The sequence below is a fragment of the Salvelinus namaycush genome, chromosome 31 (assembly GCF_016432855.1).
Source record: "Salvelinus namaycush isolate Seneca chromosome 31, SaNama_1.0, whole genome shotgun sequence".
In the NCBI taxonomy this organism is placed as follows: domain Eukaryota; kingdom Metazoa; phylum Chordata; class Actinopteri; order Salmoniformes; family Salmonidae; genus Salvelinus; species Salvelinus namaycush.
Window position 1 is genome coordinate 39,577,881 of NC_052337.1, and position 59,036 is coordinate 39,636,916.

A 59,036-nucleotide genomic window follows, 5' to 3' on the forward strand; every position below is an offset into this window, starting at 1 on the left:
TGGGGAGCGTCGCTGCACAGCTATTTTCAGGTCTCTCCAGAGATGTTTGATCGGGTTCAAGTCTGGTTGGACCACTTAAGGACATTCAAAGAGTTGTCCCAAAGAGACTTGTCCACTCTTGTGTTGTCTTGGCTGTGTGCTTAGGGTCGTTGTCCTCTTGGAAGGTGAACCTTTGCCCCATTCTGAGGTACTGAGAGCTCTGGAGCAGATTTTCATCAAGGATCTCTCTGCACTTTGCTCCGTTCATCTTTGCCTTGATCCTGACTAGTCTCCCAGTCCCTGCTGCTGTAAAACACCCCCACAGCATGATGCTGCCACCCCCATGCATTACCGTAGGGATGGTGCCAGGTTTCCTCCAGACGTGACGCTTGGCATTCAGGCCAAAAAGTTCAATCTTGTTTTCATCAGACCAGCGAATCTTGTTTCTCATGGTCTGAGTCCTTTAGGTGCCTTTTGGCAAACTCCAAGCTGGCTGTCATGTACCTTTTACTGAGGAGTGTCTTCCGTCTGGATATTCTACCATAAAGACCTGATTGGTAGTGTGCTGCAGAGATGATTGTCCTTCTGGAAGGTTCTCCCACCTCCACTGAGGAGCTCTGAGAGTGACCATCAGGTTCTTGGCCACCTCCGTGACCAAAGCCCTTCTCCCCCGATTGCTCAGTTTGGCCAGGCGGCCAGCTCTAGGAAGTATCTTGGTGGTTCCAAACTTCTTTCATTTAAGAATGATGGAGGCCATTGTGTTCCTGGGGACCTTCAGAGCTGCTGAAATGTTTTGGTATCCTTCCCCATATCAGTGCCTCAACACAATCCTGTCTCAGAGCTCTACGGACCATTTATTCAACCTCATGGCTTGGTTTTTGCTCTGACATGTTCTGTCAACTGTGGGACCTTATATAGACAGGTGTGTGCCTTTCCAAATTATGTCCAATCAATGGAATTTACCTTAATTGGACTCCAATTAAGTTGTATACCCATCTCAAAGATGATCAATGGAAACAGGATGCACCTGAGCCCAATTTCGAGTCTCATGTCAAAAGACCTGAATACTTGTTAATGTGATATTTTGAAATAAAAAAACATGTTTCCGCTTTGTCATTATGGGGTATTGTGTGCAGATTGCTGAGCATTTTTATTTGTTGTATCCATTTTAGAATAAGGCTGTAACGTAACAAAATGTGGAAAGAGTCAAGGGGTCTGAATATTTTCCCGAAGGCGCTGTACCTGGTGGAAGCGCAGGTAGTCCTGGATGGTTGGAGAGGCGTAGAAGATGGAGCCATCAGTGGTCACCACCAGGACAAAACCATTCAGGGCTCCATTCATTCTTCTGGAGGGTCGCTGCAACACAGGAGAGGAGATGAAACACGACTTCGTTCGTTAGTCCTTAAATGTATTTATAGCGTATAGCTATATAGTACACCTGAGATGGAGACAGTCTGAAGCCTTCGAGACCCTGGGGGAATGCACACTGACATTTTATATTGACAGGTAAATATTTAAAGCCCCTATTAAGCTAATAAATGATGGGTTAATACGCATAAGATTCTAACAAACTACAAATCGCTGTCTTTAGACAGAATAACTGTTTGGCCGTTTGATAGGAATCATCCGACAGAGGTTCATCCAGGTCTGATTTTTTAAAATGAGGAGATGGGCTGTAAGGCTGTGCAGGACGTGCAGCTCAGTTTCCACCTCATTTTGTGGGCAGTGTGCACAGTCTTCTCTTGAGAGCCAGGTCTGCCTACGGCGGGCGGCCTTTCTCAATAGCAAGACTATGCTCACTGAGTCTGTCATAGTCAAAGCTTAAGTTTGGGTCTGTCACAGTGGTCAGGTATTCTGCCACTGTGTAGTCTCTGTTTAGGGCCAAATAGCATTCTAGTTTGCTCTGTTTTTTTGTTAAGTCTTTCCAATGTGTCAAGCAATTATCTTTTTGTTTTCTCATGATTTGGTTGGGTCTAATTGTGTTGCTGTCCTGAGGCTCTGTGGGGTGTGTTTGTGAACAGAGCCCCAGGACCAGCTTGCTTAGGGGAATCTTCTCCAGGTGCATCTGTCTGTAGGTGATGGCTTTGATATGGAAGGTTCGGGAATCGCTTCCTTTTAGGTGGTTGTAGAATTTAAGGGCTCTTATCTGGATTTTGATAGTTAGCGGGTATCGGCCTAATTCTGCTCTGCATGCATTATTTGGTGTTTTACGTTGTACGTGGAGGATATTTTAGCAGAGTCTCAATTTGGTTTTTGTCCCATTTTGTGAATTCTTGGTTGGTGAGCGGACCCCAGACCTCACAACCATAAACGGCAATGGGTTCTATAACTGATTCAAGTATTTTTAGCCAGATATGTCAAATTTTATGTTCATTTTGATGGCTTAGAAGGCCCTTCTTGCTTTGTCTCTCAGATCGTTCACAGCTTTGTGGAAGTTACCTGTGGCGCGGATGTTTAGGCCGAGGTATGTATAGTTTTTTGTGTGCTCTAGTGCAACGGTGTTTAGATGGATTTTGTATTTGTGGTCCTGGCAACTGGACCTTTTTTGGAACACCATTATTTTTGTTTTACTGAGATTTACTGTCAGGGCCCAGGTCTGACAGAATCTGTGCAGAAGATCTACAGTTGAAGTCAGAAGTTTACATACACATATGTTAGAGTCATTAAAACTCATTTTTCAACCACTCCACAAATTTCTTGTTAACAAACTATAGTTTTGGCAAGTCGGTTAGGACATCTACTTCGTGCATGACACAAGTAATGCCTGATGAACCAAAAATAGAACTGTTTGGCCATAATGACCATCGCTATGTTTGGAGGACAAAGAGGGAGGCTTGCAAGCCGAAGAACACCATCCCAACCGTGAAGCACGGGGGTGGCAGCATCATGTTGTGGGGGTGCTTGCTGCAGGAGGGACTGGTGCACTTCAAAAAATAGATGGCTTCATGAGGAAGCAAAATTATATGGATATATTGAAGCAACATCTCAAGACATCAGTCAGGAAGTTAAAGCTTGATCGCAAATGGGTCTTCCAAATGGACAATGACCCCAAGCATACTTCCAAAGTTGTGGCAAAAAGACTTAAGGACAACAAAGTCAAGGTATTGGAGTGGCCATCACAAAGCCCTGACTTCAATCCTATAGAAAATTTGTGGGCAGAACTGAAAAAGCGTGTGCGAGCAAGGAGGCCTACAAACCTGATTCAGTGACACCAGCTCTGTCAGGAGGAATGGGCCAAAACTCACCCAACTTATTGGGGGAAGCTTGTAGAAGGCTCTCCGAAACGTTGGACCCAAGTTAAACAATTTAAAGGCAATGCTACCAAATACTAATTGAGTGTATGTAAACTTCTGACCCACTGGGAATGTGATGAAAGAAAGAAATGCTGAAATAAATCATTCTCTCTACTATTATTCTGACATTTCACATTCTTAAAATAAAGTGGTGATCCTAACTGACCTAAGACAGGGAATTTTTTACTAGGATTAAATGTCAGGAATTGTGAAAAACTGAGTTTAAATGTATCTGGCTAAGGTGTATGTAAACGTCCGACTTCAACTGTAGGTGCTGCTGTAGGCCCTCCTTGGTTGGGGACAGAAGCACCAGATCATCAGCAAACAGTAGACATTTGACTTCAGATTCTAGTCCGCTGCAATACGTCCATGATCATGTTTCACTGGGCTATTTCTGGAACAGACAAGAGTATCAGTGACTTCCTACAGGCCTTACACACACAACACACACACACACACACACACACACACACACACACACACACACACACACACACACACACACACACACACACACACACACACACACACACACACACACACACACACACACACACACACACACACACACACACACACACACACACACTAGTAGCCCTCCCCTGTGTGAGTATGACAACAGGACATGGCAGAAAGCAGAGGAAATGATTATTGCTTCATATGAGCCGTGTGTGTGGAGGGTCACCAGATAACTCACGGCGGTCGTTTGGCTTGTCAGCGGCAGCAGTTTTATGGCTGTAGTCCTTAGCTTGAAGTCTGTATTCGTCAGGCTTCTGGTTCTAAAGGCAGTAGTTGAAGGTCTGTGTTCTCTAGGCCAGTTGTAATCTAATCTATGTTCTCTGGCTGGCGTTCATTCAGCACTGCGATCCTCCTTTCCTTCTCCCAATGACTCAACGGCACGGCAACAAACTCCCCCGTCTTGACTCTTTATCTCCAAGCCCCCTTCCCCTCCTTACAAAATCAAGAACTCTTTGATGAACTAGCATCTCTCCACAACCTAAAAGCTAAAAGAGTCCGGACTATGTACACATTTCTTTCACTGCAGACTCAAAGCATCATAATGCCACCGAATACATCCAGCATTGCAAAAGTAGTGAGCACACAGACCTGTACAAAATGTGTGAAATATTTAACTTCATTCAATAAAACATAACAAATTGGAAAGATTTAGTAAAGGGATTAACTTTCCACTTTCATAACTTGTCGCTCTACACAGTAACCCTATACCCTCTGTCTAACCTCCCTCGCTTTGTTTTGTCCCCCTTCCCTTCCTGCCTCCCTTCCTCTTCCTCTAGTCTCTCCCAATCCTCTACTGGGCTCTGTGTGCTGGCGAGGTGAAGAGTTCACACGAACACGCTGCACGCCACGCCAGAGAGATGGGGTCTGTGAGACGGGGGGGGGGGGGGGGGGGGGGGCTAGACTGGCTCTCTACACTACACTACAATACAGGACAGGATATGCAGCTTTACTTGATATTCAATTTGGTTTAGATCTGGTTTCAGGTCCGGTTTCAGGTATCCTAGAGACAGAGGCGGGGGAGACTACACTACAGTAGTGTACATTCAGAGAGTTAGTTTAGGTTAAGTTTAGGTTTCAGTTCCGGTCCGGTTAGATGGGAGATGAGGGGCGCACACTCGAAGGGAAACTACAGTAGTCCAGTCAGAGCCAGTTCATCTACACACACACACACCTGGCTGGACCACATGAAAGGGATGGCAGGTGCGTGTGTATGTGTGTGTCTATGTGTTCTGATACTGCCCCAGTTGGAGAGGAAGTACAGGCAGAAGGATGTGACAGGATACAAAAAGCATTACTATGAAAGCCACATTATGAAAAACAACACAACACATCAGCATGTCCTGTCCTGTTCTCCTACACTGCCCTGTCATATACTGCCCTGTCCTGTCATATACTGTCCTGTCATATACTGTCCTGTTCTCCTACACTGCCCTGTCATATACTGCCCTGTCCTGTCATATACTGTCCTGTTCTCCTACACTGCCCTGTCATATACTACCCTGTGCTGTCATATACTGTCCTGTCATATACTGCCCTGTCCTGTCATATACTGTCCTGTCATATACTGTCCTGTTCTTCTACACTGCCCTGTCATATACTGCCCTGTCCTGTCATATACTGTCCTGTTCTCCTACACTGCCCTGTCATATATTACCCTGTGCTGTCATATACTGTCCTGTCATATACTGCCCTGTCCTGTGGTCCTATACTGTCCTGTCATATACTGTCCTGTGCTGTCATATACTGTCCTGTCATATCCTGCCCTGTCCTGTCATATACTGCCCTGTCATATACTGCCCTGTACTTTCATATACTGTCCTGTTCTCCTACACTGCCCTGTCATATACTGCCCTGTACTTTCATATACTGTCCTGTCATATACTGTCCTGTTCTCCTACTCTGCCCTGTCATATACTGTCCTGTCATATACTGCCCTGTCCTGTGGTCCTATACTGTCCTGTCATATACTGCCCTGTCCTGTCATATACTGTCCTGTCATATCCTGCCCTGCCCTGTCCTGTGGTCCTATACTGTCCTGTCCTGTTGTCCTATACTGTCCTGTCACATACTGCCCTGTGGTCCTACACTGTCCTGTTCTCCTATACTATACTGTCCTGTCATATACTGTCCAGTCCTGTTTTCCTATACTGTCCTGTCACATGCTGTCCTGTCATATACTGCCCTGTCCTGTTGTCCTCTACTGTCCTGTCCTCTACTGTCCTGTCATATACTGTCCTGTCATATACTGTCCTGTCCTGTTCTCCTATACCGTTCTGTCCTGTCCTACTATACTGTCCTGTCTTGTCTTTTACTGTCCTGTCCTCCTATACTGTCCTGTCTTGTCTTTTACTGTCCTGTCCTCCTATACTGTCATGTCATATACTGTCCCATCCTCCTATACTGTCCTGTCCTGTCATATACTGTCCTGTGTGTCCTTTCCTCCTATACTTTCCTGTCCTCCTATATTGTCCTTTACTGTCCTGTCCTGTCCTCCTGTCCTGTCCTATACTATCCTGTCTTTTTCATTTTTATTTTAAAAGTTATTGAGGGGCCCTTTAGGGTAGTCAGGGAGTAGTACAGCACATACACACCCCGTGTACCAGCCACACACACACACACACACACACACACACACACACACACACACACACACACACACACACACACACACACACACACACACACACACACACTAGCAGCCCTCCCCTGTGTGAGTATGACAACAGGACATGGCAGAAAGCAGAGGAAATGATTATCGCTTCATATGAGCCGTGTGTATGGAGGGTCACCAGCCAGGTCATTCTAGCCATTATTATGAGCTGTCCTCCCCTCAGAAGCCTCCACTGCTGTACACACACTGTACACATACTATATACATACGGTACACACAAAAATCCTGACTTGAAATATTGGCTTGTGCCTGTCTGCAACGAGTTGGTGCTAAACATTGGTAGGCTAAGTATGTTAAGGACACTTTAATCACTTGGTGTAACAGAGGTAGTACAGTCAACTCCTAGCAGCTGAGGCAGTTGTGACAGACAGTATGCACAAAACTAGAGCATGTAGTTATCAGGAGCTATTCAAATAGAAGTAGTTGAAATCTGTATTACACTTAAACAGAGTTTGCACACTTATCAGGAGTTGACTGTTCATCTTAACAATATCCAATCCATTAGAGGATTATGAACAACTCAACTCAATTCAAAGGGGCTTTTTGGCGTGGGAAACCTATGTGGGCGTTGCCAAAGCAAGTGAAATAAATAAACCAAAATGACAGTGGAAACTGTGGTGTGGTAGGCCAGGGTTAGGTTAATGACTGAACTAACTGGGCCTCAACCCTGCTCACCCCTCCCCCCTTACCCCCTCACCTTTTCTTATCAACAAACACAGGAAACAGGCCTGATGATTAGCCAGGCACGTAGGGATGTGCATCTTTCCCTTTCAAGACGATTCGATATGTATCTAGATACATGTGCTCTGATACGATACAGGAATGATACGTTTTGGTTTGAAACGATTCAATGCGATTCGGTTTGATTAGAGGAACGAATCGATGCGATTCGGTTTGATGCGATAAGATTCGATGCATTAACAGTTGTTGCATAAACACATACATTTTTCATTCTAAATTAAAATCTGCTGCTGATGGAGCTCATGAGCTGGGCCTCTCTGAGCTGGATCTGTCTGAGCTTACTTCTCTCTCTCTCGCTGTGTGTGTGTGTGTGTGTGTGTGTGTGTGTGTGTGTGTGTGTGTGTGTGTGTGTGTGTGTGTGTGTGTGTGTGTAAATTATGTACAGAGTTTACAAAACATAAAAACATTAGGAACACCTTCCTAATATTGAGCTGCACTCCATTTTGCCTCAGAACAGCCTCAATTCGTCGGGGCATCAAATCGTTGGGACTACAAGGCATCAAAAATGTACACAAGGGAAACTGTTGAGTGTGAAAAACCCAGCAGCATTGCAGTTCTTGACACAATCAAACCGGTGCGTCTGGCACCTACTACCATACCCCTTTCAAAGGCACTTAAATATTTTGCCTTGCCCATAGACCCTCTAAATGGTACACATACACAATCCATGTCTCAATTGTCTCAAGGCTTAAAAATCCTTCTTTAACATGTCTCCTCCCCTTCATCTATGCTGATTGAAGTGGATTTAACAAGTGACATCAATAAGATATCATAGCTTTCACCTGGATTCATGTCATGGAAATGTTTTGTACGCTCAGTGTATATGTCAATGGTGTATGCAGTCACCTGAGCTGAGCCATAAGGGAGACTAGTGGGCATCTACCACCCCACTATCAGATTGGGGGAGGGGGGGCAATGCAGCCTGTTTTTCTCCTCCCACTTTTGATCTGAAATTCACCATCACTTACTTGTCATTTTTCCAGATTAAAATTGTTTGAGCTAGTAATGTGTAAATATTTATCTTTAAAAATGATCTATGACATAGCCAATGAATATATAGCTTTGAATTTCACCCCCGTCTCAAAATCGAATGGTTTTGACTGTTTGGAAGTTTTTCTGGAGCGCTTCTCCTCGTGCTTGGACCATGTAGTGCCGCTGTCCTCGTTTTGAAATGATCAACTTTACCCTGTATATCTAAAAATGACCATATACACTGATTGTTTAAAGCAAAAACACAATTTTCAAATTCAAATAATATTGATTCAAATTACAACAGTGCACAGTTTGACTCGGGGTTGATTGGCATGCAAAATGACTTGTAGATCAATGACTGTCAACGTACTTACCGGTACATGTTTAGTTCATACACTGAAGGAGAGGACAGTGGTCACAAAATATGAGATGTATTTTTGGAAGGTAGAAAGAAAATAATATGAGCAAAAAATGTCAGTGAACCGACGATTCGTAACGTTTGAATCGATTTTCTGACCAATGAACGCTAAATTTGTATCGGTTTGGGGTCCCACAGACCGATGCACTCATCTTAAACATTTGAACCTGTGGGGATTCCTTACATCCTTACAGCCAGGCCATAACACACACAGCTGCACCAACGCTCAGATACACACATCTGATTGGCCCTGGGGGCTGATGACAGCGCGACCTCAAATAACAAAAGTGAATGTAGCCAGTGGGCAACAACAACAACATCATAATAAAGGTTCTCTGGATAAGTATAAGCTAAGGCTCCCTGTTGCTATGGGGAGAGGGAGTAACCATGGTAACCAACACTAGGCGATGTGGATAGCCTCACCTGGGGCTTATTCACAAGGGTGCCATGTTTATAGAGTGCTTAGATGGAAATGTGTTATCTAGAACAGACATGGTACTAAGAATAACAAATCCTATCAGCTCTATACTGTATATTTCTATCTGCAATGTTTCTGATCTATACATTGGCTTACCTTAAAGCACAGACCTTTAGTCCACTAAGTATACATCAGTGGCAGTCAGTGCCATTTAAGATGAGGAAGGACGATAATTGTTTTTTATGAGCATGGCCTTATTTCTAATACAGCATATTGGGTGACTGTCATTCATATTCCATTCACCCAGTTCAATGTAACATCGATAGGTTTACTACATGATACTCAAATTGTCCCTATACCCTTCATGAGGTTGCTACAACCTAGCCTATGAAATAAAGTTTACAACGTAGGTGCACACAGGTCAAGAGAAATATTTGAGGTGACAGACAGTAACACATGGGCAGACAGTGGCACATTCAATACCACCTTGCACACTCTTGCCTGCATCTAGCTGATCTAGGGTGCAATTCTATTGGACAAATTCATGTATGTTTATCCCCGTTTCGTTCCGCTTGCTTCCGATTAAGAAACGTTTTTCAACAGAATCCGCTAAATGAATATACCCCTGATCACACGTAAACACAGTTCACTTTCATAGCAGCCACGTTGTATTCCTTCTTGCATCTACATGCTCTCCTCCTCTCACCTTTTCCCTTCGCTTGTGGACTTCAGTGCACAACACATCAGCTGTCTGTGACCAGGCGAAAAAACCTTTCCAAGCCAAACCATATCATAACCACTAACCGCTACACACAGCTAAATTAGCTAAAGTAACATCATAGTCAACATAGCTACTAGAACTAACAAGTTAGTAAATCCGCTCCAATCATGCAGTACAGTGTACAGTCAGTAAGCAGTTAGGCAGTTACACCGGCGGGCCCCAGTGGCAATAAATTAATTAAACAAAAAGCTTACCTTCACTTGGAAGAGTTCCAGTGTTGGATAGTCATAGCCCACTAGCTAACATTTTATCCCTCTGTTTGAGCCAGGTGTTTGAGTACGCTAAACTAGATAGCTGCAGTTCTCTCTCTCTCTCTCTCACTTCTCCTCCATTTTTGAAGAAATTAATTTGTTCAAAACTGTTCAACTATTGTTTTCTCTCTCTCTCTCTCTCTGAGTCAACTACTCACCACATTTTATGCACTGCAGTGCTAGCTAGCTGTAGCGTATGCTTTCAGTACTAGATTGATTCTCTGATCCTTTGATCAGGTGGACAATATGTTGTTTCATGCTGCAAGAGCTCTGATAGGTTCGAGGACGTCCTCCAGAAGTTGTCATAATTACTATGTAAGTCTATGGAAGGGGGTGAGAACCATGAGCCTCCTACGTTTTGTATTGAAGTCAATGTACCCAGAGGAGGACGGAAGCTAGCTGTCCTCCAGCTACACCATGGTGCTACCCTACAGAGTTTTGTTGAGGCTACTGTCGAGTGAATATATTTAGTATAGTTTTATCTAAAGAGGATAACTTTTAAAATGTGTCACTATTTTTATGAAATTCACTGAGGAACCTACACTGGTACAAAGAAAGGCCTGTCTGTTTGTTACCCATCCTCATCAAATAAATGTGTGTGTTTGGACACCAAAACACATTGAGACACTATTTTACTGTAATAGAGGAGAAGCTACCTTTTCTAACGATACCCTTTTTATGTCTCAACTACTAAAATTGCACACAGAGAAGAAACTACTAAAATGAGAGTATCAATGAAGATTGATTCTGGAAAATGAATGCCCAGTTTGCAGAGCCCAGTTTGCAGTACTTTAAAGTAAAAATACTTTAAAGTACTACTTAAGTCATTTTGGGGGGTATCCGTACTTTACTTTACTATTTTGGACAACTTTTACATTTACTTCACTACATTCCTAAAGAAAATATTGTACTTCTTACTCCATACATTTTCCCTGAGAACCAAAAGCACTCTTACATTTTGAATGCTTAGCAGGACAGGAAAATGGTCAAATTCATGCACTTATCAAGAGAACACGTGGTCATCCCTACTGCCTCTGATCTGGCAGACTCACTAAACACAAAAGCATCTTTTGTAAATAATGTCAGTGTTGGAGTGTGCCCCTGGCTATCCATACATTTTAAAAACAAGAAAATAGTGCCATCTGCTTTGCCCCTTTACCCCTACCTACATGTACATATTATCTCAATTAGCTCAACTAAGCTGTTCCTCAGCACATTGACTCGGTACCTGTATCCCCTGTATATACTGTAGCCTTGTTATTGTTAGTATATTGTGTTACTTTAGTTTATTTAGTAAATAAATATTTTCTTAACTCTATTTTTCTTAAAACTGCATTGTTGGTTAAGGGTTTGTAAGTAAGCATTTCACGGTAAGGTCTGCACCTGTTGTAGTCGGTGCATGTGACAAATACCTTTTGATTTGATTTGATTAATATACAGATTTTTAAAGGATTTATACTTTTACTTTTGATACATGAATACATGTAAAAACCAAAATACTTTTAGACTTTTACTCAAGTAGAATTTCACTGGCTGACTTTCATTTTTACTTGAGTAACTTTTTATTAAGGTATCTAAACTTTTACTCAAGTATGACAATTGGGTACTTTTCCCACCACTGCCAGTTTGTCGCGTGCGGCTTAGCAGTAACACATACCGCTAGCAGCATTTTAGCCTAAGACTGTTATACTAGCTGTGTATTCAATGTTTTAGAAATGTGCAATAAGCAGAAAACACAATTATATTAGGAATTGGCAACTCGTTCTCATTCTGAGAAATAAGGTAGGCCACTTGATTTCAACATCTGAGCAAAGTGGACACGCTAACATGCTTTTCGAACAGTTGGAGACGGACAAAAGGGTGTGTTCATAACAATTCAACTGTTCAACCTTGTTAGCTAACAGATAGATCCAAGTTGTCTAAACTTGAAATATAAAGACTAGCTGGCTAATCACCAGCATGTGGGCTTGAGAGATTGTTGATGAGACCTGTGTTCATTTTCTATAGCCTAATGCCTGCTACAAGAAGTTAGTCATTATTAGTGAATGTGCATTATGCAGATTCTAGTTAAAATTGAAACAAAAAAGGTCATTTTCATAGACAGACTTGAAAACCAGATCAGTGATTATTGCAAAAAAAATAGCAGGCTAAACTATTTTGATAAAATAATTGAATTATTAGTGGGTCTTATGGTTGTGGAAGGCTTATATTTAGCCTAGGTATAACTTCATTTCTGACTGTTTGAAATGCAGTGTGTTTGTTTTGTGCTGCTGCCATGTTGTTGTCATGTTGTGTTTTCTACCATGCTGTGTTGTCATGTGTTGCTGCCATGCTAGGTTGTTGTCTTAGGTCTCTCTTTATGTAGTGTTGTGGTGTCTTTCTTGTCGCGATGTGTGTTTTGTCCTATATTAAAACAAATTTTATCCCAGCCCCCGTCCCTGCAGGAGGCCTTTTGCCTTTTGGTAGGCCGTCTTTGTAAACAAGAATTTGTTCTTAACTGACTTGCCTAGTTAAATAAAGGTTAAATAAAAAAAATTAAAAAGTATTTGACCTTTAAATTGTACAACAACGCTTATTTAGAGAAAATATATATTCTTTAATTGTCACGCCCTGGCCTTAGTATTCTTTGTTTCCTTTATTATTTTAGTTAGGTCAGGGTGTGACATGGGGAAGGTATGTGTTTTTGTATTGTCTAGGGTGGTTGTATGGTTTAGGGGGTTAAGTAGAGTAGATGGGTTTGTGTTTAGTGTAGGTGTCTAGCTGTGTCTATGGTTGCCTGAATGGTTCTCAATCAGAGACAGATGTCATTAATTGTCTCTGATTGGGAGCCATATTTAAGACAGCCATAGGCACTAGGTTAATGTGGGTAATTGTCTATGTTGTATGTTTGTAGCTTGTGTGTGCACTTATGTCTATAGCTTCACGATCGTTTGTTGTTTTGTTTCAGTTTGTTAAAGTGTTCGTTGCGTGTTTTTTCCTTTCTCTAAAATAAAAGAGAATGTATTTTGCACACGCTGCGCCTTGGTCCACTCTCTCTCAGCAAGACGATCGTGACAGAATTACCCACCAGAATCGGACCAAGCGGCGTGTAAAGCAGCAACAGGAGCAATACACAAAGGATTCATGGACATGGGAGGAGATACTGGATGGAAAGGGTCCTTGGGCACAACCGGGGGAATATCGCCTCCCTCGTGAAGAGCTGGAGGCAGCTAAAGCCGAGAGGAGGCGATATGAGGAGGCAGCACGGAAGCAAGGCTGGAAGCCCGCGAGTACAACCCAAAAATTTCTTGGGGGGGGGGGCTAAAAGGGAGTGTGGCGAAGTCAGGTAGGAGACCTGCGCATACTCCCTGTACTTACCGTGGAGAGCGAGAGTACGGGCAGACACCGTGTTATGCAGTAGAGCGCATGGTGTCTGCTGTACGTGTTCATAGCCCGGTGCGGGTTATTCCACCTCCCCGCACTGGCAGGGCTAGATTGAGGATTGAGCCGGATGTCATGAAGCCGGCCCAACGCATCTGGCCACCAGTGCGTCTCCTCGGGCCGGCTTACATGGCACCAGCCTTACGCATGGTGTCCCCGGTTCGCCTACATAGCCCAGTGCAGGTTATTCCACCTCCCCGCACTGGTCGGGCGACGGGGAGCATACAACCAGGTAAGGTTGGGCAGGCTCAGTGCTCAAGGGAGCCAGTACGCCTGCACGGTCCGGTATTTCCGGCGCCACCTCCCCGCCCCAGCCTAGTACCACCAGTGCCTACACCACGCACCAGGCTTCCAGTGTGTCTCCAGAGCCCTGTTCCTCCTCCACGCACTCGCAATATGGTGCGTGTCTCCAGCCCGGTACCACCAGTTCCGCCACCACGCACCAAGCCTCCTGTGCGTCTCCAGAGTCCTGTGCGTCCTGTTGCTGCTCCCCGCACTAGCCCTGAGATGCGTGTCCCCAGCCCGGTACCACCAGTTCCGGCACCACGCACTAGGCCTAATGTGCGTCTCCAGGGTCCAGTATGCCCTGTTCCTTCTCCCCGCACTAGCCTTCAGGTGCGTGTCCCCAGCCCGGTACCACCAGTTCCGGCACCACGCACCAGGCCTACAGTGCGCCTCAGCCGGCCAGAGTCTGCCGTCTGCCCAGCGGCGCCTGAACTGCCCGTCTGCCAAGCACCGTCTGAGCTGCCCGTCTGCCAAGCACCGTCTGAGCTGCCGTCTGCCAAGCACCGTCTGAGCTGCCGTCTGCCAAGCACCGTCTGAGCTGCCCGTCTGCCAAGCACCGTCTGAGCTGCCCGTCTGCCAAGCACCGTCTGAGCTGCCCGTCTGCCAAGCACCGTCTGAGCTGCCCGTCTGCCAAGCACCGTCTGAGCTGCCCGTCTGCCAAGCACCGTCTGAGCTGCCCGTCTGCCAAGCACCGTCTGAGCTGCCCGTCTGCCAAGCACCGTCTGAGCTGCCCGTCTGCCAAGCACCGTCTGAGCTGCCCGTCTGCCAAGCACCGTCTGAGCTGCCCGTCTGCCAAGCACCGTCAGAGCTGCCCGTCTGCCAAGCACCGTCAGAGCTGCCCGTCTGCCAAGCACCGTCAGAGCTGCCCGTCTGTCCCGAGCCGCTAGAGCCGTCCGCCAGACAGGATCAGCCAGAGCCGTCCGCCAGACAGGATCAGCCAGAGCCGTCCGCCAGACAGGATCAGCCAGAGCCGTCCGCCAGACAGGATCAGCCAGAGCCGTCCGCCAGACAGGATCAGCCAGAGCCGTCCGCCAGACAGGATCAGCCAGAGCCGTCCGCCAGACAGGATCAGCCCGAGCCGTCCGCCAGACAGGATCAGCCCGAGCCGTCCGCCAGCCATGAGCAGCCAGATCCGTCAGCCAGCCATGAGCAGCCAGATCCGTCAGCCAGCCATGAGCAGCCAGATCCGTCAGCCAGCCATGAGCAGCCAGATCCGTCAGCCAGCCATGAGCAGCCAGATCCGTCAGCCAGCCATGAGCAGCCAGATCCGTCAGCCAGCCATGAGCAGCCAGATCCGTCAGCCAGCCATGAGCAGCCAGATCCGTCAGCCAGCCATGAGCAGCCAGATCCGTCAGCCAGCCATGAGCAGCCAGATCCGTCAGCCAGCCATGAGCAGCCAGATCCGTCAGCCAGCCATGAGCTGCAGTCCCTCAGTCCGGAGCTGCCGTCCCTCAGTCCGGAGCTGCTTTCCAGTCATGAGCTGCCTTCCAGTCATGAGCTGCCCTCCAGTCATGAGCTGCCCTCCAGTCATGAGCTACCCCTCAGTCATGAGCTACCCCTCAGTCCGGAGCTACCCCTCAGTCCGGAGCTACCCCTCAGTCCGGAGCTACCCATCCGTCCGGTGGCGCCCTCTGGGATGGTCTTCAGTCCGGGACTTGCTACAAGGGTCGCCGCTCCAGAGGCGCCACCAAAGCGGGTATTGACAATGGTGGAGTGGGGGCCTCGTCCCGCGCCCGAGCCGCCGCCATGATGGGGGCCACCCCGGACCCTCCCCTTCTGTTTCAGGGTCTGCGGCCGGAGTCCGCACCTTTGGGGGGGGGGGTACTGTCACGCCCTGGCCTTAGTATTCTTTGTTTCCTTTATTATTTTAGTTAGGTCAGGGTGTGACATGGGGAAGGTATGTGTTTTTGTATTGTCTAGGGTGGTTGTATGGTTTAGGGGGTTAAGTAGAGTAGATGGGTTTGTGTTTAGTGTAGGTGTCTAGCTGTGTCTATGGTTGCCTGAATGGTTCTCAATCAGAGACAGATGTCATTAATTGTCTCTGATTGGGAGCCATATTTAAGACAGCCATAGGCACTAGGTTAATGTGGGTAATTGTCTATGTTGTACGTTTGTAGCTTGTGTGTGCACTTACGTCTATAGCTTCACGATCGTTTGTTGTTTTGTTTCAGTTTGTTCCTTTCTCTAAAATAAAAGAGAATGTATTTTGCACACGCTGCGCGTTGGTCCACTCTCTCTCAGCAAGACGATCGTGACATTAATCAAGATACTGTATATATCGTGAATCGCCCATAAGTTTGAAAAAATGTAGATATCATTTTTAGGCCATATGGTCCAGCACTAGGTGGAGTTCTGCCAAACACAGACTGAGATGGTACTGTACCCTGGCAGTGTACCATTGGCAATTACTACAGAACAACACACACACATACAGGGGCGATAAAGAGGCCCAGACACACACACACACACAACCAAATCTGGGTCAGATAAATTCACCTCTCTATTAAGTCTCTTTGTTCTCCTCTCCCTGGAAGGGAATCATCCTGTCAGACAGACAACAGACAGCCAGGCTTCAGCCACCTCTGACAGACAGACAACAGGACAAAGACATGGGTACTACACAACCATTAACCATACAGGACATACAGAACATCAAGAGCTGCACCTAAACTCTGAGGAACAAACACTCAACATGGAGGGCTGAATCTTGACTTGAGATTTGTGCATGTGCTTTAACTCAAGACATTCATTTAAATCACTCATTGATCATGCAATGGAAGATTTGAGTGAAAAAGGTTTGAGTTACAGAGACAGCTCTGAGGTTAGGATTCAGCGGTCAGAGAAGACAAAATGAGGTGACCGACAATAGCTTGTCCTGTCAGACATTCTAACAGTGCGTCACTGTGAGTGTGTTCCAGAACCCCTCGAGCCATTTTGATAATGAATAGCTTGATTAACTATAAACTGGCACAGATATCCCTATTACACCACTATTGCACGTGCGCACACACACACACACACACACACACACACACACGCACACACACACCTTTAGCCGGTAATAGCTGACTTTTGGCCTATAAAAAAATGGAAAAGCTGATAAATAAAAGTAGCACCAGTCAATTTCCCCGGAGAAGAAGAAAAAATCCCATTGTGAAATAATGCTTTTTAGCCTATTCCTAGATGGAAATACCAGTCTATGGAACTTCATTTGACTGGTAATGCTTATCGGTCTAAAGCTTCATTTGCATAATTTAGTGGAATTAAATTGGCGCGTATACATTATATTTGTTATGTATCTTATTTATCACATGTACAGATACAGAGCCTTTCAGCGGAAAATCTGACTGTCAGTTGTTGCATATTAGATCTCCCTTCTTTCTAAATGTCGAACGGATATTTTAATTTCTGTCCCTCGCATGTGCGGTGCGCTTTTGACAACGGTGTTTTCCGGGCTGATTGCATCATGGAAAAACAGTTGTGCGTAGCCTACTGCCTTGTGCGCTTATTATCAACATTTTAAGTTAAACAATCTGATCTGTTGGATCAGACTCATTGCTTTTTAACTTTTTTTTTTACGTAGTCTAGTCCTATATATGTATGAATTTGGGATCTATCATCCCGTAACTGTCCCAGAGTCTGTTAAGAATAGGCTATTTCCTTCTCCACAAGCTGACCAATAGAATAGGTCAACTTTTCTACTATGGGGGAAAGTAGATTGACATAAACTAGAAATGCTGCTGTTCGTTACTCATCTTATTGGCTGAGGGGAAAGTAAATGTGGACAGTTATTCTAACATCTTCAGAGTACACCTCAGAATTCGATAAGAAGGACAGCACATCGTTGCTTCCTCTATTTACATGTTCTGTTCATGTGAATTACCATCATCTAAATGTGCTTCCTGTCATTCTGAGCACCGTGGGTGGACGCCCTAATCAGGTTACGCAACCAATGAATATGGATCCGGTACATTTCTCAAATGTCCAATAAATGAAAATGCTGCCGGTCAAATGTCCGGTGCCACATTTTCCTAATGGAAACCCTATCACTCACTCGCACGCACGCACGCACACACACACAGCCTCCATTTGTAGAGTATTTACATTCTTGCTGGACGTGGTGTGGGTAGAGGAGATGTCCACATTGCGTTTACATAGGTACAGATGTAAACAGAGTTGCAAGCTGCCTACACCGGCCAGGCTTTACATAGGTACAGATGTAAACAGAGTGGCATACTGACTACACCGGACAGGCTTTACATAGGTACAGATGTAAACAGAGTTGCATACTGACTACACCGGCCAGGCTTTACATAGGTACAGATGTAAACAGAGTTGCATACTGACTACACCGGCCAGGCTTTACATAGGTACAGATGTAAACAGAGTTGCATACTGACTACACCGGCCAGGCTTTACATAGGTACAGATGTAAACAGAGTTGCATACTGACTCCACCGGCCAGGCTTTACATAGGTACAGATGTAAACAGAGTTGCATGCTGACTCCACCGGCCAGGCTTTACATAGGTACAGATGTAAACAGAGTTGCATACTGACTACACCGGCCAGGCTTTACATAGGTACAGATGTAAACAGAGTTGCATGCTGACTACACCGGCCAGGCTTTACATAGGTACAGATGTAAACAGAGTTGCAAGCTGACTACACCGGCCAGGCTTTACATAGGTACAGATGTAAACAGAGTTGCATACTGACTACACCGGCCAGGCTTTACATAGGTACAGATGTAAACAGAGTTGCATACTGACTACACCGGCCAGGCTTTACATAGGTACAGATGTAAACAGAGTTGCATGCTGACTACACCGGCCAGGCTTTACATAGGTACAGATGTAAACAGAGTTGCATACTGACTCCACCGGACAGGCTTTACATAGGTACAGATGTAAACAGAGTTGCATACTGACTACACCGGCCAGGCTTTACATAGGTACAGATGTAAACAGAGTTGCATGCTGACTACACCGGCCAGGCTTTACATAGGTACAGATGTAAACAGAGTTGCATACTGACTACACCGGCCAGGCTTTACATAGGTACAGATGTAAACAGAGTTGCATACTGACTACACCGGCCAGGCTTTACATAGGTACAGATGTAAACAGAGTTGCATGCTGACTACACCGGCCAGGCTTTACATAGGTACAGATGTAAACAGAGTTGCATGCTGACTACACCGGCCAGGCTTTACATAGGTACAGATGTAAACAGAGTTGCATACTAACTACACCGGCCAGGCTTTACATAGGTACAGATGTAAACAGAGTTGCATGCTGACTACACCGGCCAGGCTTTACATAGGTACAGATGTAAACAAAGTTGCATACTGACTACACCGGCCAGGCTTTACATAGGTACAGATGTAAACAGAGTTGCATACTGACTACACCGGCCAGGCTTTACATAGGTACAGATGTAAACAGAGTTGCATACTGACTACACCGGCCAGGCTTTACATAGGTACAGATGTAAACAGAGTTGCATACTGACTACACCGGCCAGGCTTTACATAGGTACAGATGTAAACAGAGTTGCATGCTGACTACACCGGCCAGGCTTTACATAGGTACAGATGTAAACAGAGTTGCATACTGACTACACCGGCCAGGCTTTACATAGGTACAGATGTAAACAGAGTTGCATACTGACTACACCGGCCAGGCTTTACATAGGTACAGATGTAAACAGAGTTGCATGCTGACTACACCGGCCAGGCTTTACATAGGTACAGATGTAAACAGAGTTGCATACTGACTACACCGGCCAGGCTTTACATAGGTACAGATGTAAACAGAGTTGCATACTGACTACACCGGCCAGGCTTTACATAGGTACAGATGTAAACAGAGTTGCATACTGACTACACCCGCCAGGCTTTACATAGGTACAGATGTAAACAGAGTTGCATACTGACTACACCCGCCAGGCGCGAGCGCCAACGCGCGCATGTTGATTTTGTCCATCTACACCAGACCCGACCATAACATGCCGGTAAAAATATCAAAACCAACCGTGAACCAACTATATTAATTTGGGTGCATGTCAAACCGCAGGGCTCTCCAGAGGGTGGTGCGGTCTGCCAAACGCATCATTGGGAGCAAACTACCTGCCCACCAGAACACCTACAGGAAGGCCAAAAAGATAATCAAGGACAATAACCACCCGAGCCACTGCCTGTTCACCCCGCTATCATCCAGAAGGTGAGGTCAGTACAGGGGCATCAAAGCTGGGACCGAGAGACTGAATAACATTCCAATGCCTTGATTCCATCAGAAATACACAGCGAACTTATTTAATACTTTACCCCCCAGATTGGTAAAATGAGTTGTGGTATTGAGTAGAAACTACAATTTAATTACTGAAAATGTATGAATTCAGTGTATTGTTAATTATTTTGGATAACATCTAGGCCTATAAACATGACGATTTACTAAGTGGAGAACATTAAACCTTTTTTAACATTAAACCTGTCTTTCCTAGAGATGAAAGTCTTATTTACAGTTTTAGTGCAATATACACTACCAGTCAAAAGTTTTAGAACACCTAAAGGTAAAAAAAAAAAAAACTATTTTATACATTGTAGAATAATAGTGAAGACATCAAAACTATGAAATAACACATGAAATCATGAAGTAACCAAAAAAGTGTTAAATACATCAAGATATATTGAATTTTTTAGATTCTTCAAGGTAGCCACCCTTTGCCTTGATAACAGCTTTAACACTCTTGGAATTTTCTCAACCAGCTTCACCTGGAATGCTTTTCCAACAGTCTTGAAGGAGTAGCCACATATGTTGAGCACTTGTTGGCTGCTTTTCCTTCACTCTGTGGTCCAACTCATCCCAAACCATCTCAATTTGGTTGCGGTTGGGGGATTGTGGAGGCCAGGTCATCTGATGCAGCACTACATCACTCTCCTTCTTGGTAAAATAGCCATTACACAGCCTGGAGGTGTGTTGGGTCATTGTCCAGTTGAAAAACAAATGATAGTCCTACTAAGCCCAAACAAGATGGGATGGCATATCGCTGCAGAATGCTGTGGTAGCCATGCTGGTTAAGTGTGCCTTGAATTCTAAATAAATCACAGACAGTGTCACCAGCAAAGCACCCCCACAACATAACACCTCCTCCTCCATGCTCTATGGTGGGAAATACACATGCAGAGATCATCTGTTCACCCACACCGTGTCTCACAAAAATCTCATATTTGGACACCAGACCAAAGCACAAATTTCCACCAGTCTAATGTCCATTGCTCGTGTTTCTTGGCCCAAGCAAGTTTCTTAGTGTCCTTTAGTAGTGGTTTCTTTGCAGCAATTTGAACATGGCCTGATTCACACAGTCTCCTCTGAACAGTTGATGTTGAGATGTGTCTGTTACTTGAAACACAGAGTGATGGTTGCTGATAATGGGCCTCTGTACGCCTATGTAGATATTCCATTAAAAAACAGCCATTTCCAGCTACAATAGTAATTTACAACATGAACAATGTCTACACTGTATTTCGGATCAATTTAATGTTATTTTAATGGACAAAAAAATCTGCTTTTCTTTCATAAATAAGGATATTTCTAAGTGACCCCAAACTTTTGAATGGTAGTGTAGGAGATCGACTTTATTCAGTGAGTTCGACACCTTTTATGAACTAGTCAACACTTGCTGTTCAAACGTCAGTCAAAGCATAGTAAATAGCCTATGCACCATGACTCCATGGCTGGCTATGGGCTATAGGAAACACGCAAAAGAAAATAAAGAATGTGCCAGAAAACAATAATTAGGCTAAGTGGATTTCGACTCATCGTTACCACTTAGAGCCCCACAATGGAGGTGTCATAATACCCATAACACCTAGTGGTCAAACAGGGAAATAGTTCCTTCCGACACCATTCCGTCAGTGGCAATGTAGCGATACAGACACATTCCTAGTTGTCTATGGTAATCTATACTCTCCACTTCACACTTCTGGCTGACATAAAAATAACCTGCTAATGTAATGAATGTAGAGCATGTTCATAGCCTTATTACTTTCCTACAGTGAGTTTAGAGATATATTGTGGTGTGTGTGTGTGTGTGTGTGTGTGTGTGTGTGTGTGTGTGTGTGTGTGTGTGTGTGTGTGTGTGTGTGTGTGTGTGTGTGTGTGTGTGTACTTCCATTATCCACTCACCATGGAAGAAGCTCTTGACCTTGAGGTATCACACGCTGAGCCGGAGGACGGCCAGTTTGTCCAGCCGACCCCTGACCTCTTGGGAGAAGGGCAGAAGGCCAGTCAGCCGGTCCAGCTCCCCGTTCAGACGGTCCCGGTGACATTTAGACGTGTTGGTCATCACCACACCGTCCCCTGGAGCAGGTGTCAGACTGGGGACAGGCAGGAGAGGGGAGGGGAGGGGAGGGGGGATTTAGGAATTTACTGAACAGAGCTGAAATACTGCAGCTGATTTTCAGAGGCTTTAGCTCAGAGGGCTAACAGACTGAGTCCAGATAAGAGAGGACGAGGGGCGGTTAGGAATCTACTGAACATAGACTGTGGAGTAATGCATGTGATTGTCAGAGGCTTTAGCTCGGTGAGCTAACACAGTCTTGTGGTGCACATATGACCCAGGTTCAAAACTAGTCAGTCAGTCATTGTTGACATGATCTGGATACCTTGAGGTGATGCCCATCAGCTATTGGGGCCGTTCAGGAGAGGAGGAGGTCAAAGGAGGTGAAGTATAATAGATTTGATACCTGGTCAGTCAAACTTATGTTTATGTAATCTGTCCTGAAATGTCCTGTCCCTGTAGTCAACAGAAGGCTGAGCTACTGTTTCAGGGCAATTTCTCTACATCAGTTCCTTGACTAAACAACAAAAGGCGCGTTCACGCTGCACCTTAGGCCAGGGATAAGAGCTCCAGAATCACGGTGTCAAAATAACTAGTGACACGGGTCAAGAACAACATATAGAATTTTCACCATAACAAAAAAAGATTGCAGTTTTGAAACTGCAGTAAAAGTGAAGAAACTGCAATCGACTGTGGTATTTTGGATGCAGTATTTGCATATGCTTGTAATACCTGTGATGCGTTCTGCATGCTATTTTAATAAGTACATTTATACTATTTTCATCCTTCCATCTGAGGACAAAATCCCAACAAAATCCATACTTTAATCAGTGCAAAAATATTGGTTGCTATGGCTAATTATGACAATTTGTTAGTTACTCTGTCCTTATGAATCGCGTAGCATATCATTACAGCAGTATGTACCGGTAAAATAAACTCAGCAAAAAAAGAAACTCTCTCACTCCTCTCACTGTCAACTGCGTATATTTTCAGCAAACTTAACATGTGCAAATATTTGTATGAACATAACAAGATTCAACAACTGAGACATAAACTGAACAAGTTCCACAGACGTGACTAACATAAATAGAATAATGTGTCCCTGAACAAAGGGGGGGCTCAAAATCAAAAGTAACAGTCAGTATCTGGTGTGGCCACCAGCTGCATTAAGTACTGCAGTGCATCTCCTCCTCATGGACTGCACCAGATTTGCCCGTTCTTGCTGTGAGATGTTACCCCACTCTTCCACCAAGGCACCTGCAAGTTTTCAGACATTTCTGGAGGGAATGGCCCTAGCCCTCACCCTCTGATCCAACAGGTCCCAGACATGCTCAATGGGATTGAGATCCGGTCTCTTCGCTGGCCATGGCAGAACACTGACATTCCTGTCTTGCAGGAAATCATGCACAGAACGAGCAGTATGGCTGGTGGCATTGTCATGCTGGAGGGTCATGTCAGGATGAGCCTGCAGGAAGGGTACCACATGAGGGAGGAGGATGCTCTCCCCTGTAACGCACAACGTTAAGATTGCCTGCAATGACAACAAGCTCAGTCCGATGGAAAGACAGAGGTAGACAGAGGTAGATGAGGTAGATGGTAGATGGAAAGACAGAGGTAGAGTATAGTAGAGATTGTAGAGGGAAACTAATGTTAGAGTGGAAGAGAAATGTACTGGGTGATGATGATTGAGAAGGCTTCTGAGTTAAAGGAAACAGAGATGTAGATTAATTGGAAAGTAAATTGGTTTAAGATTTAGCAAAGTGTAAACAAACTAAATGTTTATTTTCTCTATTAGGAGAGGATGGGTGTCCCAATCTCTCTCTTTGAAATGTTGCCTTGGGAGAACAGTTAGTGAAATTCTGCAGTTTTATAAGTATAAAGGTATTCGGATTTGGCCGTAAAGGGAGCTCCCAAATAAGTAAGGCCTGGCCATTGTTTTTTTTCCCTATGTTTTACCATACACACCAGCGCGCACACACAACTCACCTGTTATGAATATTTGTTAAGTGGTGTTAATACCATGTTTGATTTATTGTGTGGGGAATTATGGAATGATTTGAAATGTTTTAAATGGGTTTGGAAGAACAGGGAAAGAAAAGGGAAAGAAAATACTTAATAGGGCTGACTGACCTATGACCTCTGTTCTGACTTCCTGGTGAGGCCTGATCACCCTCACTAGAAAGACTGAAGACATTGGGTGAGATTTAACTTCACTAGGGTAGGGGGCAGCATTGGGAATTTTGGATGAAAAGCGTGCCCAAATTAAACTGCCTGCTACTCAGCCATAAAAGCTAGAATATGCATATAATTAGTAGATTTGGATAGAAAACACTCTAAAGTTTCTAAAACTGTTTGAATGATGTCTGTGAGTATAAAATAACTCATATTGCAGGCAAAAACCTGAGAAAAAATCCAACCAGGAAGTGGGAAATCTGAGGTTTGTAGTTTTTCAGCTCTTGGCTTATCGAATACACAGTGTCTATGGGGTCATATTGTATTTCCTAAGGCTTCCACTAGATGTCAACAGTCTTTAGAACCTTGTTTGATGCTTCTACTGTGAAGTGGGGGCAAATGAGAGGGGAATGAGTCAGAGGTCTGCCAGAGAGCCACGAACTCAGTCTCGCGCGTTCACGTGAGAGCGAGCTCTGTTCCATTGCAATTCTACAGACAAAGGAATTCTCCGGTTGGAACATTATTGAAGATTTATGTTAAAAACATCCTAAAGATTGATTCTATACTTCGTTTGACATGTTTCTACGGACTGTAATATAACTTTTGGGACTTTTCGTCCGTACTTTCCGCTGGACTTGCACGCGCGTCGTGAGTTTGGATTGTGTACTGGACGCGCGAACAACAAGGAGGTATTTGGACATAAATGATGGACATTATCGAACAAAACAAACATTTATTGTGGAGCTGGGATTCCTGGGAGTGCATTCTGATGAAGATCATCAAAGGTAAGTGAATATTTATAATGCTATTTCTGACTTCTGTTGACTCCAACATGGCGTATATCTGTTTGGCTTGATTTGTCGTCTGAGCGCCATACTCTGTAACGGCTTTCTTCCTGGGATGAAGGAGAGGACCAAAATGCAGCGCGGTTATTGTTCAACATGTTTAATAAGACGATAAACGATGAACATTAACAAATAACAAAATAACAAACGTGAAAGCCGAGACAGTCCTATCTGGTGCAGAACACAAACACAGAGACAGGAAACAACCACCCACAATCCCCAACACAAAACAAGCCACCTATATATGATTCTCAATCAGGGACAACGATTGACAGCTGTCTCTGATTGAGAACCCTATTAGGCTGGACACAGAAACAGACTAACTAGACACACAACATAGAATTCCCACCCAGCTCACGTCCTGACCAACACTAAACAAGCAAAACACATAAGAACTCTGGTCAGGACGTTACATACTCAGATTATTGCATGGTTTGCTTTTTCCATAAAGTTGTTTTGAAATCTGACACAGCGGTTGCATTAAGGAGAAGTGGATCTAAAATTCCATGCATAACAGTTGTATCTTTTAGCAATGTTTATTATGAGTATTTCTGTAAATTGATGTGGCTCTCTGCAAAATCACCGGATATTTTGGAACTACTGAACATAACGCGCCAATGTAAACTCAGATTTTTGGATATAAATATGAACTTTACCGAACAAAACATACATGTATTGTGTAACATGAAGTCCTATGAGTGTCATCTGATGAAGATCATCAAAGGTTAGTGATTCATTTTATCTCTATTTCTGCTTTTTGTGACTTCTCTCTTTGCCTGGAAAAATGGCTGTGTTTTTCTGTGACTTGGCTCTGACCTAACATAATCGTTTGGTGTGCTTCCGTCGTAAAGCCTTTTTGAAATCGGACACTGTGGCTGGATTTACAACAAGTGTATCCTTAAAATGGTGTAAAATACTTGTATGTTTGAGGAATTTTAATTATGGGATTTCTGTTGTTTTGAATTTGGCGCCCTGCAGTTTCACTGGCTGTTGACGAGGTGGGACGCTACCGTCCCACATACCCTAGTGAGGTTAAATGGGCTATGTAAACACTAATAATTAGGAAGAAGTATACATTTAGCAATAGTCCTGTGTGTGATTCGGAACACGAGAATGAGAGAGAGAGAGAGCACTGCAATGATTGAGGGACACCTGTCTCTAGTCTATTTTACCATTACCTTATGGGATACAATTATTTCTTTACGGAGTTTGTGTTGGCATTTTTCTGCTTTACCAAATGAGGAGAGTTACAAACTACACACCAGTCAGAGTTATACTTAAATTACATCTTTAATAATAATAAGAGCTTTGCAATAGCCTTTTTTGACTTTCAATGATGCGCTATCTCTAATGAACCATTGAAAAGTACCAACAGAAAAGTACAAAGATCTTTTATAGCCAAGATACACTCTCAACTTACATGACGAATCACAGATCTTAGGAACAGTTCACAAAGGTTAAGATTTGTATGAAAAATATCTATAAAACATAGCAGAGAGTTACTGCTGTGTCAACAGTTCTCATTGTAAAGACCAGTGTCTGGCCCCCTCACTCCAAAAGGGAACCGTCTCTCCCTGATACGGCATAGAACAGAACCATTAGCTCATGTTATCTGGAATGCTCTTTAGGCTTTATTACCCAAAAACATCGGAAATCTCCTCTGTCAGTGCTATCTCATAGCGGCCCATCCTCAGTGGAACACACACACAATACTCTATTCTGTCGAATGTAACAACTATTATAATGTAATACAAACAATATAACATAATCTTACAATTTTCCCAACAAGTTATCAAGAGTTGTAATTCTAATTTGATTTGTTATTCTAATTTGGTTATTTTTGATTTAACAGGCAGTGTTGTTGTTTTTAATTACTGGTCCCCTGGGGCCTTTGGTAAATATACGTTTTTCCCACCTCTAGTTTATATGAAGAAGTGTATTGCTGTTGTTGTGTTGTTTGTTTGTTTTGTCTTGTTTTGATACAAATCTCACCAGATTGGGTCTTCTGTACAGTGAAAGATGTAAAGACATCATTTATAGACGTCTATGTTTGGGCCAAACCAAGGCTGATCCAAACCGGACCAAATCGGAACCAAACATAGACGTCTATGATTGGTTCAGATATGGTTTGGATATGACCAAAAACCAACGTCCGTGGACGTGGAAATCAAGGCATGCACCAAAACAATATGTCCAAAAGGCGTCGGCCCCTGCTTACTGAGGTATAGCCTACCATGTCTGCCCCCGATGGAATTTTATGAATGCCATCCATGTGGTAGGCCCACTGTTTGTAAAACAGGCAATTGCATTGGCTTTATTAGACCTGATTCCTGAGTCTAATCAATTTGGCTATTTAAGCTCTGAATATCAGCTACCCAACTTTATCAGGAGGAGTTATCCTGAGCCTATTTATAATGTGTTTACACAGGAAATGCAGAAGTATTTTCTTTTTCACTATCATCAGCTCGTCAAAAATTGAAACCAATGATCATGACAATTGAGCCAACGGGAGTAGCCTGATTGTACATTCCATATTGTCCATTTTAATTTGACCTGTCTTGTTTTTAGGATAGGATAGGCTATGATGTTTGTTAACATGTCAACGCATTCTTTATTTGATTGGGCACCATTTATGTTAGGCTATTTGATTGGAGAAACCTGCATGATGTAAAAAGTTCCAGTCTCATTACATTGTCATACATTTTATCTCCAGCCTGTAGGCTACAGAAAAGGCCACACTCTTTCTGCTAAAGGATTTGTTAGATCATTTTTTTTGACATAACGCTGGTGGAGAGCTGCATTTCTCCAACAGCACCTGGGAGAGGCGCGCTGGGAATGGACAAGATAAATATTTTACGTCCCTGTTTTATGTGTTGTCGGAGGTGAGTCTTGGTCAGTTTAGCTCAGAAAATGACTTAGCCTATAAAAGGCCTATTTTCTTTGAATATAGAAGGTGATGTGTAGGAACTACAATATTTCAGTGGTATTTCTGTTGTGCACTGTCTTGACGGATCCCATGGGATGATGAAATATCGGCCCGCGCAGAGAAGCACGAGACTGAATTTTACTCAACTTTCTAGAGTTTTCCCCCTTTGATAGTGTTAACTATGTTTCCCATTACTGTGGGAATTGTGATTGAATCAACGCAATATTAGCCACTTTCAATGCAACATACCTAAACAAAACGAACTATGCGAGACTTAGTATGTAAAACTATGCAAGTGATTTTGTTGTAGGCAGAATGCATCAGAGTAGGATTCTATTGCATTGACACTCAGCCCGTACTGCAGCATAACCAATCAGAGCTGCAGTAGGCCTATATGCAAATAGACCAATGCCATATATGGATCTGTGCCAGTCACTTTGAACTGGACTGTGTTTACAGCATGAGCGGTCGTGAGTAGATGCACTTGTTTTGAGATCAAAGCGAGAGCTGCTTGTAGCCACATGTGCACATTTGTTCATATCCTTTGCTAGTTAGTGAGTTATTTGCTAGTTAGTGAGTTATTAGCCAGTCATAGATCATTTGTAGTCAGCAATGGTGGAGTGATTGCTTCCTACAAGAGCACAAAACGTGTACATCTTTGAAAAGCGGGTCCGACAAAGAGCTTTTTTTTGTCTTAAAGTGGCAGTGTTGTATTTTGATACAGGCTTGAATAAGCTAAGTAACCAATAGGCAGAGGGTAGCATAATAATGCATTATATTTTGTAAAGTGGTTTGCATCAAACAACACAACAACATTTTCAGTCACCTCCTTGTCTGAATGACAAGTGGATAAACAGGTTAACGTCAAGCCCTGCATGTTAAAATGTTATGCGACACATTTTCTCCATTGTTTTTGATGGTAGGCCACTCTGGTAGGCCTACAAAATCTAATCAAACACTTCATGAGGGCCCATGAGCTCATGTTGCGCAACATTTCTAAAGGCTATGCAATTGCGTGAGAAAACAGAGTGATGGCCTTGATTAAAAAGAGGAGGATCACATCAGCTTTATATAGGCTAGGCCTACTATATTTATTTCTCGACTTTACTAATATTAAGCACATTGCTTCTCTTTACCAGGAGTATAGTCTACCTGGCTGGCATGAAAATGAACCACGGGAAAAATGTTCTCCATTCGCTATTTAAGTGCAAAGATGACATGTATTGTTTTCCCTTACCCGGTTTGAGACAGGTTTACGATAATGGTCCATTCTAAATCATAACACATTTCACACATATATTATTTATTAAATGTAAAGACAATATTAAATTAAGAATAGTCTGATGGGTGACAATATTAGTCTATCACTTGTGAATTATATTTTAGCACTTCAACAAGAAATAGCGTATGCCTTTTTTTATATCTATATTTATACAAAGTCCCTTAAAATTAAATATCTAATTGACCATGTGACCTAGACACCTCAAACCAACGTTGCAATGTTCACAGGGTTGGGACATACATCGCACAGGCTTTGGTTATTTGAAAAAAATATGTATATATATTTTCCCTTTAATTTATTAGTTAAATGTGTGACTTAAAACTTCAATTGCTCCTTGATCACATGACCTAGGCACTTCAAAGCAACTTTGTATTGTTCAAAGGGGAGGGAAACACACTGCACAGCCTTTGGTTCTCCCAAATACCACTTACACGATTTTATAGAAATATTTGAAAGTATATAATTTCAATAGCTCTTCAACCACATGACTTAGCAACCTAATTTCAACTTTCATTCCTTCCTTACATAGAGAGCTATGTTGCACAAAATCTTTCCACTTGTTTTTTTATATATATATTTATACAAAGTCACTTAAAATTCAATAGCTAATTGACCATGTGACCTAGACACCTCAAACCAAAGTTGGAATGTTCACAGGAGAGGGACATACAGTGCATTTTGGAAAGCATTCAGACCCTTTATCCTCATCAATTTACACACAATACCCCATAATGACAAAGCAAAAACATGTTTTTAGATATTTTTGCAAATGTATTAAAAATAAAAACAGAAATACCTTATTTACATAATTATTCAGGCCCTTTGCTATGAAACTCTAAATTGAGCTCAGGTGCATCCTGTTTCCATTGATCATCCTTGAAATGTTTCTACAACTTAATTGGAGTCCACCTGTGGTAAGTTCAATTGATTGGACATGATTTGGAAAGGCACACACCTGTCTATATAAGGTCCCACAGTTGACAGTACATGTCAGAGCAAAAACCAAGTCATGAGTTCGAATAAATGGTCTGTAGAGCCCGAGACAAGATTATGTTGAGGCACATTTCTGCAGCATTGAAGGTCCCCAAGAACACAGTGGCCTCCATCATTCTTAAATTAAAGAACTTTGGAACCACCAATACTCTTCCTAGAGATATATCGAAACTCAAACCAACTTTTACCACGGTCCGGGACCGACATGGGACACTAATGACTTTGAACCTAATCTAAGAGACGTGCATGACCAGAAGCAGAAAGCAGTGAATACATCCTACATTTATAAGCATATTATGCTTACCTTTTCTGGACGGGTTTCTTCCTCTTCTTCGCCGCATAGATACCCTCATCCCCCAACATGGTGACTTTGACTTTTCAAAATAAATTCAAATCAATCAAGTTTAAGTTTTCCTCCACAGTTTACCCGCGTAACTTGAAGAACATTAAACGCAAAACACACATGAAGCAGCCGACAGTTCCAAATGTGAACAGAAAAGTTCGCATACTTTCTGCTGGTCCAAACGCCCTTGGCTATCTGCTTTGTTGTTTTGCGGTCGATTAAACGTTGTTCTGGTGGGGGTCCTACTCCTATTTGTCCACTCCAAAGTCACCAAATCTCCACTTCAGTCCCTCAAATGTGAAAATTTTCAGGTCTGTTCCTGAGACGCTAAAAGGGTCTTCTTCTTGCACGAGGTTTCAACCAATTGAAATCTCTGTAACATAGAGCTGTGCCACACCGAAAATTATTGGTGTAAATTCACTAACGTTGCCATTGTTCTTAATAAGAGCATTCTATTCTGCAGCAGCAGTGCCAACATTAACGACATCTGAGACAGAGACCAATACAGAATCAGTGTGCGGTGATGGTGAATATTATGACTTTCACTTTTCTCGAGGCATAAGTAGTAAGTGTGTAACAATAACCTCTGCTGGCAGGGCCATAGCTAGGGTCTGGGTTTTAGTGAGGTCCGGACTATGTCTTCCCATCCTATACATTTTTTAACGTTTAAGCTCATTTAGACTGCTGCATTTCTATAGGCTACAATTTAAAAACTCTAAAATGCTATTTTGAGTAAAGCAAAAACAAGCAAAAATGACCCAAGCCATTATCATTCATTTTTTATAATTTTGGGGGGGTTTAGAAACTCTGTATTTTTATTTATTTTTATTACATTTCAAATTATAATACAATAACGGAAAAAAATATATAGGACATCACTACACGTATATTTTCTCTGAAGAAACATAAAATAACATTAAAGTAAAATAATAAAATTACTACACATGATTTGAGTTTCAAAAGTTAAAGCACCTACAATAAAATAAATAAAGTAAGGTCAGGGGTTACAAATGTACAAACCTATGAGAGTTCAAATCAAATCAAACTTTATTTGTCACATGTGCCGAATACAACAGGTGTAGTAGACCTTACCGTGAAATGCTTACTTACAAGCCCTTAACCAACAATGCAGTTCAAGAAAGAGTTAAGAAAATATTTACCAAATAAAGTAAAGTAAAACATAATTAAAAGTCACCCCCAGTCTGTTATATCTGGAGTATTTCTCCTGTCTTATCCGGTGTTCTGTGTGAATTTAAGTATGCTCTCTCTAATTCTCTCTTTCTTTCTCTCTCTCAGAGGACCTGAGCCCTAGGACCATGCCTCAGGACTACCTGTCATGATGACTTCTTGCTGTCCCCAGTCCACCTGGCCGTGCTGCTGCTCCAGTTTCAACTGTTCTGCCTGCGGTTATGGAACCCTGACCTGTTCACTGGACGTGCTACCTATGCCAGACCTGCTGTTTTCAACTCTCTAGAGACAGCAGGAGCGGTAGAGATACTCTCAATGATCGGCTATGAAAAGCCAACTGACATTTACTCCTGAGGTGCTGACCTGTTGCACCCTCGACAACTACTGTGATTATTATTCTTTGACCATGCTGGTCATTTATGAACATTTGAACATCTTGGCCATGTTCTGTTATAATCTCCACCCGGCACAGCCAGAAGAGGACTGGCCACCCCCCATAGCCTGGTTCCTCTCTAGGTTTCTTCCTAGGTTTTGGTCTTTCATGGGAGTTTTTCCTAGCCATCGTGCTTCTACACCTGCATTGCTTGCTGTTTGGGGTTTTAGGCTGGGTTTCTGTACAGCACTTTGATATATCAGCTGATGTAAGAAGGGCTTTATAAATACATTTTATTTGATTTGACCCCCAAACAATAACAATAACAAGGCTATATACAGGGGGTACAGGTACCGAGTCAATGTGCGGGGGTACAGGTTAGTCAAGGTCATTTGTTCATGTAGGTAGTCGTAAAGTGACTATGCATAGATAAACAGTGAGTAGCAGCAGTGTGAAAACAAATGTGGGGGGGGGGGGGGGGGGGGTCAATGTAAATTGTCCGGATGGCCATTTGATTAATTGTTCAGCAGTGTTATGGCTTGGGGGAGAAGCTGTTAAGGAGCTTTTGATCCTAGACTTGGCGCCCCGCTACCACTTGCCGTGCGGTAGCAGAGAGAACAGTCTATGACTTGAGTGACTGGAGTCTTTGACCATTTTTGGGGCTTTCCTCTGACACGGCCTAGTATATATCAATCACGGCCGGCTGTATCACATCCGGCCGTGATTGGGAGTCCCATAGGGCAGCGACCAACTGGCCCAGCGTCGTCTGGGTTTGGCCAGGGTAGGCCGTCATTGTAAATACGAATTTGTTCTTAACTGACTTGCCTAGTTAAATAAAGGTTAAATACAAATAAAATAAATATAGGTCCTGGATGGCAGGAAGCTTGGCCACAGTGATGTACTGGGCTGTATGCACTACCCTCTGTATCTCCTTACGGTCAGATGCCGAGCAGTTGCCATACCAGGCGATGATGCCACCGGTCAGGATGCTCTCTATTGTGTAGCTGTATAACTTTTTGAGGATCTGGGGACTCATGCCAAATCTTTTCAGTCTCCTGAGGGGGAAAAGGTGTTGTTGTGCCCTCTTCACAACTGTCTTGATGTGTTTTGGACCATGGTAGTTAGTTGGTGATGTGGACACCAAGGAACTTTAAACTCTCGACCCGCTCCACTACAGCCCCGTCGATGTTAGTGGGGGCCTGTTCGGCCCGCCTTTTCCTGTAGTCCACAATCAGCTCCTTTGTCTTGCTCATATTGAGGGTGAGATTGTTTACCTGGCACCACACTGCCAGATCTCTGACCTCCTCCCTATAGACTGTCTCATCGTTGTCGATAATGAGGCCTACCACTGTTGTGTAGTCAGCAAACTTAATGATGGCGTTGGAGTCGTGGTTGGCCACACAGTCGTGGGTGAACAGGGAGTACAGGAGGGGACTAAGCACGGACCCCTGAGGGGCCCCAGTGTTGAGGATCAGCGTTGCAGACGTGTTATTGCCTACCTTTACCACCTGGGGAATACAGTGGCTTTTTGTTATTTGTTTTTAATTAAATATTGGATTTCAAATAAAAATATATTGCATTTGGGGACAGATTTCTAATATTTGTTTATATAACATTTACCAGAGAGAATGAAGAAATGAACGACAAATTCCGTAGTTTTGTTTTCATTTGAATTGTCACATTCTGACCATAGTTCTTTTGTATTTTCTTTGTTTTAGTGTGGTCGGGGCGTGAGTTGGGTAGGTTATCTATGTTTTGTGTTTCTGTGTTGGTTTTCTCGTTTGGCCTGATATGGTTCTCAATCAGAGGCAGGTGTTAGTCATTGACTCTGATTGGGAACCATATTTAGGTATCCTGTTTTCTGTTGGGTTTTGTGGGTGGTTATTTTCAGTCTTTGTGTGTCTGCACCAGACAGAACTGTTTTCGGTTGTTTCTTTGTTGTTTTGTTATTCAGTGTTCAGTTTTGATTATTATTAAATATCATGAACACTTACCACGCTGCACCTTGGTCCTCACCTTCTTCCACCGACGACAGCCGTTACATGAATAATACATATTATCTTTCATTGTAAATACATGGGTCTCATTAATGAAATAAAAAATGTAGATACTTAACTCGCTCCAAAATAACTTCACAGAGTCACACTCACAAAAAATGTGTATAATAGTTTCCCCTTCTTTACCACAGAAAATGCATATGTCCTCTAAGTCCTTGAATTTAGACAAGTTATTGCAAGGGTATATTTTGTGCACGATTTTAAAGTTCATTTATTTTACTTTATTTGATATACAAAATTTGTGAGGGAGCAACCAAGCTTTCTTTCATTCAATTTCAGTAATATATGCATTCCAGAAGAATTTCCCTCTAGGAGAGATCTTGTTTTTGGAGTTACAAAGCTCTTAAGAATGTATTATTACATTTCTTTTCCAGCAGAGGGCAACCTTCTTACATAAATTGTGCATCTATCGTAATTTGTGCATCTATGTTCTCCAAAACACAGATGAGATTTCATTAATTGAGTATGTCCTGAAGGTATTGCTTTGCGTATAGAATTAAATAATTTTTAATGTATTGGGAAGTTAGATGTGTCTAAGAACTTTCTATAACAGAGTATATTTCCTTCTTTATAAAATAAATCAAGTACAAATATCATATTTCTTTCAAACCACTTAGGGAAGAACAAAGACTTGTTTTTAACAACGATATCTCTGTTGTTCCACAGAAGTGCCTTGTGTGGGGAGAAGTTGTGGACATAACAGTGTTTTTAGGCTAAAAGGGCGTGGTCCCGTGTGGCTCAGTTGGTAGAGCATGGCGCTTGCAACGCCAGGGTTGTGGGTTCATTCCCCACGGGGGGACCAGGATGAATATGTATGAACTTTCCAATTTGTAAGTCGCTCTGGATAAGAGTGTCTGCTAAATGACTTAAATGTAAATGTTGTTTTGAACAGTTTGATGGGTAATTTGGCTGGAGAACAGTTTCATAAAAATATGACAGGGAATGAAGTACCATATAGATACAGAGCTAAGCATACATATTTTAAAGGTATTGTTGATATCAATGAAGTCTAGTACTTCAAGCCCACCATCAGCTCTTTGGTTTGATATTACAGACTTCTTAAGTTTGTGTTGTTTATTTTTCCATAGAAAGTCTAGGGAAGTTTTGTTGATTTCCTTGCTGGTTGGATCAGCTACAGATAGGGATAGAGCAGGGTAGACAAAACGTACAGACCCTCTGCTTTGGACAATATAACCCTTCCAATAATAGAGAGGTCAGGCTGGAGCCAGGTATTAAAGATGGATTTTCTTTTCTTTAATCGCAGAGAAATTGAGATGTTGATGGACAATATGGTTTTTCGCGATGTGCAACCCTAAATATTTCACATGATCTTTCACTGGAATATTCTCAACAGATTGGTAATATGAGTTATGTATGGTGAATATTTCACATTTATTTAAGTAAAGTTACAGACCAGAAGCTGAAGAGAATGATTTGATCATTTCTTGTCTTTTAGAAACAGAGCTGTGTTGTCTGCTAATTGAGATATTTGTATTCATTTTCCAAATATTGAAATACCTTTAAATTCAGGGTTGTTTAAAATCCTAATATATAGTCATTCTACAACTAAAAGGAATAAGAAAGTTGAAATAGGGCAACCCTGGCGTACACTACGGTGAATATTAAATATTTTAGATGTGTTAAGATTAATCATAATATAACTATTAATATCATTGTAAAGCATATTGATAACAGACACAAAGCTAGTCCCGAAACCAAAAGTGTACAACGACTGTATTAGGAATTTGTGTTCAGTTGTATCAAATGCTTTACAAAAGTCGAGGAATAAAACAATAGCCTCTGAGTCAATTGAATCTGCATAATCAATCAAGTCTAAAACGAACCCAATGTTACAGCTGATGTGGCGACCTTTCATGAAACCTTTCATGAGTTTCATGAATAAGATGGTTTAGTAAGTCCATTGTAAGTCTATTGGCATATGCTAAAGTAATCAATTTATCATCTGTATTTAAAAATGTAATAGGTATCCAATTATCTATGAAAAGGGGATCTTTATCAAGTTTCGGTATCAAGGAAATAACCCCGTGTAGTGATAATTTCACCCTTAGCTAGGCATTCTTGGAACATGTTGAATACTGGTCCCTCTAAATGTTCCCAAAAGTGTAAATAACATTCTGCAGAAAGACCATCTGTTCCAGGTGCTTTGCCCTTCTTCATAGATTGAAGCGCATCTCGAATCTGTTCTATAGAAAACTCATCTTCCCATATGGACTTGAACTCATCAGAAATCATTGGTACATGACCATGGGCCAATGTTCCCATTCAATCCCATTAAATGTATATTCAATCCCATTAAATGTATACAGATTGTCATAGAAGGATTACACAAAGCTAGTGATGCCCATAGGGTCTTTACACAAGGTGTTGTCAATATTTAAGGCACAAAGAGATTTGGTCTTATAGTTTCGTTTTTCAAGAGGAAAAAAACACCTTGTGTTTTTCTCACCCTCCTCAACCCATTTTGCTCTAGATCTAATAAAGGCCCCTTTAGCTAAATGAATGTACATTTGATCTAGTTCTATTCGAGATGTATTCAAATCTGTTTCTTCCTCATTCGAAAGGGTAGCCTTTTCTAAAAGAACATTCAATTTATTCATAAGCTCATCGTCTTTCGAACATTTTTGCTTCTATAGTTCCTTACTGAGTGTAATGGCGATAGATCTTACCTTAAATATTTCCCAGTTACTTCCATGCTTTGGTTCTAAATCATCGGAATTAAATGAGTCTACGATCAAGTTCTTTATGCTCTTGTTAAAGACTGGATCATTTAGGAGTGAATTATTAAGTTTCCGGTATCCTCGAATGCCACTGGATTTTTCAGAACATTCCAACTTCAAAAATATAATTTTATGATCAATCAAAGGAGCTTGTTTATGACTTACTTCTTGTACATACTGTAATGAGAAATGAGAAACAAATCCATTCTAGATCTGACCGTCATTGACCTATAACACCAGGTATAATCGTTCAAGTTCGTATAAAAAAAAACACCCTGGCTGTTATAAGCCATGCATTTGTATACTTGTTTTGCAGCTCAGTAAGCTTATCAGCAAGATCCAAAAATAAAGTATTATTTGAGGTGTGAGAATTGTACCCATACACATTGCGTATAAAAAAAAAAACATTATCTAGTTTGGAGATCAATATAACCCATCTCCCATCTTTGGACACACAAGACTCTGAAATATCACCTCTTAACTTATGAAGCAATATATTACCAGCTGAGTGGCTAGCCCTGGGACTATAATAAACAGTATTTCCCCATTGTGATTTCCAAAAACGTATAAGGTCACAAGGCGAGACCCAAACGCAGACACAGGAGGCAGATGGTTGAGCTACGATATTTATTGTACCTAAAGGGGTAGGCAAAAGGCAGGTTGGGGACAGGCGAGAGTTCATAAACCAGGTCAGAGTCTAAACAGTAGCAGGCTCGAAGTCAGGACAGGCAGGGGTTCAGTAATCAGGTCAGAGTCCAAACAGCACAAGGGGATAGGACAGGCAAGGGTCAAAACCAGGAGGCCTAAAAATAAAATATAAAAATACTTAAAAAAAAAATTAAAACAGGAGGGCTAGGAAAAAACAGAGACTGGGAAAGATAGGAGCTGGGAGAAACACTGGTTGACTTGGCAATACAAGACAAACTGGTACAGAGAGACAGGAAACACAGATATAAATACAACGGCGACTAATGGGGAAAACAGGAGACACCTGGAGGTGGGTGGAGACAATCACAAAGACAGGTGAAACAGATCAGGGTGTGACAAAACTAGAATCTGAATGTAGGAGTGAGTCTCCTGGAGTAGAATGAAATCTGCATTAGTGTTTACAAAATAAAAAAGTGCTTTTCCTTTAGTTATATTAAGTTTTTTTTAGATGCATGCCAGTAAAGCCACTACACAACACAACACTAAACAATACATTAATTGCACTATAACAGTGACAAACGGTGCACACAAACTGTTAGGGCCTACATAAAACTGTCCCAACAGCAGAGCTTTCTATTCAGCACCATGGAGTGAATCCTTCCCACCACTACACCTGGATATCAGCGGAACCTTGTCTGGCAGCGAAACAGTTCATTCAGCCTCATTTACTGCCTTTAAAAAAAACATAGCTGATATGGCTGACTTGCTTAAACAAATGTGGCTTCTAATGACAATTGAGATGTACAAACTATGGTATAAGGGGACAACAAGTGGATAAGAGGCAACCCATAATTTCGATTAAGACATTAATGAGCGAGCTAGGACAGACGTAGTCAATATAACTATTTGTTTAGCACTTTTGAAATGTACAGTGATAGAATTCAGAACATGGGCCATTCTTACAGTGTTCTCTGTACACCAAGTCAGAACCGTAGGATAAATAAAGGGGGCACATAAGCATGCACATGCATCCCACTTTTGTATTTTTTGCCCCACCAAGATTTACATGCTAAAATCGCTACTGAGGTCAAACCATGTTATAAGTCAAACCATGTAGTATAGGAAATAGTAGTCAAATAGAGAAAGACAGTGACACAGTTTCCTCATATAGTCAAACCCCAGAGGAAACAGTTCCACCTCTTACGGTCCAACCCTGGAAGACACAGCCGCCTTACATTACTGTCACTTTCACGTACGCATTGACCTCGTGATGTAGGCTATCACTAGAAACCAATTTACTCTATTTTCAAATTAAATTGTGGACCGATGTTGTCTTGCAAATATGACCCATTGATAAATGCATAAACAGTCTGGTACCCTGGCTGAGGCTAACTCTGCTCTGTGAATAACTGTACCTTTGGAGGAATGAACGTAACCGATCTTCTTAACGGTGTTCCTGACCACCTCCACGAGAGCCACTATAGCCTTGGAGGTGACCTTTCCTCACAGCATAACCATACCCGTCTTCATAACAGTTTATAGTGCACAAAGAGTCCAGTAATGTTGAGGTGGTTTCACACTGGACCTGTTGCCGCTGGGATTCATCTTCAGTTGGTCCGGTTAAACAAGTGCTTCAATCAAAAGCTTGAGTTGGATTTGAGGTTAGAACGAAAACAGATGCCATACATACTATTGATGATTGATTATTACATTTATACATCTACAGTAGGCGACAGTTTCAAGTTCACTGCATATAGGACACATCACTGCACTCTATCCTACTCTGTAAACTGATCATCTCTGTATACCTGTCGCAAGACCCACTGGTTGATGCTTATTTATAAAACCCTCTTAGGCCTCACTTCCCCATATCTGAGATATCTACTGCAGCCCTCATCCTCCACATACAACAACCGTTCTGCCAGTCACATTCTGTTAAAGGTCCACAAAGCACACACATCCCTGGGTCGCTTCTCTTTTCAGTTCGCTCAGTTAGCGACTGGAACGAGCTGCAACAAACACTCAAACTGGACAGTTTTATCTCAATCTCTTCATTCAAAGACTCAATCATGGACACTCTTACTGCTTCGTGTGATGTATTGTTGTCTCTACCTTCTTGCCCTTTGTGCTGTTGTCTGTGCCCAATAATGTTTGTACCATGTTTTGTGCTGCTACCATGTTGTTGTTATGTTGTGTTGCTCCCATGCTGTGTTGTCATGTGTAGCTGCCTTGCTATGTTGTTGTCTTAGGTCTCTCTTTATGTAGTGTTGTCTCTCTTGTTGTGATGTGTGTTTTGACCTATATTTATATTGTATTTATTTATTTTATTTTTTTTCATCCCAGGCCCCCGTCCCCGCAGGAGGCCTTTTGTCTTTTTGTAGGCCGTCATTGTAAATAAGAATTTGTTCTTAACTGACTTGCCTAGTTAAATAAAGATTTTTTAAAATTATATATATACTAAATAAAAATAGCGCCGACTGCTGGCCATGATATGATGTGCATGCATCCAGCTGTTGCTCAACTTGATGATGGACGTGTCTTCGAATCTTGAGTAAAATGTCTCGTGACATTTTAACGTCCCCTGGAAACGGAACGGTCTAGCCATTTTGCTAGCTAACAAAATGTATGTTACTATTTCTGTTTTAAACTAGCTAACGTTATGCTTTTACATATGCTTTTGAATCCAACATAGACCTAGCTAGATTATATTAAATAATGTGTTACAAAGTAAGTGACAAGCACACAGGCTACAAGGTAGGGTCATCAGATGGACAAAGATAACCGTAGCAACAAAGTGAAATTGCTGCAAACCTATGGAACTTGTGAGTTTAGCGTATCATAAATTCATTGGTGATTAACCAAGCAATAATTACTCTCCTCAAATGACAGATTTGCCTACAAGAACACTGCGGCACAGATGAGTATTTTGACTTTTTGTAACCAACCAAAGACCATGCCAATAGTGTATTGCTGTGTAGAAAGAAGCAACATCATCCTTGCTGATCTTGCTCTCAGAGGTGGAAGGTTTCAGGTAGGCTAGTGTGTGTGTGTGTGTGTGTGTGTGTGTGTGTGTGTGTGTGTAAGAGGGAGGGGGATTATTCCTAACACAACTGTAGATGCATTTCTGGGTTGTAGGAGGCAGCATTGAATATTCTGAGACCTCTTCCGTTTGGAGCTCTGTATCGAAGGTCCATACAATTGGATGGGTGAGAACTATTACTAAACTACATCATTGCAAATGTAATTCCATGTGCTGGCCATAATATGTTTGTTTTAACAATCAGGTTCAGATACCACATCCTGTCAGAGGATGGAGTGTCCTACGTCTGTGTCACAGAGCTCAGCTATGAGTCCAGGAGGGCCCATGAATTCCTTAACCAGGTCAGTTTACATGTACAATCTTATACTGTAGTGGCTTACATAATGAGTTACAATGGCAGATTCCACCACAAGACATAGGGTACTGGTACTGTTTGATGGCAAAATAAATTGTTTCTTTATTTTCTTCAAGTTATACCCTCTTTACAGAAGTCACTAAGTTATACAATTCATTCTAAACCATCCTGTGATACCTGAACAGTAACACTTAAGCATGTCAAAACAATTAGATCAAATCTGTCTCTTTAAAATGACAAGAGCAGAGCTTATTTCCATAAATATAGTGTATGCCCTGCTCTTCCTGGCCTCATGGTTTGAACAGAAAGCTCTGAACGTGACCAGCCATGGAAATCAGGTGTAGCTTATGTAGTAAGCGACTTCACTTCTTATTGCCTTCCAGATCTGCAGTTTCTTTGCTAACAGCCCCCTGATAAAGAAAGCGGCCTTTGCCCAGCCGTATGAATTCAGCTCTGACCTGCATCAGGTGCTTGGACAGCTGATGGTATGTCCTAAAGACACATATAATTAGTAGAATGAGAATTCTTAATCAGAACAACATTACATACATTCTTATTATCACATCATCTCTGTCAGATTTCCTGTTTCTATCTGAAGTGCTCTACGTGCAATATTGGGTGTGCCATAGAAATATATAACGTTATGAAGATCTTCATGGGGTGGGTTTAAGAGCAATGTCTTTTCTACTAATCCTAGTTCTATGTAAAGAGATGAGTGACTAACGTTGGGCCAATGGTAGCGCTCCAGTGCAGCAGCAGTAGTTAATGTGTAACTACAGGGAGGGGAGGCGCTGTGTGAAACCTGTGTCTCAACCTACAGCTGCTTGAAACAGACTTTACCTGTCTCGACTTTATTTACTATGCTTGTAGTCAGTCTGGATAAAACGTCTTTGTGAAACCTTTACCCACTGAAGTGGTTGTGGATGTATATTCGTTTTGTTGTACTATTCTGACATGGTAAGTATTTTGACTTTTGTCAAGTGGAGGTTGTGAGGCAGTTCTATGCCTTGAGGGCACACTAATGATCTGAACTGTTAGCACTAGGGTGAGCAGCGCATTAGTGGTTAAAGCCTCGGAGACTAGGAACAACAGACTCTGAATACAATTATTTATATGTGACTTGCATGTGTAAGTAAATGTCTGAGAGTCCAGTGATCTCGTAACATTGCAAGAAGCTTTTGGACTAAACAAATCGGTGACCTAGCTGTGAGGAGGATTTTCTTGTCAGGAGAGTGTCAATAAAGAAATGGTTGAGGCTGAGCGCTAAAGCAATATCCACTTGGCCCTGCTTTCAGATACAGTATGTTCATATGATATGTCCTGGAATTGCATGGAATTGCATTCTGCCCCATCATGTATTGGCTCCTATATTTTGCACATTTTGTTTAAGTTAATTGATATTGACTAGTCTTCTTAATGTTGCTACTGTTATCATTGCTAAGTCAGATGCAAATTTCCACACTGTGAACAAATGCAGGTTTTTCATTCCCTTCTATGTGATGATCTGTGGTGAAATTGGTCATAAAAATGGTTCTCCTACAGTAATGATACGTGTCATGTTATTCTGACGGCAATGTTTACACAGTATGCTATACCTAATATGTTGATGTTATTCAGAGAAGATTTTCTCCCCTTCCTCCTCCTCTCTGTAGGCTGACTACAGTTCTCAACAGCCAGCCTCCTCTAAGCTGGACTCGGTGCAGGGCCAAGTCAACGAAGTCAAAGTTATACTCAAAGACAACATTAACAAAGTGCTGGAGAGGGGAGAGAGGTTAGATGACTTGGTTGACAAGACACATGACCTACAAGCAACCGTAAGTATTATAAAAAAGACAATTGTGTTTTTGTTTCTTTCTTATGGTGATAAGGAAGTGCGGTTCCTGTAGTCTGGAGAATGGCTTTAAACAGCCAAGCTGCATTTGCTTTCCTGTCTGTTTCTGCTTTAGCTTACTTGAAACACAATTATATTTGAGTTAACCTTCCATAATTTCCTACCATTTTCAGGCAGACTCCTTTCAGAGGACATCCACGCGGGTAGCCCGGAAGTACTGGTGGAAGAACGTCAAGATGATGATCATCATTGGCGTGATAGTTCTGATCATCCTCATCCTCATCATCCTGTTTGCTACAGGTGTCATCCCCAGTTAAATCCCCTCACAGACTCCTACAGTACTACATTATCAACACAAGGAAAAGGACGAACCACTATCACCGAGTCATGTTTTGAATTTTATTTTAGTCTCCTCCAAGGCGCATTCAAGGTGGATTGTGCATAGTAACGTGACAAAATATCATTTCACAATATGACTTCTGTAAATAAGCTTCCTGGAATTTGTTTGATTGTTTTTGGATTATATGGATCTGTTCATTTGATATTTAATAAGATACATTTCATAATGTTTGTTTGTCTATTTAAAAAAAGAAAAAAATACACAATATAAACTCAGCAAAAAAAGAAACGTCCTCACTGCGTTTATTTTCAGCAAACTTAACATGTGTAAATATTTGTATGAACATAACAAGATTCAACAACTGAGACATAAACTGAACAAGTTCCACAGACATTTGACTAACTGAAATGGAATAATGTGTCCCTGAACATAGGGTGGGTCAAAATCAAAAGTAACAGTCAGTATCTGGTGTGGCCACCAGCTGCATTAAGTACTGCAGTGCATCTCCTCCTCATGGACTGCACCAGATTTGCCAGTTCTTGCTGTGCGATGTTACCTCACTCTTCCACCCGGACATTTCTGGGGGGAATGGCCCTAGGCCTCACACTCCAATCCAACAGGTCCCAGACGTGCTCAATGGGACTGAGATCTGGGCTCTTTGCTGGCCATGGCAGAACACTGACATTCCTGTCTTGCAGGAAATCACGTACAGAACGAGCAGTATGGCTGGTGGCATTGTCATGCTTGAGGGTCATGTCAGGATGAGCCTGCAGGAAGGGTACCACATGAGGGAGGAGGATATCTTCGCTGTAACGCACAGCATTGAGATTGCCTGCAATGACAACAAGCTCAGTCCGATGATGCTGTGACACACCGCCCCAGACCATGATGGACCCTCCACCTCCAAATCGATCCCGCTCCAGAGTACAGGCCTCGGTGTAATGCTCATTCCTTCGACGATATTCACGAATCCAACCATCACCCCTGGTGAGACAAAACCGCGACTCGTCAGTGAAGAGCACTTTTTGCGACGGTGACGGTGGGTTCAGCGACGCTCCAGCGACGGTGGGTTTGTGCCCATAGGCGACGTTGTTGCCGGTGATACCTGCCTTACACAGGCCTACAAGCTCTCAGTCCAGCTTCTCTCAGCCTATTGCGGACAGTCTGAGCACTGATGGAGGGATTGTGCATTCCTGGTGTATCTTGGGCAGTTGTTGCCATCCTGTACCTGTCCCGCAGGAGTGATGTTCGGATGTACCGATCCTGTGCAGGTGTTGTTACACATGGTCTGCCACTGCGAGGACGATCAGCTGTCCGTCCTGTCTCCCTGTAGCGCTCTCTTAGGCGTCTCACAGTACGGACATTGCAATTTATTGCCCTGGCCACATCTGCAGTCCTCGTGCCTCCTTGCAGCATGCCTAAGGCACGTTCACGTAGATGAGCAGGGACCCTGGGCATCTTTCTTTTGGTGTTTTTCAGAGTCAGTAGAAAGGCCTCTTTAGTGTCCTAAGTTTTCATAACTGTGACCTTAATTGCCTACCGTCTGTAAGCTGTTAGTGTCTTAATGACCGTTCCACAGGTGCATGTTCATTAATTGTTTATGGTTCATTGAACAAGCATGGGAAACAGTGTTTAAAACCTTTACAATGAAGATCTGTCAAGTTATTTGGATTTTTACAAATTATCTTTGAAAGACAGGGTCCTAAAAAAGGGACGTTTCTTGCTGAGTTTAGAACATTTCCCACCACTAACGTTACAGTTTAGGGGCCTCATTCCACAGTATAAAGGTGTATTGAATTCCTTAAACTGGATGATTTTCATATTTGTTAATGGTGGCAACCTCTGGCAGCCATAATAGTTCACTACAATAGTAGTTACACTCCACTAGCAATGAGTTACACTCACCGACTAGTTTATTAGGTACATCCATCTAGTACCTGGCCGGACCCCACTTTGCCACCAGAACAGCCTGAATTCTGTGGGGAAATTGATTCTACAAGGTGTCAAAAAAAAATTGTTGCTCAATTGGTATCAAAGGACCTAACGTGTGCCAGAAAAACATTCCCTACACCAGTACATCAATGCCACCAGCCTGTACCGTTGACACCAGGCAGGATGGGTCCATGGACTCATGCTGCTTACACCAAATCCTGACTCTGTCATCAGCATGACACAACAAGAACCAGGAATCGTCGGAGCAGACAATGTTTTTCCACTCAATTGTCCAGCGTTAGTGATCGTGTGCCCACTGGAATCCGGTGTGGTCATCTGCTGCAATAACCCATCCGTGACAAGGATCGACAAGTTGTGCGTTCCGAGATTACATTCGGCACACCACTGTTGTACTGTGACATTATTTGTTTATGGCCCGCCTGTTAGCTTGCACGATTCTTGCCATTCTCCTTCGACCCCTCTCATCAACGAGCTGTTTTCACCCACAGGACCTCCGCTGACTGGATGTTTTTTGTTTGTCGCACCACTCTCAGTAAACCCTAGACAGTGTCGGTGTGAAAAGCCCAGGTGGGCAGCCATTTCTGAGATACTGGATCTCGTACCACGCTCAAAGTTGCTTAGGTCACTCGTTTTGCCCATTCTAACGTTCAATCAAACAGTAACTGAATGCCTCGATGCATGTCTGCCTGCTTTATATAGCAAGCTACGGCCACTTATCAATTTTCGTGAACAGGGTGGTGTACCTAATAAACTTGCCGGTGAGTGTACTGTCCAAGGGTAAAGCATAATGTACCAAACAGTTCACACTACTTCAAAAACAAAAATACATTTATTTCAAATTCAATTCCAGATAAATGCTTTTAATTCTTTTCTGATGCATTTCGGAATATTCTAGAATCTTGTATACATACAGTGTATTCGGAAAGTATTCAGACCCCTTGACTTTTTCAACATTTTGTTACGTTACAGCTTTATTCTAAAATGTAATAAATTGTTTTTTTCCCTCATCAATCTACACACAATACCACAAAATGATAAAGTAAAAACTGTGTTTTAGAAATGTTTGCAAATAAATAAAAAATACAAAACTGAAATATGACATTTACATACAGTTGAAGTTAGAAGTTTACATACACCGTAGCCAAATGCATTTAAACTCAGTTTTTCACAATTCCTGACATTCAATCCTAGTAAAAATTCCCTGGTGTAGGTCAGTTAGGATCACTACTTTATTTTAAGAATGTGAAATGTCAGAATAATAGTAGAGAGAATGATTTATTTCAGCTTTTATTTCTTTCATCACATACCCAGTGGGTCAGAAGTTTACATACGCTCAATTAGTATTTGGTAGCATTGCCTTTAAATTGTTTAACTTGGGTCAAATGTTTCGGGTATCCTTCCACAAGCTTCCCACAATATGTTGGGTGAATTTTGGCCCATTCCTCCTGACAGAGCTGGTGTAAGTCAGGTTTGTAGGCCTCCTTGCTCGCACAAGCTTTTTCATTTCTGCCCACAAATGTTCTATAGGATTGAGGTCAGGGCTTTGTGATGGCCACTCCAATACCTTGACTTTGTTGTCCTTAAGCCATTTTGCCACAACTTTGGAAGTATGCTTGGGGTCATTGTCCATTTGGAAGACCCATTTGTGACCAAGCTTTAACTTCCTGACTGATGTCTTGAGATGTTGCTTCAATATATCCACATAAGTTCCATCATTATGATGCCATCTATTTTGCGAAGTGCACCAGTCCCTCCTGCACCAAAGCACCCCACAACATGATGCTGCAAGCCTCCCCCTTTTTCCTCCAAACATAACGATGGTCATTATGGCCAAACAGTTCAATTTTTCTTTTCATCAGTACGATCTTTGTCCCCATGTGCAGTTGCAAACCATAGTCTGGCTTTTTTATGGGGGTTTTGGAGCAGTGGCTTCTTCCTTGCTGAGCGGGTTATTTCAGGTTATGTCGATATAGGACTCGTTTTACTGTGGATATACAGTGGGGCAAAAATGTATTTAGTAAGCCACCAATTGTGCAAGTTCTCCCACTTAAAAAGATGAGAGAGGCCTGTAATTTTCATCATAGGTACACTTCAACTATGACAGACAAAATGAGAAAAAAATTCCAGAAAATCACATTGTAGGATTTTTAATGAATTTATTTGCAAATTATGGTGGAAAATAAGTATTTGGTCAATAACAAAAGTTTATCTCAATACTTTGTTATATACCCTTTTGTTGGCAATGACAGAGGTCAAACGTTTTCTGTAAGTCTTCACAAGGTTTTCACACACTGTTGCTGGTATTTTGGCCCATTCCTCCATGCAGATCTCCTCTAGAGCAGTGATGTTTTGGGGCTGTTGCTGGGCAACACAGACTTTCAACTCCCTCCAAAGATTTTCTATGGGGTTGAGATCTGGAGACTGGCTAGGCCACTCCAGGACCTTGAAATGCTTCTTACGAAGCCACTCCTTCGTTGCCCGGGCGGTGTGTTTGGGATCATTGTCATGCTGAAAGACCCAGCCACGTTTCATCTTCAATGCCCTTGCTGATGGAAGGAGGTTTTCACTCAAAATCTCACGATACATGGCCCCATTCATTCTTTCCTTTACACGGATCAGTCGTCCTGGTCCCTTTGCAAAACAACAGCCCCAAAGCATGATGTTTCCACCCCCATGCTTCACAGTAGGTATGGTGTTCTTTGGATGCAACTCAGCATTCTTTGTCCTCCAAACACGACGAGTTGAGTTTTTACCAAAAAGTTATATTTTGGTTTCATCTGACCATATGACATTCTCCCAATCTTCTTCTGGATCATCCAAATGCTCTCTAGCAAACTTCAGACGGGCCTGGACATGTACTGGCTTAAGCAGGGGGACACGTCTGGCACTGCAGGATTTGAGTCCCTGGCGGCGTAGTGTGTTACTGATGGTAGGCTTTGTTACTTTGGTCCCAGCTCTCTGCAGGTCATTCACTAGGTCCCCCCGTGTGGTTCTGGGATTTTTGCTCACCGTTCTTGTGATCATTTTGACCCCACGGGGTGAGATCTTGCGTGGAGCCCCAGATCGAGGGAGATTATCAGTGGTCTTGTATGTCTTCCATTTCCTAATAATTGCTCCCACAGTTGATTTCTTCAAACCAAGCTGCTTACCTATTGCAGATTCAGTCTTCCCAGCCTGGTGCAGGTCTACAATTTTGTTTCTGGTGTCCTTTGACAGCTCTTTGGTCTTGGCCATAGTGGAGTTTGGAGTGTGACTGTTTGAGGTTGTGGACAGGTGTCTTTTATACTGATAACAAGTTCAAACAGGTGCCATTAATACAGGTAACGAGTGGAGGACAGAGGAGCCTCTTAAAGAAGAAGTTACAGGTCTGTGAGAGCCAGAAATCTTGCTTGTTTGTAGGTGACCAAATACTTATTTTCCACCATAATTTGCAAATAAATTCATTAAAAATCCTACAATGTGATTTTCTGGATTTTTTTCCCTCATTTTGTCTGTCATAGTTGAAGTGTACCTATGATGAAAATTACAGGCCTCTCTCATCTTTTTAAGTGGGAGAACTTGCACAATTGGTGGCTGACTAAATACTTTTTTGCCCCACTGTACATACTTTTGTACCTGTTTCCCCCAGCATCTTCACAAGGTCCTTTGCTGTTGTTCTGGGGATGATTTGCACTTTTCACACCAAAGTACATTCATCTCTAGGAGACAGAACGCGTCTCCTTCCTGAGCGGTATGACGGTTGCATGGTCCCATGGTGTTTATACTTGCGTACTATTGTTTGTACAGATGAACGTGGTACCTTCAGGCATTTGGAAATTGCTCCCAAGGATGAACCAGACTTGTGGAGGTCTACAATTCTTTTTCTGAGGTCTTGGCATATTTTTTTTATTTTTTCCCATGTCAAGCAGAGGCACTGAGTTTAAAGGTAGGCCTTGAAATACATCCACAGGTACACCTCCAAGGGAAGCCATGATGTACTGTACAGTACCTTACTTAATCCTATACTGTGGTACTTTCTCTCCACGATCTTCTTCACTCGCTCCTCCTCTTTGAAAGGTGATGAAGCAGAAGCCCCGTCTCTTGTTGCTTTTGGTTTCCATGGGGAGCTCAATGGACTCCACCTGTTCACACAGACAACTCAGGAATAGAATAATCCATTGTTCAACAAGGTTTGAATGTTTTGGTCGACTTGTACACACAGGCCGCGAGAAAACAAAGAGTAAATATCAGCTCTTTCAGGTAATTGCTTTGGACTGATCTGATTCAATCGTTCAGAATGGCACCCAGGCGAGCACACTCTCTAAAGAACATCTGACCATGTCAAATGTAAGTCTACTGTAGCCTACCTCTCCAAAGCTACCAAAGTATTCCCTGATCTCCTCGGGGGTGTCTGGAGAAAGACCTCCTACAAAGACCATGTTTGGCTCCTTGTTCTTCATGGCCTTGGCCTTCTTAGGGTCGATCACCAAATTATAATAAAGAAACTGATTGGGCAGAAAAGATTCACATCCCATTGCTGCCATGCCATATTCACAACATATACAATCAGGAATACCTTATCAACGCTGTCAGCTGCTTTGAACAGGACAAAGCCAAACCCCCGAGACCGACCTGTCATGGGGTCAAGCTTCAGGGTGCAGTCTACCACCTCCCCAAACTTGAAGTAAGCCTTCAAATCCTTCTTTGTTGTGTCCCAGCTCAGACCAACACACATTTTCCTGCATTTAAAGATAGTGCAGATACAAACATGTTAAATTCTGAATACCAATTCCCAACACAAGGACTCTGGCTGTGTTCCAAGTCCCTTCCTCAATCTGCTTTCCTTTCACCCATCAGTGGGAAAGAAGGAAAGGAAGAAAGGAGTTGAAGCCATTACATGAGAGAGGGAACACAGCCAAAGTCTTGGATTAGGGTCAATGTTGTCATTAGAGCTATGATTATGATAATTAGCAAGAGCATCCTTGGATAACGCTGTACAGAAGCTTTTACAAGATGTAAAGGATTTTTTCAATTTGATTTATTAGGATGCTCATTAGCCAACACCAACGGTGACAGCTAGTCTCCCTAGGGTCCGGCATATAACGAAAAAGAGATTACAAACAACACTTGACAATTTACATACATTTAAAATATTAACATGTAGTGTGTGTGCATCTATCAGTTACACATACATGTCAGTACATACACACAAGTAGGTCACATGAGGGAGAGGCATCGTTCTTTGGGGTGTTGCTTTCTTTGTTTTTTGTAACCAGGTTTGCTGTTCACTTGCGCTATATAAGATGGGAGTTCCATGCACTCATGGCTCTATATAATACTGTACGTTCTTGAATTTGTTCTGGACCTGGGGACTATGAAAAGACCCCTGGTGGCATGTCTGGTGAGGCAAGTGTGTGTGTAAGTGATGTGTGTAAGTTGACTATGCAAACAATTTGGAATTTTCAACACATTGTTTCTATTCTCATTTATTATGTGGTGACGGATGTAACAAATAGCAATCTACACATTTAATTTCTCCATCCATTTCTCACATACACAACTCTACATTCAACAAGCACCATCGCCTGAGAGCTGATGGATGAGACAGCCACAATAGTTACCTGATCTACCCTAAGGTGAGTTTTAGCTAGCTAGGTACTGGCATTAAAAAAAAGTTATTCCTCATAGAAGTTACCCAACGATGGGAGGAAATGCCAAAATTATTCAACAAAATAGCTACTTGTCACTTATTCAACGCTGAGCTAACTAGCAATATAGGGAACATCAGTTATCCAACGTTAGCTAGCGGTCTCAGTCACCCCTCATCCTCTTCGTTTTTGCTGGCATCAATCTTTGATCCCTTGGATTCTCCTGACTGGCCGCTCTCTGCAGGCGTTGGTATCTATCTGCTCCTCGCTGCTAGCCTGTCCGTCCTCCTCAATTTTCTCCAATGTTGGATCTTCGCGGGTTTCAAGACCCTCCGACATGGTGTTGCACAAATAACTAGTTGATCAGCTGCTATCGATGATGCGTGCTAGCGAGTGTTTCTGTTTCGTCTGTCTGAATCGCTTTCGAATTGGAAATCGTTATATTTTTCCCCAGGTTAGTAACATTATCTTGCTAAAGACCAGACACAAAACAAATATTAGGCACCACGGATGACCAATCCTTCTGGTTTCGCTGACTATTACCGACGGTCCTACTTTATCTAGTATATTTTGCAAGATACCGGCAGTTGACAGCTTGCTTTCTTGCTAGCTACGTAAACATAAATGGCGTCATGTATAAAATGGTGGAACTAGCTTGAGGGAGGTGCTCATTTTTCTAGACCTCTTAAAACCAAATAGCACAAATGTAATTATATGCTTTGAAACGCACTGCGGTCATAACAGTTTGGATGACGGGGAGTTGTCATCCTACTGACAGGTTCCATGCACGGATGTCTATAAACTATGACATCCTAGAAAAATAAGGCAGTGTTTATTCTCATGATAAACTCAGTACAAAAATGTTGTGTGAATCAAAATATTATTTCATGTTTAATGATTATTGCACCTAGGCTGAAGTCGTACCTACAGGCTTAATGTTCAAATCAATGACTAGAGCAGCAGCTATGGTTTGGTGTTATGAAATGCAGAACAGAATATCAAGTACAAAGTCAAGCACATCTGTTTTGTACCCTCTTTAATAATACCTTTATCCAAAACACTGCAGAAAAATCCAAGTTTAAAACAGAAAACAGGCTAAGTTAAATCAACGTAATAAGAACACATTAAATCATGATGAAACCTAGACCTACAACCTCAGCACAGTACAAGATGAAGGGAAGTGGGGGGGACAAGAACCCCAAAAATGTCAACCTCGCTATTTACAAAGTCAGAAGCACTGCATGTCTTCATGACAGCTTCATCTCAGGAAGAGGATTCTGGTGTTTAAAACATGAGCTGATCTGAGGACAGGATAGGATTCATCCCCCAATGCTGCCACATGGGTACAGGGTCATTCTCCAGTCCACCAGCCAGCCCAGTCCGTCTGCAAACAAGGACACAACACAGTAGGTGTTACCAACTCTGGAGCTCTGTAGGGCACAGTGAACCTTGCACGTCCATGTTTCACTGTTTAACTTCTGCTTGTGCTGTCAACTTTAAACTATTAATAGTTTGTTTCTCTCCATTCCGTTTTAAAGATCATATGTAGAACTCGCAGCTTCACCAAGGTTCTGTAGCCTGTTCTGTAACAGCTCACCGGCCAGCAAAAGCTTCAGCTCCAATGAATTGGTGGCTCAATTTCACCATTAAGGAGCAAGCCCAAACATGACCATATCTAAACTATAAAAGGTAAAGACATTTGGTGGAAGTTTCAAATATTACATTTTGAGTCATCAGCTTTTTATGGCATCATAAAGCTGGTTTACATATGATCTTTAACACCTAAGTTAAAAAAAAAAGTTGTGTTTATCAAGTGAAGTTCTCTAAGGGCTATAAAGAAAAAGCAAGCATTGAGTTTAAGAAAGGGGTTCATTATAGAAAAGAAACAAAAACCACTGAAGCTCCAGAACTGAAACACAAGACCACTAAAATTAAGACAATACACAAATACAAGTCAAGGTACATTTTTACTGTTTCATATTAATATCCTGTAAAAAATCAATTTGACAAATCGTTAAAGCAAACACTTAAACTGAAAAAGAGATTAATTTGTCCTTTTTCTTATGTTTCTTTTTGTTTAAAATCGCTGGTTACAGGAAGTGTGAAGAGACCATACCGCAGGACAGCGTTTTCTTGTGCATGCCGTGCTCTCTGCCCGCTATGTGCGACGCCCAGAGATTGTCGTGGTCAGGCGACACACGGCCTGCAATGAAGTCCCCGCTGGCAGGTACAAACAAGGTACAACATCAGAGTTAGGAAAAGAAAAGGAAAACTTAGGATAGGTCCTTACTCTGTACCCTTAGCAGTACTTTACCTGTTAACAATGCTATCAAGTCTCTTTATGTTATGTCCTTATGAACACCTGTTAAAAAGCAAGGGGGAAAAGGACAATCTACAGAAAAACGCTTACGTTTTTTCTGGAGAGCTTAATAAAAAAGGCAAACCACTACAGAAGCATTTTTTCCATTAAAGATCTATAGACATGACTCTAGATTTATCTGTCAGAATGGGGGGGTGCATGGTAATAGAAACCACTTGCTTTCTCTCTTGATAGGTTTTAGAGTAATTGTTTAGTGTCTATTGATCTTTAAGTTGTTTTTTTAGGTCAGGCCTAATGTGAAGGTGAGAGTATGGTCTTACCAGAGGTCTAAGCAGGTCTTGTTGGATTAGATCAGCTCAGTAAGGCTGGTAGTTGTTCTGGTGGGTTGTGACCTCTCGAGAGGCCTTCCCATAGCTGCTCTGCTGGCCTATGGGGAAGGTCAAGGGTTAGAGGTCAGGAAGATTAAGGGTCACAGGAGAACTTCACAGAAACAAAACAGTTGTAGGAGGAAATCCTATCAAGGTGTTATCAATTGAAGTTCAGTTGATATGGGAGTTTAAGTTCACTTTCCTTTATGGGGTAAATGGCAGCAAGAAATCATACATAATCAGTAGGATGTAGTCTGTAGTGTTTGTGTACCTAATTGTTATTTTTTTTTCTTGGATTTTAAAATGGAATGTCATTGTATCAGTACTGAGATGCACAATCATGTGTCAAGATTGGGCAGCAGGTAGCATAGCGGGTCGAGCATTAGGCCAGTAACCAAAAGGTCAATACCATACTACTATAGCTGACCCTGTACATGTCACTGCGCCTATTTGGTGTATGTGACAAAACAATTAAAATGTACTAAAGAGACTCTGTACATTAAGGTGTGCTTTACTCTATATACCCAGGAATGTAACTACAAGTACTCTTAATTGTGTGTGCCATTCAAATGTAATCTTATAGAACTATATATGGGCTCAATGATCATTAATGTTGCAAGTGTTCCCTATAAAATAACAAAGTGCACTGCCTGGATATGGAGGACCCCTCACAAACATGCACCAGAGCAAAGAGACCCAAGGCAGGCAGCATTACAGACATCCGTTTTATTTTTTTTCCAGAGCTATTGAGTACATACAAGAAGACATTTTTCCACCTGTTGTCTTAGCTATAGGTACAAGAGTTGTTGCTGGGGGCTGAAAGGCACTGCTTGTTTCGATAGTTGCCATCAATAGTGTAGCTTACCATTGTAGTCGTCGTATCCCTGTCCATAACCATAACTATTATAGTTGTAGCCAGAGTAGTCATAGCCTGTGTAGCCATTGTATCCCTGGTTGTATCCGTTGCCATAGCTACCATAGTTCTGGCCGTAGTAGCCGTTGTAACCCTGGTTGTAGCTACTCTGACCTGCACAGAGACAATGGAAAGGTTTAGTGTGACAAGTCTGTATTGTAGTTTTCAAAGACACTTGTATGTCTTGATTTTCTTTTCAATATACTGCAATGCATGCCCTGTTCGGTCATCAGCACGGTCATTGTTGCATGTGTCAAATGCCACACAAGAAATTCCCTTGTGGAAGAATAAAGTTGATTGAATTTAAACGTATTCTTCTGATGTGCATTCTTCAGTGCCATAGGCTAGATGTAGCTGTACATACCTCCTCGTCCCCGGCCCCTGTATCCTTCGCCTCCACCGTAGCCCCCCCTCTCTCCTCTGTGTTGTTGCTGCTGTCTGTACACTTCTTTGGGTTGGGCCACTTTGATTTCACACTGCAGAGAAAACACACCATGAACCAAAACACTTCGAAAAACAGTGCTGACATTTTCTTGAAGTTATTTGAATGCAAACATAATTCTTCAAAATCACTGTCTAAACTAAGTTGGTTAAATAGTATAGAAAGAATAGCTTTGCCTATGAGCGCAAGCTGGGTAACAGGGTTCACTGTGAATAAGCGGACTCCAGCTACCTTTCCGCCCCCGACTTGGTGGTATCTGCACTCCAACAACTTCTGGACAGGGATCTCCTCACAGTAGGTCACGAAGCAGAAACCGCGTCGCTCATTGGTTTTGGTGTCCATGGGAAGCTCGACGCTGTCAATCTGGAAACAACACAAGAGTTTCTCTCAGTTAGCTGCTATGAAGACAGTAATCATAACATTCTGCAAATCTCCCAGTCTTTGTACCATGTGAAAAAGATAGTTGATCATACCATAGCATCAGCTCTAGCTCTATTGCACCAACACTCGCTCAGTGGACATACAACTTCTTAAAAGCATGGGTCTACCATATATAAAACATGAATATATTGGACAGTACAAGCATTCGCTCACATCTCCAAAAGCTCCAAAGTATTCCCTGATCTCCTCCTCCGGGGTGTCTGGGCTGAGGCCTCCGACAAACACCTTCTTGGGCGGCTCTTTCCCCTTCATGGCTTTGGCCCTCTTTGGGTCGATCAGCTTCCCGTCCAGCTTGTGCTCCTTCAGCTCCAAAACCTGCACACAGGACAAAGTGTCAGTGAAACAGGGTGTGCATGTGATTGTTCAAGTGAAGTGAGTGGATGCCAACTATGTTAGTCTTCAAACCTGTCTAGTTATTTCACATCTGTGCAGAATTAAGAAGACAAGACAAGTAGAGTCATCATGCCCTGTCCTGTGCTCACCCTGTCTACGCTCTCTGCGTCTTTGAAGAGGACAAAGCCGAAGCCCCGGGACCGGCCCGTCATCAGGTCTGTTTTGATGGTGCAGTCTAGAACCTCTCCAAACTTCGACAGGTAATCCATGAGGTCCGTTTTGCTGGTGTCCCAACTGAGCCCTCCGATGAACATCTTGCTGTGAATGGAGAATGAAGGAGACTAATACAGTCAACAACAGACAGTCATAACTACATCCTTACTGCTACTGACACTGATATTTGACTAAAATTATCTTTAAGTTACCTCCCTAACAAGCTGAGTCACTAACTATGACTCATATTTACATTAGGTCAAGCTTTGATAGATCACCTGCAAGCTGATTAGGCCTAAATGATTAAAACTGTCTAGAACGGTTAACTATAAAGGCAACAGCTTTGTCACTGTATCCTGAACAGTGAACTTCGTCACACTTCTGATTCTAGTCTCGTGGCCACTGAGTGTATGCTCAGGACAGGTTTATTATTGTATATGTCAGGATTCTAAACCAGCAGCAACTTAGTGTATGAGGAAAAAAAGTGCGGCAATAACCAACAAGACCATTAACACTAACGTTACACCAATGACAATCTGATAATAGAAATCAATGCTTTTCGAAAGTTATACATATCGCGGTGACAACTTGGTTAGTCAAGTTAACGTCGTCAGCCAACTTGCCCAGATATGACGCGCTGGTAAGATAGTTAACTATCAGTAGTTAACGTTAGCTAGCTATGCACGATCACAACAGGGACTAACGTTAGCTAGCTAGCAAACTTTGGCTTGTTACCACTCCAACTACTTGTCTCCAGCTGGCAAAATAACAGTAGCTAGTTACGCTTAAAAGTAAGTTAGCTACTGTAATGTTACTTAACTAACGTTAGCTGGTTAGTCGCTTACCCGTCATCCTGCTGGTTTTTGCTTGCGTTTATCTTGGAGCCCTCTGGAAACTCGTCTGTGCTGAAGTCAACTTGGCATTCGGTTTCCATTTTTTCACTTCAGGCGGTTGTCAGCTGTAAATATAAATGTGTATTTTGGCCTGATTGCTAGCTACTTTTTGGGACGAATTCAGTCGCGTTTGCTATGTAAAATGGCTGACATCTAGGGCGGCCAGGGTGGCGGGGAATGACGCAGATGATGTGGTTTGTTTGCGAGGGCTCATGCCTCGTTCAAATGCTAGTTGGAATTAGGAAACTCGGACATTTCCGACTTGGGGTTTCATTGAACGCGGCACGTGTATAACTACAACAAGTTGGCAAGTCGGAAATAGAGTTTCCTAGTTCCGACTATTACTTGAACGTGACATCAGTGTGTCATCACTAGTTACCACAGCCGCAAAGTCCTAATTATGACTAAACCCCGCCTATTTCCACAATGTACCTTCTTAAAACCTTATTTTAAACATAACCTTAACCACACTGCCAACATTAGGCCTAACCTTAAATAAAAAAAGCTATTTTTGGTGTTCATACATTTCTACGATATAGACAATGTTTGACTTTGTGGGTGTGGTAACTAGTCACTCACTCTTAAAACATTTTTTTTAAGAAAAGCATTGCAAGTTTGAATTTTGTAAAGTTAGTGTGGGAGAGGTGGGAAAATTATTGTTATTGATCAATAGTGACAACCTGGCATTGACAACTTAGATGGAAAGCTACTGAGGATGGTATCTGACTCCTATCTGTCATATCTTTAATATGAGCCTAGAGGAAAGTCTGTCCTAAGGCCTGGAGGGAAGCCAATGTCATTCTGCTACCCAAGAGTGGTAAAGAGGTACTAACAGCAGACCTATCAGCTTGCTGCCAGCTCTTAGCAAACTGTTGGAAAAAATTGTGTTCGACCAAATACAATGCTACTTCTCCGTAAACAAATTAACAACAGAGTTTCAGCATTCTTATGGAGAAGGGCACTCAACACATACTGCACTGACACAAATGACTGATGATTGGTTGAAAGAAATGCATAATAAGAAGATTGTGGGAGCTATACTGTTAGATTTCAGTGCAGCCTTTGATATTATTGACAATTTGTTGAGAAAACATGTGTTTTATGGCTTTTCAACCTCTGCCACATCGTGGATTCAGAACTATCTATCTAAAAGAACAGAGGGGTTTCTTTAATGGAAGCTTCTCTAATGTCAAACATGTAAAGTGTGGTGTACCAGTAGGCCCTCTACTCTTTTCTATTTTTACCAATGACATGCCACTGGCATTAAACAAAGCATGTGTGTCCATGTATGCTGATGATTCAACCATCAGCAACACCAGCTAATGACATCACTGAAACCCTTAAGAAAGAGTTGCGGTCTGTTTTGGAATGGGGGGCAAGTAATAAATGGATCATGCACATCTCTAAAACTAAGAGCAATGTATTTGGTACAAATTATTCCCTAAGTTCTAGACCTCAGTTGAATCTGGTGGTGAATGGTGTGGTTGTTGAACGAGTTGAGGAGTCTAAATTACTTTGTGTTACCTTAGATTGTAAACAGTCGTAGTCAAAACATATAGATTCAATGGTTGTAAAGGTGTGGAGAGATCTGTCCGTAATAAAGAGATGCTCTGCTTTTTTGACACCACACCCCACAAGCAAGTCCTGCAGGCTCTAGTTCTATCTGATCTTGATTATTGTCCAGTCATAAGGTCAAGCGCTGCAAAGAAAGACCTAGTTAAGCTGCAGCTGGCCCAGAACAGAGCGGCACATCTTGCTCTTCATTGTAATCAGAGGACTAATATTAATACTATGCATACCAGTCGCTCTTGTCTAAGACTTGAGGTCGGACTAACTGTCACTTCTTGTTTTTATAAGAACCATTAATGTGTTGGAAATTTCAAATTGTTTGCATGGTAGACTTACGCAAAGCACTGACACACACACTTACCCCACTAGACATGCCACCAGTCCGCAGGTCCAGAACAAATTCAAGGAAACGTACAGTATTATACAGAGACATGAGTGCATGGAACTCCCTTCCATCTCATATAGCGCAAGTGAACAGCAAACCTGGTTTCAAAAAACAAATAAAACAAATAAAACAACACCTCACAGCACATTGCCTCTCCCCCATGTGATCTACTTGTTGTGTGTATGTACTGACATGTATGTGTAACTGATAGATACACACACACACACACACACACACACACACACACACACACACACACACACACACACACACACACACACACACACACACACACACACACACACACACTACATGTTCATGTTTTTAAATGTATGTAAATTGTAAAGTCTTGTTTGTA

The 59,036-nt window shown here is 42.3% G+C and overlaps 2 protein-coding genes and 1 pseudogene across 3 annotated transcripts; 1 reads left to right on the forward strand and 2 right to left on the reverse strand.

The window, feature by feature from the left end:
• The first annotated feature begins 41,845 nt into the window (after positions 1–41,845).
• LOC120026024 (vesicle-associated membrane protein 8-like) lies at positions 41,846–43,513 on the forward strand. Its single transcript, XM_038970801.1, has 3 exons — positions 41,846–42,007; positions 42,703–42,864; positions 43,055–43,513. Exons 1-3 carry the CDS (start codon positions 42,005–42,007, stop codon positions 43,196–43,198), a joined length of 309 nt encoding a protein of 102 aa, XP_038826729.1. The 5' UTR covers positions 41,846–42,004; the 3' UTR covers positions 43,199–43,513.
• Positions 43,514–46,181: 2,668 nt separating this feature from the next.
• LOC120025614 lies at positions 46,182–51,389 on the reverse strand (annotated as a pseudogene).
• Positions 51,390–51,820: 431 nt separating this feature from the next.
• Positions 51,821–56,915, reverse strand: LOC120025922 (heterogeneous nuclear ribonucleoprotein D-like). 2 transcript variants are annotated; one of them, XR_005473047.1, is made up of 9 exons: positions 56,677–56,915; positions 55,768–55,936; positions 55,439–55,600; positions 55,076–55,207; positions 54,767–54,878; positions 54,355–54,516; positions 53,442–53,548; positions 52,918–53,021; positions 51,821–52,185 (listed from the first exon to the last, which is right to left on the reverse strand). XR_005473047.1 is itself a non-coding variant. In XM_038970643.1 (8 exons), exons 1-7 carry the CDS (start codon positions 56,763–56,765, stop codon positions 53,478–53,480), a joined length of 897 nt encoding a protein of 298 aa, XP_038826571.1. In that variant the 5' UTR covers positions 56,766–56,915; the 3' UTR covers positions 51,821–52,185; positions 53,442–53,477. The 2 variants fall into 2 exon arrangements, 1 of the variants encoding a protein (XP_038826571.1); XM_038970643.1 differs by lacking the exon at positions 52,918–53,021.
• Between the last annotated feature and the right edge of the window lie 2,121 nt (positions 56,916–59,036).

Excerpts from the sequence above, each read along its gene's own strand:
- LOC120026024 (XM_038970801.1), top strand. Across the intron at positions 42,865-43,054 it reads CACATGACCTACAAGCAACC|GCAGACTCCTTTCAGAGGAC; the intron begins GTAAGTATTATA and ends TACCATTTTCAG.
- LOC120025922 (XM_038970643.1), bottom strand. The coding sequence starts at position 56,765 with ATGGAAACCGAATGCCAAGTTGACTTCAGCACAGACGAGTTTCCAGAG. Across the intron at positions 55,937-56,676 it reads AAAAACCAGCAGGATGACGG|CAAGATGTTCATCGGAGGGC; the intron begins GTAAGCGACTAA and ends CTCCATTCACAG. Across the intron at positions 54,517-54,766 it reads CAGGGGCCGGGGACGAGGAG|GTCAGAGTAGCTACAACCAG; the intron begins GTATGTACAGCT and ends GTCTCTGTGCAG.